General features: G+C 38.0%; 2 protein-coding genes and 1 pseudogene across 2 annotated transcripts in view; all 3 read left to right on the top strand.

Moving 5' to 3' along the window:
* LOC111343813 (uncharacterized) overlaps window positions 1–1,250 on the top strand; it is an 18,002-nt gene extending 16,752 nt beyond the window's left edge. Inside the window, exon 7 of the mRNA XM_088725294.1 lies at window positions 1–1,250. This exon is cut by the window's left edge and continues 625 nt beyond it. The gene's annotated coding sequence lies outside the window, so the exon portion shown is untranslated.
* Window positions 1,251–18,600: 17,350 nt separating this feature from the next.
* Window positions 18,601–24,355, top strand: LOC111343816 (uncharacterized). The gene is made up of 7 exons (XM_022951007.2): window positions 18,601–19,395; window positions 19,685–19,799; window positions 21,041–21,163; window positions 21,396–21,518; window positions 21,876–21,915; window positions 22,502–22,631; window positions 22,733–24,355. The coding sequence occupies exons 1-7, from the start codon at window positions 18,991–18,993 to the stop codon at window positions 23,249–23,251; spliced, it is 1,455 nt and encodes a 484-aa protein (XP_022806742.2). The 5' UTR covers window positions 18,601–18,990; the 3' UTR covers window positions 23,252–24,355.
* Window positions 24,356–37,607: 13,252 nt separating this feature from the next.
* LOC148728880 (uncharacterized) lies at window positions 37,608–44,760 on the top strand (annotated as a pseudogene).
* Window positions 44,761–72,089: the final 27,329 nt, after the last annotated feature.

Here is a 72,089-nt window from a genome sequence, read left to right as displayed (position 1 = left end):
AGTCTGACCTTATCTAGTCTCGTCCTGGTAGGATTTCCACCCCCCTTCTCCCCTAAAAAGTGCAATTTTAGGAAGCTAAAAGCGCTTCGTTGTTAGTCCTGCGAGGAGGGGGGATAAGAGGATAAAAGAGGGGGTGGGAGAACAAAAGCCCTTCTGGTAATTGAATAGATAGTGGCCTATACCTACTGTAATACACTCAGATATATCAGACCAATGGAATACGTATAAGTGGTGAACAGTCCACTATTTCGTGTGGAAAGGGGAAAAACTAATAGAATGTCTTGCTGCGTTTGGTCCTTCAATAATTTTTCCTTTTATACTCTTTCCTTTCTTTAGAAATTTGTGAAAGTTGCCGAAGAAGCTTCTCCTTCTTTGCCTGGTTTACCCATCACACATCCTTGTAAGATAATCTTTCTCAAAGGCAGTCAGTTTAAAATGAGTAAACGACTTTAACTTTTGTCTCCTTATATTCAAGTACTTAATGTTTCTCCCTCTTTGACTCGTTTGTTCTGTTCTCTGTCCAAGGAACCTTTTAAGAGATTCCTTGGACGGAGAACAGAACAAAACTTTTCAGCAACACGTAGTGAACAGCTATTGATCTCAGCAGTACTTTAAGCACAGTAGTCCAGTTTCAGCTTGAAAACCTTTCCTATTTCACAATTCAACAATACTTAGTTGTATTAATGCAAGCATTCTTAGATATAATTATTATACAAAAGATGACGCCCTGATAAGTAGGAACGATCCTTATATATAATTGTAAAACCTTTTCGTAGAAGGTCGCTATAACACTTAGTTAATATCTTTTTTCTTTTTGTCTAAGTATTCATCTGTTTCAAGGCTGAAAGTTTCTAAAGTAGCTTTGGTGCTGCGTCGGTGGGGGTAACAAGGTGATTTGGTTATGTCAACTAAGTTGAAATTGTAAATTGGCCACCGAAACGAAAAATAAGCTGACGTCTCGAGCGTTACCCTTTGTCAGAGCGAATGGAGGAATTATGGGCTATATGTTGGTTTATATGCAGAAAGCGGAGCTACGCCATTGGTGGGAACATGGCAATGAGAAAAACACGAGCAAATTAGTGGAATGAAAAGCGGTCGTTGATACCTGTGGGATTAAGAGTGCCGATTTCAAAGATTAACTTTTGTTCAAGAGTTTTACGGCTTTCCGTGTGCCTAAATGTAAGGAAGAACCGCAGATTGCCATATGTTGTTTAGAATGACTAGACAAATTAAAGTGTGTAGTGACTGATTTTGATGCGTCCTTGTCATTCCTTTCTACGTCTCGAAGGTGTTCTCGGAATTGGTCACCTAGTCGTCTTCCTGTTTCGCCGTTGTATAATTTTTTTTTGCAATAACTGCAAGTTATGCAATAGATTACGTTGGCGGTGAAGCACATGAAGTGATCGGTGATCTTAATGGTTCGCTTGGGTCCCGATATTTTCTCGGCGTTGTAAATGAAGGGACAGGTTTTGTATCGTGCGCGAGCGCATTTAAAAGTGCCAGGTTGGTCATTAGTTTGGAATGAACTTCTGACCAAAAAATTGCCTATGTTTTTTTCGCGTTTGAATGAAATAAGTGGAGGTTGCGAAAAGATGGCGCCAGTCTCTGGATCGTTTTGAAGTAATTTAAAGTTTTTAAGAATAATGGATTCAACTGAGTGGTTGTGAGGGTGAAACGTGAGAGTGGACAGAATACGGTCGGAATTTTCCTTCTGTGACATTTGTAGTGCTGACTGTCATTCAATAAGTTGGTCGTGTTGGTGATCCGCTTGAACGACAGAAACAGGGTAACCACCTTTTTCGAGAAACTGGTACATTGACTCGGATTTGTGGGAAAAATCAGAGTCATCACACCTTGTATGGCACTTTGTTTAAAATATCAGCAATAGTGGTACTATTGTCATCTCCAACATATGTACTGAATTGGGTTCCACTGTCAAGGGCATTAGTCCAAAGATCAACTGCTACATCTTTCTCCATGGACTTCGTGGACCTTACATGGTTTTTTCTACAGTCGAGTGTTTTGGCAACTTTTCCTGATTTTTTTCTGGATTCACATACTCTGCAGGCTTTTCATCTCGTTGCATAAGACAGAACCCTTTCAGTTTTTAAACCCATTGATGCTCCGTGACCAGTGTGTGAGTTGTGCCATTTACCCCTTTTCGTCCAACCCATGTTGTATGATACTGCAATTCCCAGCATATTATCTCCCTGATTGTTACATTTTCTGCATTTTCCTTTTCCTGTTCCAAATACACATCACAACTTGCTTTTGCTACCTTTTCAATGCTTTTACCTATTTCCCTTTCTCGCATTTTGAGCAGTTGGCTATTCATTGTTGGAATGTTTGTAGTAGCCAGAAAATTGTTCAGTTGTGTTTGTCCAACTCCAACGTGAAGGGAGCCAAGAACTGCTCTAGAATTAATGTCACTGGCTTTTGGCCCTCTGCTACCTGTTCTGTGATGATTAGATGTATGAACATTGTTTATTTTCCACACTTGGAACATTGAATGTTGAAAACACTACTTCGGCCACTTCTTATTTCAACAAACATGTTCTTCAAAGACAGTGGACTCGGAAACCAAATTTGTTTGTTTATCATTTGACTTTCTTTTGCTTTAATTAGTTTTACTGGAGGCGGGATAAAACAGCAGACTGGTTCAGACTGGTTAAAGGTAACGAAATAATTTGGATATATCAACAAAATTGAAATGGTAAATTGGCCACCGTAATGATTACAAAAGCTGACGTTTCGAGCGTTAGCCCTTCGTCGGAGCGAATAGAGGAATTGTGGGTTTTGTGTGCTTTTCAAGGCAGAAAATGGAGCTACGTTATTGGTGGGAGCATGGCAACGAGAAAAACACGAATAAATTAGTGGAATGAAAAGCGTTCGTTGATACCTGTGGGATTTAGACTGCTGGTTTGAAAGATTAGCTTTTGTTCAAGAGTTTTACGGCTTTCCGTGCTACCTAAGTATAAGGAAAGACCGCAGATTGCCATATGTTGCTTAGAATGATTAGGTAAATTAAAATGTCTAGCGACTGGTTTCGATGTGTCCTTGTCATTCTTTTCCACGTCTCGAAGGTGTTCTCGGAATCGGTCACCTAGTCTTCTGCCTGTTTCGCCGATGTATATCTTTTTGCAATAAGTGCAAGTTATGCAATGGATTACATTGGCGGAGGTGCACGTGAAGTGATCGGTGATCTTAATGGATCGTTTAGGTCCCGATATTTTATCAGTGTTGTGAATGAAAGGACACGTTTTGCATCGTGCACGAGCGCATTTAAAAGTGCCTGGTTGGTCATTAGTCTGAAAAGAACTTCTGACCAAAAAATTGCCTATGTTTTTGTCGCGTTTGAATGAAACGAGCGGAGGCTGCGAAAAGATAGTGCTTGTCTCTGGATCGTTTTGAAGTAATTTAAAGTTTTTAAGAATGATGGATTTAACTGAGTGGTTGTGAGGGTGAAACGTGAGAGTGAATGGAATGCGGTCCTTATGCGACGTTTGTAGTGCTGATTGTCGATCAATAAGTTGGGCGCGGTGGCAACCCGCTTGAACGACAGAAACAGGGTAACCACGTTTGTCGAAAAACTGGCACATTGACTCTGATTTGTGGTGGAAATCAGAGTCATCACTACATAAACGACGAAGTCTTAGAAACTGAGCAAAAGGAATGGAATTAACGTGAGATGGATGCGAAGACGAATATAACAAGTAATTATGCGAGTCTGTAGGTTTGTAATACACACTAGTGCATAAACCGTTACCTTCAATTGAAACTTTGATGTCTAAAAAGGATAAAGAATTGTCAGAAATTTCCCAGGTATATTTCAGGGCCGGGTGAAAAGAATTGACTGCGATTATGAATTGAGTGAGCTTCTCTCTGGTAGAGGGGGAAGCGCCGATACAGTCGTCGATGTAACGACCGTAGAGTTCAGGTTTAGACCCGTTGTATTAGCTGAAAAATCGATGTTCGACAAAACCTACAAAAAGATTGGCATAGCTAGGTCCCATTTTGGTGCCCATGGCTACACCATTGGTTTGTTTGAAGAAGTTATTTCCGAATGGAAAACAATTGAGTGTGAGAACTAGTTCTGCTAAGCGTAGTAGTGTTTCAGATTTAGGTTCCTTATCAGAACGTTGATCAAAAAAATGTTTAAGGGCCAGAAGGCCATTTAGGTTCCTTATCAGTACGTTGATCAAAAAAATGTTTAAGGGCCAGAAGGCCTTCGCCATTAGGAATGACAGTGTAAAGAGACGTAATATCCATGGTGAAAAGAAGTTTCTTTTGGCAAAGGAAATTAAAGTCTCGAAAAATGTGAAGAGCGTGTTGGCTGTCTTTAATATATGATGGTAAAGTTTTGACGATGGGAGCCATAATTTTGTCTAGATAGCTGGAGATAAGTTCGGTAGGGCAACTGCAAGCCGAGACAATGGGCCGACCCGGGTTGTTAGTTTTGTGAAATTTAGGTAAAAAGTAAATACGAGAAGTTGTAGGAGTGGTTATGATGAGATTTTTTGCTGTGGCCGGCAATTTTTGTTTAGTTATGAGTTGCTTGATCGTATTCTTGACGGAGTTTTGATTGCGGGCAGTGAGGTCTTTGTCGGTTAAAGATATAGCCGGGCTAGAGATCCATTATGACTTTGCACCTTATAACTTTGCAGGTCCGCACTTAGTTCACCCAGCCAATGTTTGGGGCATCCGCCTTGTTCACGTTACCCTTTGCAGGGAAGATTAAGAAAGGAGAAGTGTCATCTATGTAGTAGTTGTTTCTGCATGGTAAACGTGTTTGTCAAGAATTTTCTGTCGTCCAAGATGGTGGTATTAGAAGTGGTAATTATAGAAAGTCTCTATGCATTAAAAAAAGAAAAAAGCGGAAACGGATCCCTGCCAAACGTTATTAAACCAAGGAAAGAAGAGGGAAGAAGCAAAATATACACAATAGTTTTAAAAGAATGGATATAGGGAATATTGTGAACTAACCCGTAGCTAAATAAGTTTTTGTCACATTGACGTTTTATATGATCTCAAAGACATTTCGATCATTTTCTAGGTCTTTCCACTTAGTGCTCGAATGACTTTCTTTTACGATTCTTTAATCTCTCGTCTGACGTTGAGGATCTCTTTAGGGCGACGTAATATAGAAGGTTCAACTATGGGGGTGGTAAAGGCCATGGAAAATTAAAATAAAGCACTTTGGGAGTATGATGACTGTATTAGGAGAGAGTTTCCCCACATGTAGCTCATAAAGATGATATCTCCTTTCATCAACAAGTCACATGTCAAATTTTCCCTTTTAAGAACGTGTCTCTGTAAGAGTCAAACATCTTGGGAAATGAAAATTTTCAAACCGTCTTCAAATTTTACATGTAAACTTGGATACCATGGAAATGGAGTGACCTGCGAAGGTAAGTAAAGTAAGAGTAAACAAGTTCAGGGTAGACTTTTTCAGTAGACTTTTATATCCTAAGGATGCGGGTTAGGGTTAGTGTTAGGGCTTGGTTATATTTTATGACTTTTATATCCTAGGGATGAAAGGGGCTGAGGAAAAGATGTAAAAAAGAAAAAAAGAAAGAAAATTAAACAAACTTAAAATTGGAAACTATTACACATATGATTGACAAATGAAACAAGGAATATTATTTTCAGATATTAATGAGCGTGTCGAGGAATCACACAGCTGCAGTGTTGATGCTGTGTGTAAAAATACTAAGGGATCTTACAAATGCACATGTAAACCTTAATACCATGAATTGACGTGCGAAGGTAAAATTTTCATAGTATGAGTAATCTGATGAGATAGCTCGAGCGCTGATCCAATTGATCCAGCATGGAGACCATTAATCAAAACTGTCTCCACAACCAAGAGCGATGGTTTTACTATGTGAATACCACTCCGATATTTTGTCTGTTTTTTTCGTTCACTGCACGCCAGGATGTTGTCCTTTTCTGCTTTCTTTCGTTGCGCCTCAATTTTTCTTTTTTTTATGTAATAAGATTTATGTTACATATTTTGATCAATTTCTTAAAAGCGTGAAAATCATCAAATTAAGCTGTGTATTATACAGATATACCTCAACAATATACTTAATAACTTTGTAATTTTGTACTTTATCTCAGTACAGGTCCGTTTCATTTGTGTGCAGAAATTTAGAATAGTCAAAGGTACATCAATATTGATAACTTTTTATTAAAGGTTGGTTAGTCTCTGGGTGTAAACGTAGAAATACAACAACACAGTAGAAATAAGGTCTATTGGGCACAGAAAAAACTGGTCATTTTAAAGCAGAGGTCGTCATAGGAGGATGGTTGTTTAAGAATACATTTTTCTTTTTTTACAAAAAAGGGTCATTTTTGTCTTGCAAAACATCATGAAGGTTGCCACTAAGAGCGTATATTCTTATTTTGCAACATGTTTATCAATTCTGCAGCATTAGGTGTACTAACGAGACTTTGAAGAGCTGTGTTGTGTATTAAGTAAACTTAATGCGTGAAAACATTTGAAATAAAATCCCCGGATAACTCTGACAGGAAAAAGCCTCACGCCCCTGGGCACAGACCTAATCGGAGAAATGAAGAAAAAGAAAGAGCAACGCTGGGTTCGTACGTCATAATCTCAAGTCGAATATTCTTGGCCTTACCAACTAGTTAATTGGAGCATAGTTATTACTCTAGGTGGTCAAAAGTAAATCAACAAAGATATGAACAATTAATTAACACGTAGAAAAATACGGCTTTACTTCATGTCACAGGAAAACAGAGCTTATTCACTTAGGGTGGATCATAGAAAGGTCATGGTTTACTGTCACATGACTCCTGACCTTGAGGGCTGCGGGGGCGGTGGATGGACAATGGTAATGAAAATGGACGGCACAAAAGTCTCTTGTCTCTCTCGTTCTCTCATTGTCTCATTCTATTCGTTTTAGTTCTTATCTGCATATGAATTCAATCATCGTTCGACTCATTTCAACTCTTAACCCATGTATATAGTCAAGCTTCCACTATGATTCTCTGGAGTAACATGGATGACTTCAATCCTCAAGGAGGCGAGACTGGTTTTTTACTTACCAGAGACCAAACTACCGACCTTCTGGAACACATCCTTCACCAAGATCTGTCTAGGGATGAAACTCGATAATCTCCTCAGGTTCATTCTCATCAAAGAGCAAGCCAGGTCTTTGTTCCTACTGATCGCTGACGCGCAATATCGTAAAACGTCACGGAGTCTTGACACGTGGAAGTCGCTGATTGCCTCTGAGGCATCCTTACAAAAAAATTGTAACAAGGAAGGGTTTAATGTTGTGGGAAGCAGATCTCATTCCAAAGCAAGAGTCGGTATCATTGCTAACAACACGGAAAACGATTGCAACAGTTGTAATTCCAGAATTGGCTTTGGCACAGGTGGGTATGGTAAATACACGTGTGGGAACGAAGCAAAGCACGATCCATATAATGAAGACAAACACATCAAAGCCATGGGGTACATCTTGGTTCAGTAACAAGGAAACCAATCTAATCTCAAAGAAATGGACCAGAAACTAACCCGAAAAGACTTGTAAATAAGTAGCTGTAGCAAAACAGGTCTTAAAAAGAAATTAGACACCGAGTCTGAACTTATCTTGTTTGTCTTTCGCTTCGTTCATTGTAGTCCAGAGAGGAGGGCAATGTGGGGAGATGGGAGAACAAAAGCTCCTGAGGTAATGGAATGGATAGTGACGCATACCTACTGTAGTCCATTTAAATACATCAGACTAATGAAATACGTGTAACTAGTTAACATTCGAGTATTTCATGTAAAAAGGGGAAAAACTAATATAATGTAATGCTGTGTTTGGTCCTTCTAGAATGCTTTCTTTTGTAATCTTTGCTTTCTGAAAATTGCCAGAAGAAGGTTCTCCTTCTTCGCCCCCTTTACGCATCACACATCCTTGTAACATAAACTTCCCCAACAGTAATGAGTTTAAAATGAGTAAACGACTTCACCTTTTGTTTTCTCATTCTCAAGTACTTAATACTTTTCTCACTTTGAATCGTTTCCTCTTGCTCTGTACAAGGCATTCATTAAAGCACCCTTAGATATAATTCTTATCCCAACGATGATGCCCTGATTACGAAGAGTAAGCCTCCTTAAATCGTGTATAATGTTTAAAACTTTTCGTATAGAGTCACTATGTTAAAATATACGCAACACAAGAGTAGACAAAAAATAATGGTATAAATAAAAATCAGGGTTAAATCCTTTTTTCTAGAAACCAATGGAATAACCATGGCCTATGTAAAAAAAAAAAGAAAAAAAATGAAAACAGTCACCAATACTACTATGTATTAATAGGAACATTTAGCAGTCAGGACGGCAACGCCAAGAGCTTTTGAAGAATGAATTTCTTCTTTTGATTAGAACTTCGAAAATGGCTGCATGTGTTTGCTGTCTCATACTGCGCCACACCTCAACTTCAGCATAACGTATGAAAGTAACGTTGAGTTCCGAATGGAAATTAAAATAATATGCCATTGCAGTTTCCGTTCGCAGACAACGCAAAGTTTGGCGATTTCTCGTTGTTGTTTTGCAAAAGACGGTTAAGAAATGTACAAAGTTTTAAAACGCACGTGCTAAGCTATTGTTCTGCCGGTTAGATCCTTTGTATTTTCACGTCCTCGTTGCCGTCGCCGCCGTAGTTTGCTTAAGGTCTCTATTATCAAAATTGTCACTCAATTAAATAAATACATAAGAAAAAATCTTTAAAATACGCAGGATATTACTTTAAAGCTGTGGCAAATATAATGTTGAGCTCTACAGGAGAAAAAAAGAGCCCGAATTTTTTTACTGATACCTGACAATCAATCTACCAAAGCAAACTTTTCTTGTCGATTAGATTTTTGTTAATTCTACGATAATAGATTGTATGACTTGTGTTGCTGTTAGGCAAATATTGTTATTAATCTACTCCTCAAGATGCTTAGTGAAGTGATTTCTATAATTTGTTTGTACCCAGTTATTAAATACTAGGAAAGAGAGTTACGTCCAAGCTTATTGGGCTGTATAGCAAAAGATATTATATTAGGGAAAAAAGAGGTCTATATCCAAGTTTAAGTGATTAGAAGAGAGTAAGGGAGTTTTGATATTCAGATCAGTTTGCTCATCGCTCAAGAGGTCGGTCTCAGAGTGCCATCTGCGCCATGAAAACGTCGGTTGTTATCAGACCTCTTTTGCCCTTGTATCTTATGTTGTGTGCCTTTATTGCGTCGCAAGGTTACTTCCTCTAGCGGGTATTTTTGTGGGAGCGATGATGAGGGTAAATCGGTAATTTACGAATGACATTTCTTTTAAGAATACTTGGCAATTAACACCTGTCATCGCTTTCAATGAGGAATAAGTTCGCTGCGAGAGAAAAGTGTTTTTTATTGGAGAAATCCTTACATCCTTGGTTTTACACCACTATAAACTTTGTCAAATCGCCCAACAAGGAAATTTATATGACTGGTCGGATGAGGTGTTAGCTACTTTGAGAAAAATAGACCTGAATGTTATTTTAGGTCAGCAGTGGTTTTCATGTTTCAACCATTTCGTTTTTGCTTTCAAGTTTTATCTTTTTTGTTTCTGTTTTGTTTTGTTTTGGTTTTTTATTTTTTGCTTTTTGTGTTTTTTTAATCCTTTGGATCCAATGTGTGAAAAGCTCATTCTTGTAAATGTTTTCGTCTGAATGCAGGTGTTTATAGCTTTGTTACGCCGCTCTTCTTGTTTGTATCTGCTGTCCCGGTTAGCACGCGGATAATGTCGGGTTTAAGGTGAAGTGTAGTCAGCTTTTTACTTCAGAAATACTAAAAAACCTCCAATTCCTTGAAGGTGGTAAAGTTTGCAATCGTTAACTTCTTAATTAAAAATACTGTAGCGCGTTTATTTCAAGAAATCAGCGGATTCATAATCCAACTTTTCCACTGGTGGTGGTACAGATCTATGACTGCAAGACAAACTAATAGCGTACCAGTGGTTTGAATGAACCAAAAAAAGAGGAGGCTGGTCTAACCCTATAGTAACAATTGGAAATGCTATAGACTAGGTTTATGACGTAGGAAAGAAGAAACGACAGCTGTCGAAAAATGATGCAGGAAGACGAATGATTGTGAATAGGGTTGGTGTAGCCTTTCTGAGAGCGAATAAGTTCTCACTCTGTATTACTTCACATTAATGCAATTCCTAGCCTGGCCTTATGTCTTCATCTCGCTTTATTTGATATACTGCAGCTTTGTTGAGTCAGAGCAAAGGCCACCTTAAACTTTACATATAGCTGATTTTGAGGTGTATTTGTCTCAGAAGTTCATGCTAATTGAAAACTACTCTCAGTATGGTGTATGTGTCACAATGATATCGAAATAGATAACTGTTTTGGTACTCGTCTTCTCGCGCATAACTCGCTCTGCGCTCGCCTTGAGCTTGCCCCACCTGCCTTAATAATAAGATGGTAACATTGACACCTTTTATTCAGACTATCATGATCTCCTTGTATCCATCACTGCAGCTTATCGTTTTTATTTTAGACATAGTATGTATGAATTGTTCGTTAATTTCAAAAGTTTTTTATTTTCGCCCTTAAATGATAAAACATTAAAGACGTGGCGTGTAAATAATTTAGCATTGCAACACAATTATTACTGCCAAACTTTTTCTTATCTAGTAGGTTTTTTTTCACACGCTTAAACTTCTTAAAATCTTAACTTTAGATTTTTTTTTTCTTCATTTTTCAAATAAAGAAAACCAGTCCAGTGTGTTTTTTTAACTGTTTTTAGAAGTCTACCTAAGGGCTTAGGTAATGGCATTTTATATAGAAACCGTATTATTTCTTTGAGGAGTTAACTATGTGAAACAATTGTTCAATCACCGAACAGCAGCTGCTTGAATAAAGAATGTAAACAAGCCAGGGTTGTGGGTAGCTGAATATCATTTGAATGATATCACTTTTTTCACATCCCACCTAATGGATACATAGTTACGAAAGTTATAACCCCCATACAAGGGGAAACATTTGGCTGCATCTATTCGGCCATTTTCAACACTGCCTTTTAAACCCCCCGTAGATGAGTGACATATTTTCAATATCATACCTGCTGTGCGACATTGTATTTTTCTCTATGCCAAATAAACTCTCGAACGAAGATTATTCACCTACGATCCCACATCTTTGAGGAACGTATTCTTGGAAAGTGATCTGCGCCATGGATATTTCACATTCTACCTGCTTTCTGTCGCTGTTAAGCCTTTCCATGATTGCCTTTGTCACACCAAAAGGTTAGTTTCACCTTTGCTGCTGTCTGTATGAAAGAAACCGTTGAGGAGTTTGATTTTCCTTGATCACATCTGGCCTGAGTACAAGGTCTCATTCACAAGTTCCTCCAGTATTAATCTGTATACCCGCTGATGAATTCTTACATGTATTTCGAAAAAGAACGTTTTCTCCGACAAAAAGTCAATCACAATTTCATGGTCAAGGAAGAAACACAAATCATTCAATTATCGTATGGAAACAGCTTTTGAATATTAGTTAAAAGTCCTGCAAATAAGTTCTTCAGTGGTGCAGTCGCTAAATAGCTCTTTGTCGGCCGAGAAAACGCTAAGTGCAGCTTCCTCCTCACGATTGCCGAATAATTTTAAGACGTGATTTAGTTTGACACCGTTGACTAAACTGATCTGACAGATGCCACCTAAAAGACAGCTGGTTTCACTTATCTGTACCCACTATTAGTTTTAATAATTTTGATATTCAATCCTCCTTACGGAATTTAAAGCTTACACGGTTTGGCTGAGAAAAAGGAGAACTTCCTATTTTTAACTGTTTCATAGATCTAGTTTGGATTTATTGACATAAAAAATATGTTTCATCCAATGATGTTTGGTCGAGGAGTTTTCGAACACCAACTTCTTCGTTGGTGGCAAAACAGATCAGTGACTATAAGACGAACGAATAGGGTGGTTTGAATAAAGCTAAAAAGGAGGGGACTGGTTAAAACCAGTGGTATAAAATGTCATTTCCGCTGAAATACCAAAACCATTAGAAATATTACAGACTTGTTAGATGTCTCATGGACGATTAATACTTATAACAGGCGGCAGCTGTCAAGAAAATGAATAATTGTTGACACAGTTTATGGAATAATCCTGGTTTATCAGCTTAATGTGAACGAGTTCTCACTTTGGGCCTTTTTAAAGAAATTCCTTAATCTGTCTTTCTGTCTTCATCTCGCCATTTTGATATACTGGAGCTTTTTTCAATCATACTAAAGGCCAATTAAACTTCCAATAAAGCTTATTTCTGAGGCTTATTTATTTCTGGCGGTAATTCTAATCAACGCGATAAGGCACGTTTAAGGGGGATGGCGCTGATTATAAGTCTGTTGCTGAGGAAGACTTCAAACCCCCTTTAATTTCGTTTCCTTGACCCTAGTGGTCATCGAAGTTGGTCGAATTTGTTCTGTCCATGTTCCCTTTAAATGGCTCGAAACACGACCATATTTGCTATGTCACGTGACTCGAGTAGAAAACATAGGCTACCTGGTCGGACAAATTAGATCCTTTTCGAATTTTAACATTGCTTTTTGCTAAAACAAATCTTTATAATCGAAAGTCTCGAACATGCATTCGATGAAAAGTTAAATGTTTCAAAAGTTATGGACCTTTTAAATGGCTAAAAATACACTTTAAGTTGTATTGCTCATCACCAGCTTATCAGAAAAGTATTTCCATCCTGCAGATTTTGCAAAATATCAATCTCTATCCGTTCCACGAAAATCTCTTCTCGAAAGTCGATAAGATACGGATTTTTTAAATCCGCAAGAGTCTGCTCGGTTGGAGAATGGCACTAGAACAGATGTCCATTTCATCGCGATCATTTCTTCTTGGGAGAAGTTTCTGGATCATACCTCAAAGCACGAATTTCAAAACAAAAGGTTGACTTAAATGAGATTCGCTCCTTTTGAAGAAGAAACAATCTGCCACGTGCACGTTAATTAAATGACGCTTGTAAAATTTTCTTTAATTTTTCAACATGTGATAGCATTTTGTTTCTAGTCTCTTAGGCGTTCAGGCGTGTTGGATATACCGTAAGCTGTTGAGTTGGGTAGGTTGGAAAATAAGGAATGCCGGAATTCGGGAACCGGAACCGGAATACTCGAAATATCCGGATTTCCCGGAATTCCCGGAACGACCAAAAAATGATAAATTTTAAAAAAATAAAAGTAAATTACTGAATAAATAAGAATATTGATGATTAAAAATTAATGGTAAATTTACAACTTAATTAAATGATTTAATACGAAACTTTTCTCTGAGGGTCCCAAAAACAAAAGAACCTCTTACCGGCGCTGTTCATGGAGATGCACGTATTTGAATTAAATAAAGGCTGCGTCAGGCCAGTAGTCCATACATCCTATGCGACAAAATTTTTCTACTCTCCTTTCCTCCTGGATGAGATGCTAGTCCATCACATGGTTACTCCCTGTTTTAAATTCGCCTCCACCCATTTACACACTTGTAGGATGTCTAGGGCGCCATGACCATTAGGCCGCCACGCTTTTCCAGCCGGAAGCATTGCAGAAGATTAAACAAATGCAATATTTCCAATTAGTTCACTAGTTCAATTGTAAAAAAGCTCCGAACTGTTACAAATCAATACTCTACCTTAAATAATTGTTAACCACACATTGGGAGCTATCAAAGCAGCTACCATTAAGACCAGCCGTCTACAGTTAAAATTGAGAGATCGTCAGTTACTCGACACCTTTTCGCGTTTATTATATATACCTTGAATATATACCTTTGAATATAAACCTTGTAATGACGGATTCTTCTAAACAAGGTTTCTATTCAAAGGTATATATTCGAGGTATATATAATTGTTTTCGAACCTTCCGAGAAAATATTCGTATCAAATTATTTAATTAAGTTGTGAATTTACCATTAGTGTTTAATCATAGATATTCTTATTTGTTTACTATTATTTTTTTTAATTTTTTTTTTTTCGGTCATTCCGGAATTCCGGGTAATCCAGGTATCCGGTTCCGGTTTCGAAATCCGGCATTCCTTATTTTCCAATCTACCGTTGAATTGTCTCTAACCAAGTGCGAATGAAATCAATCTTTAACCGCTGAAGTTCCACTTTTGCCGTGTGAGTTAACTAAATCTGTTTTTACACTCAAAAATTTCCAGGTCGAAACGACCGAAAGCCAGTGCTACTTCCGACAACGGCTAAATTTTCAGTCGACATTTGTGTCGCTTTACGACCGGCGCTGAAAGAAATTCGAGCGCTAAGCAATTGCACAGTGGGAGATGAATATTAACATGAAATACACCAATACCAAATCCAAGAAATGTTTAAGGGAACAAGGAAAAACACGCCCAAGAGATACATCGAACTGTGAGTGAGTTCCAGCTCTCAGACGGGTGAAAAAAGTTGTACAGCTGGCTAAATAGACCTAACTAGCTCTCTTAAGTTTGGCGAGATCTTAAGGATACTTCTCAACCTTTTGACTAAATTGAAGCCAAACATTTTACCCAACGTTTCCGAAGAAAATAAAAATTAAATTCTGCAAAAGCGTCCGAGTTAGTCAGAAAAACGTATTTTCAAATAAAATTAAGAAATCAGGATGGTGTCATAATCTCCTATCTGGGCGAGCCCCTTGGGGAAATCTCGCGGCAACCCGTCCTCTTCATATTATTTGCACATTTTGTTTACATCGTGAAAAGTAGTACCAGTATGTGAAGAAAAGAAAAAGATCTTTGGTAAATGGGACTTGTGCTGGCGTCCAGATTTCGGACGAAGGAGTCGTCGTCAAACCAAAATTTGTCATGCATCAAGTTAAAAACGAGGTTTACTTTTATTTACTCAAGTAGCAGCTTTGACACAAAAACATTTACAATGGCCTCGAATCGTTTTTCATTATTTTGTTTTCCTCCACAACGCTTTACTGAGCGATCGAGATGTAAACGTGTCAGCAATGCGTTACTTTTCACGAAAAATCTTGATCCATTGTCATTGACGCCAGGAGGTCCCGTTGTCTCATTGGTTTGCGATTGCAAGAGGCGAGATAATCTCCCGGTGTGGCGCTGGTTGTTTGCAAACCTTTAGAAGGTAAAAGCTCGCATTTTGAGAGGAATAGATACAATTTAGGCGAATTTAAAGAGCGATGTAGATTTTACCAATTTTCGTGAAATTTCGCCAAAGTATTCCAGGTATATTGACAAACCAAGTGTGTTAGGAAATTTTGATATTTGAAATATTTTTCAGGAGGCGTCCATTTACGCAACACGTCTCGCATATTTCAAACTACTCTAACTTTAGATGCGGATATCTGAAGAACCAAACAGTATATCGGAAAAACCCGACACAATTTTGTTGCCTTGAATATAAGGCTGTGCAGCCATTTTACTCTTGCTGTGGGATCTGATACCCGATAAATTCAACAGGACCTTCGGTCGTTTCACGCCTTACTGGCTCCTAAAACTTCCTAAAAAAAGTACGCTTAAATTAAATCTTTATCGTAAATCAAATTTATTAAGCTTTCTTCTGATGCATACTTGTTAGGATTTCCGGATTTTCTTTAAACTCTAGCGCGTATGAATTTTTGCCTGAAGGACACCCGCGAAGGTGGAAAGTAACCTTGGAACAAGACTAGTTGTAACACATACTTTTTAATTAAGGATACTAAAGCACGTTTTTCCATAAAAATCAGCGAATGTGTCATCAAATTCTTCCAGTGCAGATCAGCGACTGCGAAACAAACAGGGTTTAAATGCTCTATCGGTTGAAATTCTAGAATGATTGGAAATGCCTAAGACTAAGTAACTGAACACAAACCAGTTAATGGATTTACCTGTAGCCTTTGAGTAGTGGTCTCAGATGTAAGACAAGATGGCTTCCAGTCTAGTAAAGCTCTTCTGAATCGTAAGCTGTCAATGGTTCTTTGTTGAAGTGGCCATGGGTAGCCTCTCTCTACCAATACCAGCCGAGCCCCGACATGCAAGTGTGAGCCACGAGTGAACTGCAACATTTGCTACCTAAAAGAACAAAAACCAAAAGGACACTAGCCAGTTGTGACGATATGTTTTCCCACCCAAACTGGGAAACTGAACCTTCGCGGACGGCACAACAATAACTGGGAAAATTAACTCGGTAGAGACAACTCGGCGGCGAGAACGGAATCTCGTCACGATTTCCTGGTACACGGAGAACTACTTCTAGCGAGCCTGTACGAACGTCAAGGATGAGACAAACTTTGGTTCCACAGTGAACTTTATTCTAAGTCAGCCCAACAAGTGACCTGACCTTTAGCGCACACAAGCTTGTAATTAAGGATGTAATCAACAAAACTGTATATAACTGAGGTAGCTGCTTACAAGCTAACTGGTGTGAAGTGCTATTGTTATCCAAATCAACTATCTTTAACATCAAAACAAAAGAAGCGGTAACGATTTCTTCGAAGTTAAACGAAAACTACTTAAACATTCCCAACTGTTTCTGCGACGAAAATAATTTCAAATTAAAAGGGCGCATGCAATAAACTCGAGGCCATTAAAAATAGGAAACTTGGTTGAGAATTCACAGCTCTGGTATGGAAAATATGCTTATCTGAATTGCGATAGCGCAGCTTAGAAAGTAACAGTGGAAAAGTAATTAAAAGTTCCTACTTATCTATGCAAGGTTGATGCGGAAACTATCGTAATAATAATAATAACAATAATACACTTTTTTTAGAGAGGGTGGCAGGCAACAGTTGAAGTAACTGATAAACTCGTGGCTCTCTATTCAAAAACTTCTAAAAAGCAATGTATGTTGAATTCTAACATAACTATCAATAAAAACTAGGAATATTTATCTAATAAGAGGACGAATTACGAGTAAAAATAAAATGTAACGTTAACTTGAGAGCAAATGATGAATCATGTGTTAGATTATAAAATGATGTAGTTTCTGCTGTACCTTAAGAAGGTTGTTTTTATAATTGTTCTTAAAAGACTCTAATGACACAGAATTTCTGAGTTCTAGACTTAAACTATTCCAAAGTTTACAGTTAGTGACTGCGAATGATCTACCGCCTTCGATTATACGATTAACTCTTGGGCAAATAAAATTAGTGTTGCTATATCTTGTAGCACGAGCATGTTATCGTATGAAAGGAAATTAAAATTACAAGTTCAACTCAGCCGCCAACCACCATGAGAACCAATTTATTTTTTTTTCCAGAAAGACCATTAACACATATTTACCTAAAAATCTCACAAAGAACGAGCAACAAAAGCACCGAGATGCAGCTGTACAATTTAACTTCGCTATTCAAAATTTACTTGTGGCTTTTCATCTTTTTAAAACATCGCAATAAAAGAAACTCGCATGAATTTTAAACGCTGAGATTCTGAAAACAACGAATAAATATGCTTAGACATCCACTGGGAAAAATCACTAAATTTTCCCGTAACATTGTGTAATATGTTAAAAAATCATCAGGAAAATAAGCTCGTATAAATTTCACTTGTCTAGAATCGTGGCTATTCTCGTAAGTTTCAGTGTCATCCATTTTTCTGGTTACTGTTGGAGAATGCATTTTGCAGGGTTCTTGATTTGGTTTCCTGTTGATGTGGCTCTTTTGTGATTTCATCTAAAACTCACTCCTATTTACTAGGCAAAGAGCTTACCCCCTGGCTGATTAAAATAATAACTTCTCCTCTGTGACTTCTCCCCTCTATTATTATCCAACTACACTTCGTAGAGTACAAATAACGCCATACACGAGTACAAATATCACGCGGTATTTGTACTCTAGAGTACAGGTTAAACAGGTTTTCTCGCATTGTGCAAGCCAAGAGGTTGCATTGTAGTTACGAAAAACAAAAATGGCAGACAATTTGAATCATATTTCCGATGACGAAGAGTCGGAATGGCTGGAAAATATACATCCAAGTTTATTAGATGAGTCCAACGAAGAAAAACAGCTAGACGACCTGGAAATTTCTTCATTTATTGAAGAAAATAGAAACAGCAACACGACAACGCGCCAATTCTGTTCCGCTTCGCATACTTCTGTCACGCACTCCCAGTAAATAAATATCCGCGAAACTCGCCCGCACTGAAATAACAGTTTGGCGTGTTGGATAATAAATAACTTGTTAGACGTTTTGTTGTGTAGTATCGCTGAGTATTTTTACTCGTTATTTTGTATTTTAACGCCCTACGGGCTCGTCAATATACGGCACAACTCGTAAAAATACTCAGCTATACTACACAACAAAACGTCTAATTAACAATTATTCCGCGAGCGCGCGTTGGATATGAGATGATAGATAGCCAACGAGGCGCGTAGCGCCGAGTTGGCTATAATCATCTCATATCCAACAAGCGCGAGTAGAATAATTGTTTTATTAAAAACGTTAAATTAAATTAAATTTTATTCCATTTTAGCTCCCTTTTAATTTTAATCTGACATGTACGCTTGCCATATTTGTAGATTATGGTATATTGCCTGATATACCATAATGCCTAAGCCAATAAAAAGTCTTGAATTGCATTATCCAATGATCTAGTTTTTAATAATAAGATTTATTAAAGACTAGATCATTGGATAATGCAATTCAAGACTTTTTATTGGCTTAGCCATTATGGTATATCAGCCAATATACCATAATCTACAAATATGGTAAGCGTACGTGTCAGCTTAAAATTAAAAGAGAGCTAAAAATTTAAGAAAATTTAATAATTGAATTTAACGTTTTTAATAAAACAATTTTTTCACTCGCGCTTGTTGGATATGGGATGGTTATAGCCAACTCGGCGCTACGCGCCTCGTTGGCTATCTATCATCTCATATCCAACGCGCGCTCGTGGAATAATTGTTAAATATATATTCTCGGTTTAAACAATGAATTATTGGGATAAGATCGCGTCATGTTTTATCGTAGACTTCATAGTTAAAGATGTGCGTTTCTCTTAGGAAATTAATAATAACAGGATGGGTATTTCTTGCACAAGCTGTTGGCAGTGTAGATCAATGCAAATTAGACAAAAAAGGAAAAAAAAAAAACTTCTATCACAAATATTGTATTTTGATTCATTTGATTCTTTGATGTTATTTCAAGGCTTCTCTGAAGCAGATCAATGCCGTACTTTGGAGTTCAGACCTGAAAAAGCATTTAACGGCAAACGCCTCATAAACCACGTGATTCGCATCGCTGAGGTGATGGTAAAGGAGTTTTGTGAAAATATGTGTTACGTGGAACCTGACTGCGTCAGCATTAATCTTGATAACCGCGTGGGAAGAAACCGGCAGTACAAATGTGAATTGAACAATGTTACTCACGAAGGACACGAACACGATCTGAAGAAGGAAGACAATTATTTTTATCATGCAGCTGAGGTAGGCGCTATTTTATACAATTAACACTGTTTTAGGAAAACATTTACGATACTGATTATATTTATATTCTGTTATATCTATTAGCACAATTATCATTTCTGGCTTTTTCTCTCAATGTTCATATACATATCAAGTTAGCAACCCATCAGTTCCTGATAAGTTATTTTGATTTGCTTTTAGTTTAAAATGAGAGACAAACTTCAATAGATAATTTGATGGTTTAACGGAAAAATGAAAATTTACCGTATAATGTATAAAAAAATTATATTTTCTGTTCTTTCTACTTTAGAGCGCATGTGTTCGAAATCTCTGCAAGAATAACGCCACTTGTCAAAGTGGTTTTACTGACAAAGGATATCGCTGTTTGTGTACTGCTGGATTCAAAGGTCAAAACTGTGACGAAGGTAAACCTCGTCAATAGTTGGTCAAAAATTGAAAAATTGTTACTGGCACTTGTGGTACCTTAACATAGACGATGGCTTCCATTTGTCCCAAGAATAAGCTCGGACAATTGCCCAAAGACATAAAATCATGTCTAAGAAATATATTTGAACGTATTTTCAAGCTAAATGGCGGCTACTGAGGCTATCAACGTCAATATCAATTTGCATAACGCAAAATAGAACACCTACAAGCAGATTACGGTCCACCGTTAAATTGAGATATATTTGTTTCGTACGCTATGACAAGTGCGAAAAACCTCTTCCAAACTGAATAAACTTTCAGGAGAATGCCACCGCAGAGGGAACTTATGTGCGAAAATTGAAGCATATACACGCCATCGGGAAAATGTTGAATTGACGAAGTTTCAAAGCAGACATTTTGCAGCAAAAAATAGGGGTTAATACGAACTGCGCTGCAAGAAAAGGGTCATTCCAATTTCCTTTGAATAACTTCAGCCTTGAAAATATTGACTTTACACATATTTAATAGTGCTCCAAATTCCATCGATTCTTTGAAACCGTGGGATCCAAACATGGCTTTCATCTAGTAAGCATGACTGTCAAAGTTCTTCTGGCAACCAGCATAAATAGAAAGGTTTCTATTTAGCCGATTATTTGACGCAAATGTAATACTAATTCATTAATTCATAAAACTATGCCTCATTTACAAGCAAATTGCTTTCGTCATTCTCCTCATTATGGGTCTTTCTTTTCTTTCCTGTAAAGAAAATTTTCGATATTCAAAGGCAGGTCATCATTGATAGTTATGTTTCAGTCGAGGTTAAAGAATGACAAAAAAGTGGTATAAAACACAACGTGAAAACAAAGAGAATTCTTTTCAGATTTTGATGAGTGTGCTGAAGGATCACACAGCTGCAGTGCTGAAGCTGTGTGTTACCAATACATTCTTACAAATGTACATGTAAACCTGGATACCATGGAGATGGATTGACGTGTGAAAGTAATATTTTCAAAGTATAAATAAACAAGCTAAGGGTGGACTTGTATATCTCAGAGATGAAAGGGGCTAATGAAAATAAAAAGAAAAAATATTAACAAAAAAAAAAACCAAGACGATCATGAATTTGAACCCTTTCCACAAAGCAATGAAACAGCAATAACTGAAGAGGTTCCATCTCTCCCCACTTTTGTAAACTAGCACATATGTCATTAATGAATAAAACAAAGAAAATTATTTTCAGATTTTGATGAGTGTGCTGAAGGATCACACAGCTGCAGTGCTGATGCTGTGTGTGACAATACCAAGAGATCTTACAAATGTACATGTAAACCTGGATACCATGGAGATGGATTGACTTGTGAAGGTGAGATTTATCAAAGTATGAGTAAACATGTTTAGGGTAGACTTGTACATCCCGGGGATGAAAGGGGCCGATGAAAATTTAAAAAAGAAAAACCTATACTATCATGAATGTGGACCCCTCGCACAAAGCAATGAAACACAACGACGACTGAAAAGGTTTCATCTCTCCCCACTTTGGAAACTATTACATATGTTATTGATAAAAAAAGAAATTAAAAGAAAATTATTTTTAGATATTGATGAGTGTGCTATAGGATTACTCAGCTGCAGTGCTGATGCTGCATGTAACAATACCAGGGAGTCTTACAGATGTACATGCAAACCAGGATACCATGGAGTGGGATTGACGTGCGAAAGTAAAAGTTTTATAGCATAAGTTATGTGATAACATAGATTGAGTGCTGATCCAATTGATCCAACATGGAGGTTATCAATCACAAATGTCCTCACAACCAAGAGCGATGGCTGTACTGTGAGAATACTACTCCGAGATTTTGCCTGCTTTTTCATTCACTACACACCAGGAAGTTTTCCTTTTTCGCCTTGCTTCGTTTTGTCCAAATTTTATCTATTTACTCAATAAAATTCATGTTACATATTTTAATAAACTTGTTAAAGGCATGAGCATTAACAAATTAGGGTGCGTATTCATAGAAATATACCTCAACAATAGGCTTAATACCTTTCTAATTGTGTACTTTATCTTATTTTAGGTTCGTTTCAATCGTGTGCAGAAATTTATAAAAGTGAAAGGTACATCATTATTAATAATTTTTTTATAGGTTGGTTAGTCTCCAGGTGTACATGTAAAGGTAGAAATACACCAGTACAGTAGAACCAAGGTCCCTTAAGCAAAGAGAAAACTAGTCATTTTAAAGTAGTTGTCGTCATAGGAGGGTGGTTGTTTAACTTTACATCTGTTTTTACAATGAAAGATCATTTTTTTATTGCAAAATATCACGAAAGTTGCCACTATGAGCGGAAAGTCACTTATTTTGCCAATATGTTCGTCAGTTCTGAAGTATCAGGTCTACCTACGAGACTTTGAAGAGCCTTGTTGTGTAATAAGTAAACCCACCGTGTGAAAGCATTCGAAATAAAATCTCCGTATAACTCTGGCTGGAAAAATGCCGCACGTCCCTGCGCACTGTGAGCCACTTGAAGAAATGAAGAAAAAGAAAGAGCAAGCTCGGTCCGTACGTCATGATCTCGAGCCGAATATTTTCGGCCCTACTGATCAGTTAATTAGAACATATTTATTACTCCACGTAATCAAATCGAAATCAATAGATATATGAAACAAGTAGTTAACACGTATATAAATACGAATTTATTTCAGTTCACAGGAAAACAGAGCCTATTTACTTCAGGTGGATCATGGAAAGGTCATGGTTTACTGTCACATGACTAACCTTGAGGGCTACAGGGGCGGCGGATGGACGATGGTTATGAAAATGGACGGCACAAAGGTATCTCGTCTGTCTTATTCGCTCTTTCTTCTTGTTTTAATTGTTATCTGCATACGAATTCTATCATCATTCAACTAATTTCAACTTTTCCATCTACATAGTCAACCTTCCACTTTGATTCGCAACTCTGGAGTAACCTGGATGATTTCAATCCTCAAGGAGGGGGGACTGGTTTTGACTTTCAAGAGACCAAGCTACCGACCTACTGGAACACATCCTTCTCCAAGATCTGTCTAGGGATGAATATCGGTAATCTGTCCAGGTTCATTCTTATCAAAAAGCAAGCCAGCTCTTTGCACTCACTGATCGCTGACGGGCAATATCGTGACACGTCACTGGGTCGTGACACGTGGAAGTTGCTGATTGGCTCCGAGGCATCCTTACAGTCGAATTGTAACAAGGAAGGGTTCAATGCTGTTTCGGGGAGAATTTATAATTCAAAAGCAAGAATCGGTATCATTGCTAACAACGAAAACGATTGCAGCCGGTGTGATTCCAGCATTGGCTTTGGCACAGGTGGGTATGGAGACCATTCCAACACGTGTGGGAACGAAGCAATGCACTCTCCCGATAATGGAGATAAACACATCAAAGCCATGGGGTACATCTTGGTTCAGTGACAAGGAAATCCATCTAGTCCTAAAGAAATGGACACGAAACCAACTCTAAATGACTTGTAAATATTTAGTTGTAGCAAAAGAGGTCTCAATAAGAAATTAGTCACCGAGTCTGAACTATTTTTGTTTTATCTTGATAACACCCCCCCCCCCCCTAAAAAAAATTTCAATCATTTCCGACCGATAAAAACGCCTTGTTGTTTCTGGGAGTGGGGAAGGGGTGAGACGGGGGATAGGAGAACAAACGCCCTTCAGGTAATTGAATGGATAGTAGCTTATACCTACTCTAGTCCACTTAGATACATTAGACCAATGAAATACGTATAAATGATTAACAGTGCAGCATTTCGTGTAAAAAGGGGAAAAACTAATAGAATTCCATGCAGTGTTGATCCTTCAATAATCTTTTGTAATCTTTCCTTTCTTTAGAAGCTTGTGAAAGTTGTCAGAGGAAGCTTCTCTTCCTTCGCCCTCTTTACCCATCACACATCCTTGTGAGATAATCTTTCTTAACAGCATTCAGTTTAAAATGAGTAAACGACTTCCCCTTTGACTCCTCATCGTCAAGTACTTAATTTTTTTCTCTCTTTGACTCGTTCTGTTCTCTGTGTAAGGAATCTTTTAGAATTTTCTTCAACACAAAGTCAATAACTTTTTATCTCAGCCTACTTAAGCACAGCAATCCACTGTTTCAGCTTGACCTCCTTTCCTATTTCACTGTAATTAGTTGCATTAATGTAAGCATTCTTAGATTAATTATCATCCAATAGATGACGTCCTGATAAGAAAGAATAATCTTTATGTATAATTCTAAAAACTTTTCCTAGAGCTTCGCTGTAACACAGTTAATAATATTTTTTTTTTGTCTCAGTCTTCATCTGTTTCAGCTTGCTGTCCCTTCCATGATTTCACAGTTTACTAATGATTACCGGCAATCATGAATGCATTCTTAAATGTAATTAGTATCCAAATGATGGTGCCCTGATTATAAAGAGCCAGCCTCCTTATGAATAATGCTCAAAACTTTTCGTAAAGAGTCACTTTATTAAAAGATACGTCACACAAGGGCGAAAAATTAGCAGTATTCATTAGTAATATAATAGTAACAATGACAATTTTGTAGCATTGGCTAAACAAGAAAAATATCTTTCAGAAGTAAATGAAATTGATTAAAATGTTTCCTTCGATAAAACTGGTCAATGACTCATCATGGAATTTCAAAATCGCATAACATTCTGTTCACAACTTTTTTCGAATCAAGAAGATTCAAAGTAAATCGTAGGTACGCTGATCATATTTTTCATCTTATTACTGTCATGAAAAAACACGAATAGAAAAGTCGAAATATCCTTTCGTCTCGATGAAACTCAAAAGCTTATCTTCTTGTGGAAGTCCCTTTCATCAGGGATTCAACACCGTCAAAACCACCCTCTTGATTCATCCGCATTTACCGCACTATCACCGATCGCCATATTTAAGTGCGGAATTGAACTCAATTGTTTTTATATTGTACCCTTACTTCTGATCGGCCGGCTAGTAAACCCCAGCTTGTCTTAGACAATATAGGGGAATTAAGACGCTGCTAGGTCATAAGCTTCTGTTCCATGCATAACATTAAGACAAACGAAGCTCTAGAAGCTTCTAGAGGACCTTAGGTCAGGCAGTGAAATAAAAAAAAACCTGTTGAAGGTAAGATGTTTGACCATCCTTCAGAAAGATTTGTAATAAAGCACCAACTGTATACCTTCTGTACGTGACATATTGAAAGCGTTATGTACATCGCTTTTTCATTACTTTCCCCTCACAGAAACTCTCTAACCATTTTTATCATATTTATTACTACAGATATCATCTCTGACTTATTCTCTACATGTATATCGAGTTAGCAACCTATCAGTTTCTGATGAGATTCTTTGATTTGCTCCCGGTTTAAAATGAGAGACAAACTTGGGCGTAATTCAATGGTTCAACCGGAAAAACTAATATTATAGCGGTTTTTAATTTTTCTCTTTACGGCTTCAGAGCGCTTGCGTTCAAAACTTCTGCAAGAATAACGCCTCTTGTCAAAGCTGCTTTACCGACAAAGAATATCGCTGTTTGTATACTTCTGGATTTAAAGGTCAAAACTGTGACGAAGGTAAACCTAGTCAAATAGTTGGTAAAAAGTTACAAATCAGTACAAGCAACTGTGGGCCCATAATCAAAACGATGGCCTCCATTTGCTTCAAAACTGAGCTTGGAAAATTGCCCACGGAGTTAAATTCTTTCCCAAGAAAAAATATTTGAACACATTTTCAAGCTAAATAGCGGCTAATGTGTCTATTAAGATTGATGTACATTTCAACGGCGCAGAATGAAACATTAACAAGTAGCTTACGGTCCAACTTTAAGTTGAGATATATTGTTCGCTCTGCTATGACAACATCAAAACACTCCCCCATAGTAGATCAACTTTCAAGAAAATACCAGTGGATAGGGACTTAGGTGCGAAAGATTGGCGTAAATATACACCGGCGGAATAATGTTGAATCGACGAGGCTTCAAAGCAGACATTTTGCAGCCAAAAAAAGAGTTGGAACGAACTGCGTTGAAAGACTGCAGCCCTGAAAATTATACATGTTTAATGGTGATCCAAATTCCATCTGATATTTCCTACCATGCGGTCGAAACACGACTATCTTCCACTAAGCATGACTGGTGAGCTCCTCAGGTCACCAGCCTTACTTTACAAGAATTCATATAAATATAATACAGATTTACAACTTATGCAAATGTGCCTCATTTATACTCAAATTACCATTGTTATTCTGCTCGTCACAGGCCTTCCATTTTCTTCGTGTAACGAGACTTTTTGAAATTCAAAGGCTACTCACTATAGCTATGATCAATACATCTGCTGAATTCGAGGTGTAAGAATGCCAAAACAATATATGTAATATAGCTGACCCCCTCCACAAAGTTATAAAACACAACGGCAACCGAAGAGGTTCCATCTCTCCCTAAGTTGAATGCTTTCATATATGTTATTGATGAATACAACAGGGAAATTTCCTTTTAGATATTGATGAGTGTGTTGAGGGATCACACAGCTGCAGTGTTGATGCTGTGCGTAACAATAGGTCATTTTACAGTTCTGCGCTTGGTTGCCAAGCCTTTGATTTGGAGTGAGGCTGAAGGTGACCTTGTTGTGATAGAGACCAGCATCTATTTAGCATGATAACGAAGTAATTTACATTTGAAAAGCAGCAACATCTGTATCACAACAAGGTCACCCTTAGCCTCACTCCCATGCAAACGCTTGACAACCAAGCATGCAACTGTAAAATGGACTATACCAAGGGATCGTACAAATGTACATGCAAACCACAATACCATGGAGACGGATTGACGTGCGAAGGTATATATTACATTCAAAGTATTAATTATATGAAAAAATAGCTCGTGCGCTGATCCTACCTGATCCAATTTAGCCAGCATGGAGTGACATTTGCTGAGTAACTGCTCTTTGTCAGTTTTAAACTAATTGTACTTACCCTGAGCAGTATGCGCATCAAAGCATCTACGTATACATCATCAGACTTAGGTGCGTATTTATACAAACATAGCTCAAAAATATGATTAATACCTTCGCAATTTTGTACTTCATCTTATTACAGGTCCTTTCTTTCATTCGTCTAAAGAAATTTACAAAAGTCAACGGTAAATCAAAATTAATAACTCTTTTTAAGCTTAAAGTTAGGGTTAGATTTGAAAAACCCAGACAATGGTGTAACATTGCATCTGTTTAAAAAAAAAAAGATAACTTTTGTCTTGCAGAATCTTTCGTTGACGTTCAGAATAAAATATTGCCTATACAGAACAAACAAGGCATGTCATGTGTCTCGTTAAAATTATTTACGACAACCATGATGTATTTTCTTTTTAGCTAGATGAATCTCTCAAAGTTCCCTGCACGAGCTCTTTTTCCTATTTTGCCAATTTATTCATCATTTTGCAGATATCAAGTTACCCACAGCTATAATTAACCTTTGCTACGTAATAAGTATACATTGCTATATGAAAACGTTTCAAATAAAAGGCATGACTCAGGTCAGAAAAAGCCGCAGAGCCCAGCACGCTATGAGTTAATCGAAAAAGGAAGAAAAACTTAAGAAAAAACGATGCTCGGTTCGTGCACCATGATCACCAGCCAAATATTTTCCCATCCGCCCCTATCAACCAGTTACTAGGAACATAGTTATTAAGAGCGTGTCCATGAGAAAACCGGGCAGAACCGGGCAGGAGCGATAAACCTCAAGTCACCAATTTGGCTCAAACTTGGCACAACTGCTAATTATTATGAGTTAACAAATTTATGAAAGTAATAGGTCAAAATATCTAATTTCCTGGGTAAAAAAAGGGTCCCCTTGGGAAAACCCCCCATTTCCTGGATTGTTTCCATAATTAATTAGATAACTTTTCATTGTTGCTGTGACAAACCGAAAATCCATCTGCAAATTCAATCAAATGGATTGTGTTTTGTATCTATCAGACTTTAAGAAAATTGAATTGTTTTAACTTTTTCACTTAATTTATTCCCTTACCTTTCCCAGTAAAGATGACTTTTTTTGGTTTTAACAAATTCCAAAAATAAGGGTATTTTAAGGCCCAATATCTCCGATGACCAACCACTTCTGATGATTATTCCTACATGGGCAATGAAAGCCAAAATCAGTAATAAAATTTTGGGGAAGCTGATTTCATAACCCGTGCTGACGTGAAATTAACATCTAACTCCCGCTTTTTAGTCTGTATCATAAAATTTCCGTAAGCCACATGTTTGTTTCGTTGACTTAATAGCTTGAAATTTAGAAAAAATTTCCAGAAAGTATCATTTAAACATGAAGGAGGAGAGAGTCTTTGAATAGAGCAGGTTGAGCCCTTCTTGAGAATTTTTTTCGCAGCCATATTTGGATTATTCTCGAAGAAACGCAACAGTTGATGATGAATATCAGAGGCGTTTGTAGTCGAAATTTATGACAAAAGAAATCTAGGAAGAAACATGATAGTACATACTTCTCTCTAAGGTGCCTCAGTTGCAACTTTTGGCTTGATATGATTTGTTAGATAAGTAGCCATTATATCAACTATTTACCACATTCGATTTGCTTCGTTGCTTTGTGGAAATATTAAACGCGGTGAGAGCTCTTGGAAAGATCGATTGTCTCGTAGACATGCTCTTAATCTACGTAATCAAAAGTAAATGCATAAATATATAAAACAAATAAATAACACACACAAAAATACTGATTTACTTCAGGTCACAGGAGAATAGAGATTATCAACTTCTGGTTGCGGGGACGGTGGATGAACGATGGTAATGAAAATAGACGGTACAAAGGTATCTTGTCTCTCGTCACTATTACCCGTGAGTCAAATGTTCCACTTAAAAGGGAAAATTTGACATGTGACTTCTTTACGAATGGAGCTGTCATCACTATACGCTACATATGGGAAACTATCTGCTAATGTAGTCATCATACTAAAAAGTACATTATTCAAAACTTTCATCACTTTTACCACCTCCATAACTTCACCTTTTACATAACGTTGCCCTGAAGGGATCGTCATCCTCAGACTACAAATTAAAGAGGGGGAAAATTCTTGTAAATTCTTAAAAGAAACTCTTCTGAGCTTTAAGTGGAAATACCTGGAAAATGATCGATGTATCTTTGAGATTATTTAAGACATAAATGTGAGAAAAACTTATTTAGCTTCGGGTTGATTCGCAATACCACCACTATTTGCTCTAAAACTATTGTGTATATTTTACTTCTTCCCTCGTCTGTCCTTGGTTAAATAACTTTTGGCAGAAACTCGTTTCCATCAGAGAAACAAGTCTTTAACTAGAGAAATCCTTACATCCTTGGCTTTACACCACGTTAAACTTTTTGAAATGGCTCATCTAAGAAATTCTGTTAGATAATTAGTCCTGAATGTTATTTTAAGTCAACAGTAGTTTTCATGTTTTAGCCGTTCCGCTTTTGCTTTCGAGTTTTATCTTATTTTGGATCCTTTTGAATCCAATGTGTAAAAACTCATTCGTGTAAATGTTTTCTTCTAAATGTAGGTGTTTATAGCTTTGTTAGGCCGCTCTTCTTGTTTGTTTCTGCTGTCTCGGTTAGCAAGCGGATAATGTCGGGTTTTTAGGCGAAGTGTTGTAGGCCTACTCTGGGGCCTTTAGGTGCCGTAACTTTGAGCGACTATTTTAATTTAAGAAAAGAGACACGATTGACATAAAACTATCAATAAATTCTCCACATAATTAATTAAAAATAACTTGGTTATTTAATCATTTCACATAGCTTCACAAATTATAAATACTGTTATCTTGGTAAACTTGTCTCCAATATTTTTACCACTTGCACTGTCAATTTGGGCAATAAAGTTTGGCAAGTCGTATGCCTTTCTAACAGCATCCAAAATTGCTCGGTCCTTTTAAGAGACCCAACCAATTTGTTGTTCTCCTGCCTCAGTTAGACAAAACACCCCAATACCATATTGAGAACCATGTGCTAAGGTCCTTCGTAAAAACACTTCTCTTCCAGTCTCTCCAACCACTTTTCTGGTCGCAGAAAACTTCGACGTCCCAGTTATAGGGAATCTAACCTTTTTGGAAGATCTTTCTTTACTGTTGATCGGATCAGCAGGACCTTCCAAGCATTCACTTGTTTCTAACCTGCAATGTTTCACCTAAAAAAATTAGACAAGTTTTATTTTTAGCTCATTATGGATATCGGGGGCTAATTAACGATTGGCTCAGATCTTATCTACATGAGAGAAGGCAAGTAACGGTAGTTGGAAATAGGTCGTCGAATAAGTCAATTATTACTTGTGGAGTTCCTCAAGGTTCAGTTTTAGGACCATTAATCTTTCTCCTGTATGTTAACGACATTTGCTGCAGCTCAAAGAAATTGAGATTTTATTTATTTGCTGATGACACAAATATTCTTTATAGCCACAAAGACCTCAAAACTCTTGAAAAAGAAATGAATGTCGAACTAAATAATGTGCACCAGTGGCTTGTATCTAACAAATTAACCCTTAATCTCAAAAAAGCTAATTTAGTAATTTTTCGCCCTTAACAAAACCGCCTTCCTTTTCTTCCCACAATATACATTAACGATAGCCAAACAAATACATTAACTCGCCTGGAATGTAAAGACCATGTGAAATATCTCGGTGTCCTAATCGATTATAAACTGTCATGGAAAACCATATTGACTCTATAATATTGAAACTTAGCAAAACCATTGGATTACTGTCTAAGATAAGGCATTTTGTTCCTTTCCATACTCTTCTTAGTATATACAACTGCCTTGTTGTTCCTTATTTACGATACGGTTTAATTGCATGGGGACGAGCTGGCAAAACTAAATTAAATAAGCTTGTGATCCTCCAAAAACGTGCTCTCTGTTTCATATGTTTCGCTAACAGGTATGATCACGCCATTCCTCTGTTCCTTTGTGCAAAGACTTTACCTATTCACTTTTGTTATTATAAATTGCTAGCTGAGAAAATGCATGATGTAAATAATGATGTTATTCCTTCACAATTGAAGGATTTGTTCATCCCCAGAGCAAAAATTCATTCATATAATACGCGATCTTCAGCCTCCAACAACTTTTACATTAAAAAATCAAAACTTGAAATTGAACGAAAATCGTTTTCAAGAATCGGTGCAAAACTGTGGAATGAGATACCAACTAAGCTCCGAACACTACAAAAATTCATCTTTAAAAGAAAAATTCGTACGATCTTGTTCAATATATTAGAATTAGAAGACTCCTACGAAGATTTAGAATCGATAATCTCAAAAGTTAGTAAATACTCTTTGTAGCTATCACCTTTGTCTCGCCCATCCTACCTTATCCATTTTATCGGGGCGTCAGTGGTCCAGTGGTTAAGTGCGCTGGACTCTGGGTCGAAGGGCCCGGGTTCAAGTCCTACCAGGGACATGTCGCTGTATCCTTAAGCAAGATGCTTTACCCACTTTGCTTCGTCTCTCGGATAAGACGTAAAGCCGGAGGTCCCGTCTCTTAAGGGTAATGGGTAAGAGACGTTAATTTCCCACGCACGAGATTACTGTGTGCTGGATGTCCTCCCCTGGGGTGGGTTGGGTGGGAAAACAGCAGGTCCACATCAGCTTAATAGTTGCCAATAAATTCAACCTGCTTAAACAAATAAATCAAATAAATAAAAAAAAAATAAAATAAAATCTTATGTATTCACCTCTCACAACGTTATGCGCTGTCAACTTGAATTAACCACATAGTTGTTTCTGTAGATTTAATTTTTTTTCGTATTCACCATCTATTTATTCATCTGTAGTTTAACTGTGTGTATTTTCCTCTTCTTTCACTGATTATCCTGGCCCGCCTCGATTAGCACTGCTATCTGCGGAGCCAGGAGAATAAGGATTTAATATTATTGTTATTGTTAAATAAACGTGTATAAATAAATGTGTATAAGCCTGACTCAAAGGTGAAGTCCATCGGAACAACATGGGCACAGCTCAGGAGGACCGCACAGAACCGAGTGCGTTGGAGGAGTGTTGTTACGCCCCATGTTCCTCAGGAGATCAAAAGGCTTAAAGAAAAAGAGGAGAAGATTTTTAACCTGGTGGCAGTATTACAGGTATAAAAGCATTCATTGTTACCTTACAACTGTCGAGAAACTAAGGAGTCACGACGGAATTCTCCAAGCTGATAACTGGCTTTATAGTCTCCACCATTTTAATTCTCCCAGTAACCTTTGCGCCGCTAATTAGTTTCCATGCTTCGAAGTTAGGAGCGAGACAACATTAGAGGGATTCTCTCAGCAAGTACGCCCTTACTATCTTCTATTACCGAAAAATTTCCTTTACTTTACCTCGAATTATGTCACTGGTAGGATTTTCATTTCCGCAATGCAAGCACGTAACCAGTCAATAGACACAAGACGGACTCTCTCTACGCATGTGGATTGGAAAGAATCTCTGTACAATTTTCAGCTGGCACGCGTGCATATTGTTCTCGCGTGCACTTTGGTCACGGGACAAAACTTAAGCCAAGTGATCAAATACGATTGGTGGCCATGGTTACTGTAAAAGGCTTTTCTCGGCTTAGAAGTGGTTCATGTATGTTGATCATCAAACTAACGAAGAGTAAATGTACCAAAAGACTGTCAAAGTCTTAAGATATATAACTATTTCCCCTTTAGTAGGTTCGTCGAGCTACAGAGTTCAAATGTTATCAGTTGGTCGAATACCATGGTGGAAGTAGCTAGTACAGATCAATTTGTTTATGCTGGAGAAATGGCTCACTTTTGTCACTCTTTTATTCTGGATAAGCTAAATGGATAAACTTTAGCTTCAGTTTAGTTTAGTTGACTTTTGATAATATTATTTTTACTGCTAAAGGTATAAGTGAGGGGCAAGAATTGAGCCTTTCTCCAGAATACCTTTCTATCGTTTTACCTTGATGATTTGGTACTGTAGGTTTGATGATTCAGTATTTATTATATCCTGATAATATTATACAGTGTCAACCTTTTTATCAACTTTTTCATCATGAAATACAAGAAAGAAATTTTGTAGAAACAGAAATACTGCGTGAGTAAGAAAACGGAAGAGTATACATTGTCATAACTCCTACATTGACTACATTGTAGGAATTACTCATGCCTGCACAGGGGTTAGACAGGTGCATTACTATTTTCATATGGGATTTCCATGAATATGAAAGCCATTACCCGCCTCACAATAACAATAATTAAACTCATATTCCATTGCAGGGTTACCTCCCCCCTGGAAAAGGTGTGGCACTTTGAGCTTACAGTATCTTACCCAAGAACTCAAGAACAGTATCTTACCCAAGAACAGCTGGTGTCACTAATCTATACTCACTATTAGTTCAAATAACTTGGCTATTCAATCTTCCTAACTAAATTAAGAGCTTACATTTCAAATTAGAATATCCTATTCGAACTTCTTCATCAATCTAGTTGAATTAATTGGCATCAAAAATATGTTTATTAAATTATAATTGGTCGGGGAGTTTTCAAAAGGCAACCTCTTAGTTGGTTGCAAAACAGATCAGTGATTGTAAGACGAACGAATAAAGTGATTTGAATAAAACAAAAAAAGCAGGAAACTGGTTAAAACAGCTGTCGAAAAGTCAAGCAGGAGTACGAATAATCGTTGACAGAGTTTACGGAATATTCTTGGATTACCAACTCAATAGGAATAAGTTCTCACTTTAATTGTACCTCCTGAAAGCAATTCCTAATCTGTCTTTCTGTCTTCATCTCGTTTCATTTTGATAAACTGGACCACGGTGGTCATCGAAGTTGGTCGAGTTTGGTCGATCCATGTTCACTTTAAATGGTTCGAAATGATATGTCACGTGACGAGAATAAAAAAAAGGCAACTAGTCATCTAGTCAGACAGTTTGGATCGTTTTCGAATTTGAGCTTTCCTTTTTGTTAAAAAAAATCTTCCTCATCGAAAATCTGGAGCATGTGTTTGAGGAAAAGTGAATGATTCAAAAGTTATGGACCTTTTCGGTGGCTGCAAATGCACATTTTCTTGTATGAATCACCATCGGTATATTAGTAAAAGTATTTCATCTTCCACATTTTGAAAAATGTCAATGTCTATCCTTTCCACGAAAAAGCTCTCCTCGAATGTCAATTTCCTCGGATCAGGCCCTTATTTAGTTGGTAAAAGTAGCGTATTATATTCATAGCAGTACCTGATTTTTTCCAAATTATGCTCAAAAGTATGCTCGTTATTGAAGATTGTGCCACTTTTTCTTGATGCATACTTAAAAAGAAAAAAGAAAACACAAAACACAAAACTAGTTCAAAAACCCCAATCATGTATTTATTGTTAATAAAGCATCACATTTTCCTAATCTTTAGTGACACACATGCTGTCCTGATGACTTCTCTCTCGTGCTACGGTAATAGTTTGTTCTCTCAACTTCCACATCTTGATCTTTTTTCCCCACTGGCATGGATTTTGGAAGCATAAAGGGATGAAAAAATGCTTTTCTTTGATGAAACAACTCTCCAAGCAGTGCAAACTATCGTGTTACCTCTAACACTCATATGCTGATCAGGAAACTGATTAGTGCGATCATGTAATGGGACTTTTTTCACGTCAGACATCCCCTCGGTCTTTTATATACTATTGGTTTTCTTCAGGCTCCGATCTCTCGCTATTTGGGCGGGTTCTGGCCTATCAAAAGCTGTTCTCCTTTTAAGTTGCTCAACGCCATTTTGTTGCATGTGAAAGCGGGAGCTGGGACCGACGCAATCGTTACTTCTGGTGTTCCCGGTCCTCTAGACGGCCAACAACGCAGTATTGCGGTGACTTTCTTCCCCTCCCCCAGACGATAAAAAGAGACTGAGCCATGAACAGAACTTGAAAATAATCAGTCTTAAAGGCCCATTTTCATCTGAGATCCTTTTCAGTCGTTTGTTTTTGTTTTGGAATCGCGCTATTGTTAAATGGCGAACTCTGATTATCATTGACAAACACCATTAAAAAGAAAAACAAAGATTTGGTGAAGAACAAAGTAAACAAATTTGCAGCTAAATATTTGAGACTGAAAAATCATAAATCGAGTCTGTGTATAAAACTTGTACAAACCTTACTTGATGTTGAAGGAAATTGTTCGGCTTCAACGCTAAGTAAAATATAAACAAATAACCAATATTCGCCAAAACTGATTTACTTTACGCATTTCAATTGTAGAATAATGACTTGTACAAATGAGATCGCTTACATACATATCTCAGGATCTCAAGTAAAAATCAGTCAAATAATTATTCTCACCTCGAAAAACTCTCCCCGGAGTCTCTAGTTCCATCGTAGGAACAATGCAATAACATTTCTGCAAAAGCACTGTCTGTAGTGTTACCGAAACCCATTGTTGTTTTCCTTGCCCTCCATAAATCATACACAGACTCTCGAAGTCGAATAACCTTTGCCGAGCCGGGCAGACCCGGCCTTCCTCTAGACCGCTTTGACGGCAGCATCAACTTTTCAAATGACGTTTTCACCGTCATACATGAAAGAATTAAAAACTATTTACTGATATGGATACTACGATAGTTTGTTGTTCGCACATGATTCAAGATGGAACTTTGAAAGCCCTAATTAGTAAGATGGAAGAAGATATCAAAGCGATTCCGCAACTTCGAGGAAAATAGCGCATTTTTCATATATGAAAAATGATCTGGGCGCGCAAGGCATCTCGGATGGAAATGGGCCTTTAAAGACCAAGAACGTCATGACTCTGGTAATGTTCCTTTCAAAAAACTAAAAATATGCCGATTATGCTAACAATGCTACTTTAAGAAAAAGTGCAATAAAACTATGCTCGTTTTTCCAAATTATGCCAAAATTTATGCTAACACAATCGATAAGGTCTACTACTGATGAGATATGGATTTTTGAAATCCGCAATGGTTTTCTCAGCTGGAGACTGGCACTAGCAACAGATATCCATTTTTGTCCCGATAAGTTGTTCTGGGGATAGGAGAGCTGGTTTCTAGATCATTCTTCAAAGCACGAATTTTAAAACAACAGGTTTGACTTGATTGAGATTCGCACCTTTTGAAGAGAAAACCTTAAAAATATGTTTGGATTTTGTTTCTTGTCTTTTTGACAATCATTCCGAACGCTCGTTGGATATGAACCGTTGAATTGTCCATAACCAGATGTGAATGAAATCTATTTTTAACAATTGGATTCCCATACTTGTTGTGTGAGTTTACAAAATTTGTTTTCACACTCAACGTTTTCCAGATCGAAACGGAAGATAGTCAGTGCTTCTTCTGACTGCCAAAATGGCAAAATTTTCAGTTGAAATTTGCATCGCTTTACGACCGGAGCTGAATGAACTTCCAAGCGCTAAGCAATTTGCATGGTGGGATCTGAATATTAAAATGAAATATAGCGATATCAAATATATCAAATCCAAGAAATGTTTATAGGAACAAGAAACATCCAAGAGATGCATTGAACTGTGTTTGAGTTCCAGCCCATAGAAAGGTGATTAAAGTAGCTTAGCTGAGTAGAAAGACCCTGCTAGCTTACTTAAGTTTGACGAGTTTTTAACACAAGACAAGTTGTAACACATATTATTTGATTAAGGATACTGTTGCACGTTTTTCCATAAAAATCAGCGAATGTGTCATCAAATTCTTCCTCTGTTGGCAGTATAGATCAGCGACTGCGAAACGAACAAGTAAAGAGTTTAAATGCTTTTTCGGTTGAAATTCTAAAATGATTGGAAATGCCTAAGACTATGTAACGGAAAACAAAACAGTTTATGAATTTACCTGTAGCCTTTGAGTAGTAGTCTGGTCAGCTGTAGGACAAGATGGCTTCCAGTCTAGTAACGTTCTTCTGAAATATGAGCTGTTAATGGTTATTTGTTGAAGTGGCCGTTAGTAACTCAGCCTTTCCCTACCACGGATCCACGGCCCTACATGCAAGTTTGAGCCGCGAGTGAACTGCAGCACCACAATTACTACCTGAAAAAAAAAACACACACAAAAAAAACAACAACAAACAACAACAGCAATACTAGGTGGTTTAGTCTCCTAAAAATCGTTAAGCTTGTATAGATCACCATTAGCCTGGAATCGTGGCTATTCTAGTGAGTATGCCGTCTCTTTTTGCAGTTGCTGTTAAAGAATGCATTTTGTAGGTTTCATAATTCGGTTTCTTGCTGACGTTGGGATCTCTTCAGTCCTATTTCCTAACTAAGAGCGTGCCCCCTGACTGAGTAAAATAATAACTTCTCCTTTTGTGACTTCTCCCATTGAATTGAATTTATATTTGCAGTTTAAACAATGAAGTATGGGGATGAGATTGCGCCATTTTTGATCGTGAACTTCTTAGTTAAAGATATGCATTTCTCCTTGAAAGAACGGAGATTTCCTGCCAATGCTCTTAGCAGTATAGGTCAATGCAAATTATAGATAAAAACGAAAAAACCACCTACGACACATATCATTTTTCGATTCATTTATTTCTTTGTTGTTATTTCAAGACTCGCCTGAAGCAGATCAATCAGATGTCATACGTTGGAGTTCACACCTGGAAAAGCATTTCAAGGCAAACGCCGAATAAAACACGTGACTCGCATCGTTAAAGTCTTGGTGAAGGAGTTTTGTAAAAATATGTGTTCTACGGAACCTGACTGCGTTGGCTTTAATCTTGATAACTGAGTGGGAAAAAACGGGCAGTACAAATATGAATTGAATAATGTTACTCACGAAGGACACGAGCACGAACTGAAGAAGGAAGAAAATCAAAATTAACATGCAGCAGAGGTGAGTGTTATTTTATGCTACCAATACAGTTTCAGGAAAGCAATTACGATTCTGATTATCTTTATATTTCATTACATTAATTATATTAGTACAATTATCATTTCTGACTTCTTCCCTAAATGTACATATATATTAAGTTACCAACCTATCAGATTCTGATCAAATTATTAATTAGAGACAAACTGCAATGGATAATTCAACGGGTCAACCAGTAAACTTAATATTTTCTTGTATAATATTACGGTTTTAAATTTTTCTTCTTTTGCGCTTTAGAGCGCTTGCGTTCAAAACCTCTGGAAGAATAACGCCACTTGTCAAAGTGGTTTTGACGACAAAGAATATCGTTGTCTTTGTACTGCTGGATTCAAAGGTCAAAACTGTGACAAAGGTAAACCTCGTCAATAATTGGTCAAAGTTGAAAATTGGCACACACACTTGTGGGCCCATAATACAAACGATGGCTTCCATTTTTCTTCATTGACAAAGTGACAGACATTCACTTTAAACTAGGGAGCGCTTTGAAATCCAGGTCATCGACACAAGATATGGGTCACATTCCTGCTTATAACTCACTTACCAGCTTCAAATCGCTGTCAGTGAATGATGTACGGCGCATTATTATGCGATCTTCTAAGAAGTCATGTTCACTTGATCCTGTACCCACGTCACTGGTAGTTGAGTGTATGGATTTTCATTTGCCTGTAATTACGTTAATTATTAATTCATCTTTGCAGTCTGGTCATTTCTCTGAATTATGGAAGGAGGCAATAGTAACACCTTTATTGAAGAAGTGTGGATCTGACCCGTCCAATTTTAAGAATCTACGCCCTGTCAGCAATTTATCTTATATTTCCAAGCTCACTGAGAGCGCTGTCGCAGACCAGATTCAGTTACACCTGGCTAAGAACAATTTTTATCCAGAATTCCAGTCTGCATAAAGGAAATTACACAGTACGGAAACCGCTTTGGTGAAAGTTTACAATGACATTCTGTTTAAGATGAATAAACGGCGCGCGACTCTCCTCGTTCTCTTAGACATGAGTGCTACCTTTGACACTGTTGACCCTATCATTTTGCTAACACGTTTAAGATCAAAACTAGGTCTCAATGGAACTGCTCTGTTGTGGTTTCGTTATTATCTAGCCGGAAGATCACAACGAATATCTGTTCAGGGAGCCCTTTCAAATGTCTTTCATCTTCGTTGTGGCGTTCCCCAGGGATCGTGTCTAGGCCCCGTTTTGTTTAACATATACGCAAGCAAAATCTTCGACATTGTTGGTCGTCACCTTCCAAAACGTCATTGTTATGCAGACGACTCCTAGCTTTATTTATCGTTCAACCCAAGCTGTGCTGTTGGTCAAGACGAAGCAATTAGATCAATGGAGACCTGTATCTCGGATGTTAAGCAGTAGATGACCACAGACAAACGTATGCTTAATGACGAAAAAACTGAATTTATTGTAATAACATCACGACACTTCCTGAAAAAAGCTGCTGTTAATACTATCAGGGTCGGAGACTGCGATGTAGGCAAAGTGTCTGTGGTACGGAATTTGGGCGCGTGGTTCGATGATCAAATCACTATGGCCGTACACATTACCAAAATATGCAGTGCTGCTTTCTATCACCTACACAATATTAGACGTATAAGGAAACATCTTTCAATGGACTCAGCTGCGACTCCTATTCACTCCTTTATTAGTAGCCGAATAGACTACTGTAATAGTCTATTATACGGTGTGCCCAAGTGCCATATTGACAAATTACAGAGAGTTCAAAACGAAGCCGCCAGACTTGTTATGCAGGGAAAATTTTGCCACATTACACCAGTGCTCCGTCAGCTGCATTGGCTTCCTGTCTCATTTCGTATTAATTTTAAGGTTCTACTTTTAACTTTCAAAGCCATTCGCAAATCCGCACCGTCCTATATCAATGATCTTGCAAAATTAAGCCTTAGAATTCAAGATATGGACTGCGTTCTAATGACGGAATACGGCTATCTTACCCGAATTTTAAAACTCTAAAAACCCTAGGCGACCGTGTTTTCGTTGCTTCGGCGCCGAAAATCTGGAATGATTTACCTTCGGAAATTAGAATGGCTAAATCTGTCGACACTTTTAAAAAACTCGTAAAGACGCATTTTTTTAGTAAGGCTTTTTATTCTTAGCTAGTTCAGCTTTTAATATTTTATACTAAACATGATGTAACTGGTATCTATTGTAATGCATTGTTGTAATGATGTAATTAGTATTTATTTCATGCATTGTTGTTATGATGTAATTAGTATTTATTCCAGGCATTGTTGTAATGCGCAGTTGATCATTCCGTCATGGAAACGGCGCAATATAAATTCACAATTTATTATTATTATTTTGTCTCGATAATAAGCTCAGATAATTACCCACGGACATAAAATCATGTCCAAGAAAAAAAAAATGTGAGCATATTTTCAAGCTAAATGGCGGCTACTGAGTCTATCGACATTCATATTCATTTGCATGGCCTTAAATAAAACACTTACGAGCAGGTTACCGTCCAACGTTAACTTGAGATATATTTGTTTCGTCTGCTATGACAAGTGAACTTATAATTACGTGCGAAAATTGGAGCAGATATACACTGATATCGGGATAATGGTGAATCGGCGAAGTTTCAAAGTAGACATTAATTTTTTCAAGCCAAAAATAGAGGTGGTTGCATTGCAAGAAAGGGGCTGACACAGACGACACTTTATACCAATTTCCGTTGAAAAACAACAGTAGCCTTGAAAATACTGACTTAACACATATTTAATGGTGATCTAAATTAAATGTATTCTCTTATTGCGTAAGATCCGAACACGGCTTCCATCTACTTAGCATAACTGCATAAGCTCCCCTGGCAAACTGCATTACTTAGAAAAATTTCAATTTATCTGACAATTTGACGCAAATATATTACTGATCCATTAATTCATACAAATATGCGTCATATATATGCCAATTACCTTAGATTGTTATTCTCCTCATCATGGGTCTTTCTTTTCTTTCGTGTAAAGAAATTCTCGATATTCAAAGGCAAGTCATTATTCATAGATATGCTGTGATCGAGGTATAAGAATGGCGAAACAATAATAAAGTAGACTCCTGCCACAAAGCAATAGGACACAACGACAACTGAAGAGGTTCCATCTCTCCCCAGTCAGAAAACTATTACACATGTTATTGATAAATAAAAAGAAGACAATTATTTACAGATTTTGATGTGTGTGCTAAGGGCTTACACAACTGCAGTTTTGATGCTGTGTGTAACACCATCAAGGGTTCTTACAAATGTACATGTAAACCAGGATACCATGGAGATGGATTTACGTGCGCAGGTGAAAATTTCATAGTATGAATTATATGATAACATAGCTCGAGCGCTCATCCAATTGACCCAACGTGGTGGTTATCCATCGCAAATGTTCTCACAACCAAGAGCGATGGTTGTACTGTAAGAACATCACTCCGAAATTTTGTGTGGTTTTTCGTTCGCTGCATACTAGGAAGTTGTCCTTCTCCACCTTCCCTCGTTTCTCCCAAATATTTTATTTATATAATTAGATTTATGCTACAGATTTTGATAAGCCTATTAAGGGCATGAACATTATCAATTTTATGTACGTATTTCTACAAATATACATCAACGATATACTTACTACCTTTGTAATTAATTGTTATCAATAGATTTGTTGGAGTCAAGGTGCAAGAATGACAAAACAATAATATATCAGTCCCCTTCCACAATTTTATGAAACATAATGACAACCGAGGAGGTTCCATTTCTCCCCTGTGCAAAAACAACTTACGCGATCATGACTTTGGAAACTTATTACATATGCTATTCGTAAATAAAACAACTAAAATACTTTTCAGATGTTGATGAGTGCGCTGAGGAATCACACAGCTGCAGTACCGACGCTGTGTGTAACAACACCGGGGGATCTTACAAATGCGCATGTAAACCTGGATACCAGGGAAATGGATTGACTTTCGAAGTTAAAATTTTCAAAGTGTAAGTAATATGATGACATAACTCGCGCGCTGATCCTGTCTGATCCAACGGAGCCAAACAAACATAAACACGTGATCATCTCAGTTCCTGACGAAATACTCAAAACTCTGAAGTTTAACGTCCACCGTGAACGAGTTTAGAGTGGACTTGTAAATCTTGGGTATGGAAAGAGCTGATAAAAAGGTGAAAAATAAATAAATAAATAAATAAGCTTACCTGATCATATGTTAATAATAATAATAATAATAATAATAATAATAATAATATTAATAATAATAATAATAATAAAAGATTTATACCGCGCCAGTATCCTACTGTTCAAAGGTGCCTACAAAAACTTTAGCATTAACACTTACTTATAAAAGGCTTTTCTAAAAAGAAAAGTTTTTAATCTACTTTTAAAAACAGACACAGACTGAGCATTTCTAATTTCACATGGCAAAGCATTCCATAATGATGGTGCTGCTACAGAAAATAATACACTTTTTATTGACGAATAAAACAAGAAAAATTATTTTCAGATGTCGACGAGTGTGTTGAGGGATCACGCAGCCGCAGCGGTAATGCTGTGCGTAACAATACCAAAGAATCCTACGACTCTACATGTAAATCTGGGTACCATGGAGAGGGATTGAATTGTGAAGATATAATTTTCAAAGTAACAGTAATCTGATAACAAAGCTCAAGCGCTGATCATGTCTGATCCAATCGAGCCAGCATGGTGAGAGGCTCTACTGTGAGAATACCACTCCGAGATTTTGACAGGTATTTCGTTCACTGCATACCTCGTAGTTGTCCTTTTTCGCCCTTCCTCGCTCTGCCCAACTTTGTTTTAACTAATTAGCAACATACCTTTTAATAAACTTATTAAGATAACTTTTCAAGCTTCCAGCTTTACTCCAAAATTTCAATAAAATAGCTGGCATTTTCCGAGAAACTGCTTCTCGTTAGTTTCGAACTAGTCGTACTTATTCTGAGGAGTATACGCATTAAGGCATCTACTCATCAGATTGGGGTGGAAGATTTAAACAAATAGAGCTCAATTATATGCGGAAAGCCTTTGTAATTCTGCAATTCATCTTATTACCGGTCCATTTCATCCGTGTGCAGAAATTTACAAAAGTCAAAGGTACATCAAATTTGTGAAATTTTTGATTGTTTTCAATATGACATCAATTTTGATGATTCCTTTTTAAGCTTAAGGTTAGGGTTAAGTTCGGAAGACCCTAAACAAAGGTGCAACATTGTATCTGTTTGTGCAAAAAAAACAGGTCACTTTTGACTTACAAAATCTTTCTTTGATCTTCAAACAAAAATGTTGCCATTACACAACGAACAAGCTATGTAAGGTGTTTTACAATAATTAAATACGACAAGCATGACATATTTTCTCGTTTGCTTGATGAATCTGTCAAAGTTCCCTGCACGAGCCTTCTTTACAATTTATTTAATTTTTTTCGTCATCTCTCAGAAATCAGGCTACCTAGGAGACTTTTAAAAGCTTTGCTGCATAATAAGTATACTTTGCTGAATGAGAACATTTCAAATACCAACCATAACTCATCATGCGAAGGTCAACGTTTACTGTCACATGACTGATGACGGTGGATGATGGTAATGAAAATGGACGGCAAAAAGGTATCTCGTCTCTCGTCACTATTACCCGTAAGTCAAATGTTCTAGGTAAAAGGGAAAATTTGACATGTGACTTTTTATGAAAGGAGATATCATCATTATGCGGGGAAACTATCTCCTAATCTTTAAAAATTTTCATAGCTTTTACCACCTCCATAACTGAACCTTCTACATTACGTCGCCCTAGAGGGATCATCACCCTCAGACTGTAGATTAAAAAGGGGAAGATGCTTTTAAAATAGGAAAAGAAACTCTTTCGAGCTCTAAATAGAAGGCTTAAAGAAAAGATAAGCGCAGTTTCTTTTTTGGGGGGATTATTCAAACCGTAAATGCGAAAAGGCGTAAAAATACTGTTAAGTTACGGGTTCGCACAAGTATCTTTGGGATTGTTTACAACGTAAGTGTAATAAAATTTCTTTAGCTAAGGGTTCGCTCACAATGCCCCCAATATCCACTATTTTCAGTAAAACTATTGTGCACATTTATACCTCCCTCTTCTCTCCTTGGTTAAAAAAACTTTCAGCAGTACTCTGTTTCCACTATTTTTTTAAAGCATCGAGACTTTCTGTAAATTCCCTTCTGATGCCATCCTGAACGACATTAAAGTTACGACTAAAACGTTTAACATGCTGAAGCATCGACTTCATGGAAGACACTTTACCTTTTTCAATCTTCCTTACCTTGAAAGAGTGACGTGAACAAGGCCAATCTCCCAAATATTGGCTGCGCGAACTAAGCGTGGACCTGCAAAGTCTGAAAGAAAAAATTCATAATCGATCTCGGGAGACTTTTATTCTAACCGGGCTAAATCCGTGACCTTCATGCTAACAACTCGAAAGAACGATTCAACAAAAGTAGCCAATTCTACTCGCCTTAGTTTTATCTGCATATGGAATTCAGTTATCATCAACCCATTTCTTCTTTTCTATCTACATAGTCAACCTTCCACTTTGATTCGCAACTCTGGAGCAACATGAATGACTTCAATCCTCAAGGAGGGGAGACTGGGCTTGACTCACAAGAGACCAATCTACCGACCTATTGGAACATATCCTTCTCCAAGATTTGCTTAGGGATGAAGATCGGTAATCTCCACAGGTTCATTCTCATCGAAAAGCAAGCTAGCTCTTTGCACTCACTGATCGCTGACGGACAATATCGTAACACGTCACTGGGTCGTAACACGTGGAAGTTGCTGATTGGCCCCGAAGCATCCTTGAACTTAGATTGTAACAAGGAAGGGTTCAATCCCACTTCGAAATGGAAAACACATTCCGAAGCAAGAATCGGTATCATCGCCAACGAAGATAACAAAATAACAAAATAACAATTGCAAAACTTGTGATTCCACAATTGGCTTTGGCACAGATGGGTATGGAGACGACTCCAACACTTGTGGGAACGAAGCAAGTAACAATCCAGATAATGGAAACAAACAAATCAAAGCCATGGGGTACATCTTGGTTCAGTGAAAAGGAAATAAATCCAATCTCTAAGAAATGGACAAAAAAGCCAAATTGAAGCTAAAGGACTTGTAAATATATATTTGTACCAAAAGGGTTTTGAAAGGAAGTAAGATACCGAGTCTTTACTGATCTTGATCCGTTTTGATTTCGATTTCCCAAAACCGACTTTAAAGTAGAATTTCCGATAGATGAAAACGCTTCGTTGTTAGTTCTCGGAGGGGGGTAGGGGGGTAGGGGGGATAGGAGAACAGGAAATTCAATGGACAAGGACTAACCCCACAGTATTACGCTTAGATTCGTCAGATCAATGAAATACGTATCTATGGTTACTTGTCTGGTATCCTTTGGAATAAGGGAAAAACTGATGCAATGTCATAATATGTTTGGTCCTTCAGCAATGTTTCTTTTTTTTTTTTTCATTTAGAACTTGTAAAAGTTCCCAGGAGTATCTTTCTCCATCCTCGGAGACCCTGGGGCTCTGGGTCGATTTCAAGTTAGGGCATGAAGAGCCCCTGGGGACACTGTCTTACAAGACTAGTTTCTAACGGTCGCAGTCATTCTGCCATCTGATTGGTGCCAGAAAATCTTTGTGTTTTTCTGCCCAATCAGAGTGAAGTGTGCTTTAGACTCCTTTCGTGTGTTTTAACACGGACATTTACTAGTAGCTCAGTTGCTCGCTATGTTTGTTTGGACTTTGCGACGGAGATTTGCTTGAGAAGAAAAGTTTCAGTCTCAGCACACAATGTAAGAGAAATCGATCAGATTGTCCACGAAAATCTTACCGGAAATTCTACTGAATACTTTCGCAGGTATCACCAGCGAACTTGTTTTAAAGTTTGCGAGGTTTGTATACAACACGATGGTTGCAGTCATTGATATGTCGCTTTAAACGTTAAACGAGATTTAAACTTAAATCTTTCTAGATTTTTTGCATAATTTGCTGTGACTGAAACTTTGCCAATCCCGGGAAGTTATTTCGTCGCACGGGCCACGCAGGTATGTCGAGCAACTGGTACTTGCGCAACTTTCTGTTCGTGCAAAAATCTAATCTCATCTTCGCTTGGAAAAAAAGAAAAGCTAAGCGTGGAAAATTTTGCTTATTAGATGTGGGTAGATGACCCTGTATTATTAAGCTGACATTTGCAGTAAAGCCAACCCGCCCTTTCCATCCAATATTTCTTGGTCTTTGGTTTTGTTTTTCCCATTGAAAACAGCATCGGATCGATTCCCAATGATCAAAGGTATTTAACTTGGAGTTCAACAATCGACAGAAGAGGTAAAATGACAGTGACCAGGGGACAAGAAGAGAATCTGTGGCCTTCCTAGCTCAAGAATTTCAACACGCTAGGCAGTAGTTGAAAGATTAAACTCTTTCCACACTCATTCGGCAACTGGCCGAAAACATCTCTCCTTCCCACGATGTTCTCGTTAATAAATTTTTGTTTAGATTTTAAAAGCTAACCAGAAACACAGCTAAGCTTTCTCTTAGCATTGGCTGGAGGTCGTCCACGAACTTAGCGTTCTCTGCAACCTTGGCCGTATTGTAAACGACTTTACTACTAAGATTAGATTTTGGCGCGCGCACAGAAAGCAGAAAGCTACGTAGTCGAAAGCGCCAGTTGCTCGACATACCTGTTAGGCCCGTACGACGAGATGACCTCACGGGATTGGCAAGGTTTCAGTCACAGAAAATTATGCAAAAAATATAGAAAGATTTAAGCTTAAATCTCGTTTAAGGTCGGCACACACGAGGGGACTAGTCCCTGCGACTAGTCCCAGCGACTAGTCCCAGCGACTAGTCCCGGCGACAAGTCTTTGAAGGGTTTACACGAGGGGACCGGTAGCAGGGACTGGTCCCTTAAGGCGTTCACACGAGGGCACTCAATTGCACAAGAACATAGGAACATTGAGAGGCAAAACATGTTTCTTAGTCTGGGGCGTTACACGAAAACAATGAAAATTTGGTAACTTTTCATTGTAGCACTATTAAACCTCAACGCAAATGAACTACACCTATTCAGTTCGATTATTCATGCTTTTACGTGTTCCGTTTTTGTTTTGTTTTGTTTTGTTTTATTTTTAACAGACACAGAGTCAAATAGGGTAAAAATTCCATCAAAACGGCTCCAAGTCATCTGTATATGTTTACAAAACTGGGAAGAGTTTTTTATTCTTCATTTGTAGAAATCTAGAATTCAGGGAAAATTCATAGAAACTGCAATGTTTACAAATACCGAAAGTCACGCAATCCCTTCACGGTATCTATTACAGCGGGAAAGCGGGAAAACAAGCCGGGAATTTGTAAGATGGCGTCTGGAGCCAAAGAGAAGCAAAAACAGATAATATTGCTTATGATGGCGATGCTGGATGAAGAGTTGCCAGTCACTTATGAAAGACGAATGTGGGCACGGCAATGGCTCTTACGAAGAGAAGAAAGAGGCGCGTTCCATACGATTTTTCAGGAACTGGCCGCTGAAGATACGCCTGGATTTAGCGAGTACACGAGGATGCCCTATCCAAAATTTGTTGCTTTAACTGAGCTGATAGCGCCATATATTAAGAAGGAAGATACTTGCATGAGAAGCTCTATCTCGGCAAGCGAAAGAATGGCCTTGACCCTACGGTTTCTCGCTACAGGCGAGAGCTTTCAGTCGCTTTCCTTTAAGTTTCGCATTGGAAAAGCGACTGTCAGTGGAATTGTCACGGAAGTGCGTGATGCAATTTACGATGTGCTTGGAAAGGACTTTCTTCAGACACCTCAGCAAGCTGAAAAATGGTCAGAAATTTCGGAACTGTTCCATTTGAGATGGAACATACCTAATAATATTGGAGCCATAGACGGAAAACGTATTCTTATACAGAAGCCTGCTTATGCTGGTTCACACTTTCATGATTACAAAGGAAACGAAAGCATAATCGCCCTAGTTGTTTCCGGGCCAGATTATGAATGCTTATACGTTGATGTGGGCACTAATGGAAGAAACCCAGATGGGCATGCCTGGGGCAGGTGCTTCCTTAAAAAGGCACTAGATAGTCCAGACAACCCATTAAATGTGCCACCTCCACGCCCACTGCCAGAGCGTGTGACACTAGTCGCTTTTGTTCTCACCGGTGATGATGCGCTTGGGTTAGCAAAGTACATGCTTAGGCCTTATCCCAGCAGGAATCTCACTGTGGAACAAAGAATTGCCAACTATCGCATTTCGAGGGGTAGGAGAATTTCGGAAAATATTTTGGGAATTCTTGGAAACAGGTGGCGTTGTTTTAGAGTGCCATTTTTGTTAGCTCCATTTAAAGTAAAGAGAATTACCCTGGCTGCGTTTACCCTTCATAACTGAAGAGCTGATACCAGTAGTCGAAACATTTATTGCCCACCCACACTTGTTGACAGGGAGGATCCTGAAACAGCAGAAATTATTCCTGGGTCATGGAGAGATGACATACCAGCAGATTCTTTCCTACATTTACAACCTTCAGTATCAAGAAATTGCTCTAGTGAAGCTAAAAATATGCGGGAAGAATTCACCCAGTGGTTTAACAATGAAGGCGATTTGTCATGGCAAAGACACATGTGCCGATTGTAAACCCATAGGACAAACAAAATGCATGATTAATCCTTTCATGATCACTCCCAGAGAAGTGATGAATATGTAACTTCTCTTTAGATTATCAAGACATTGTTTAACTAGCAGGTGATGAGAATTTAGACAATCATCAACTCAAGAATACTGAATTGATATACCACCAAATGCTCCATACTGAAGTGTAGGAGAAGACTTTCTTCAGACACATCAAATGAATGCCGACTGACAAGACAGAAACATGAAGAACTCAATTTGTTAATTTTTAGTTATAACATGTACAGTTACAATAAAGTAACACTTGTGGTTGTGTTATAAGTGAAAACACCTCTTCCAGTATAATCAGGTGTTTCCACCATTGTAAAATTAACAAGAACAAAGGTGAGAAAGTCCTTGAAAAGTTCAAAAACCCATTACAATGTTCTAAGCAAATATTGCATGAACAATTAAAAAGCTTGTTAAGTTTTCTGGCCACTGGCTTGCAACTGCCAATAAACATACAAACAGATCTTCAGCAACAGTGCATAGATATTTGGCTACCTTATATTTTGGTTTTATTAAGCACACTTAAACTCTATGAAAAACAAAACTGAACCATTTGAAATCAGCATCTTGGTTACCATATGTCAAAATTCTTCACAAACATACTGTAAGCAAAAGTATTCAATAACCTCATATGCCTGATGATTCTAACAATTATTGATTCTCCACAAGTTTATAATTATGGTGTTAAATACATTCGGACAACATTATAGCCTGCACAACAGCAAACCATATTTCTTAAAACACAATGAAAATTGAACATTTATACCAAAAGAAAGCCACATCTTTGCATCCTAGTGCCATGCCATGCTATGCCATGCTATGAATTCAATAATTTTTATTGCATGTTTTTGTGGAGAACAGGGATGGCTTTGAATGAACAAAGGAATATAGATCTGTAAATTAATAATATTCCATGGCTGCATGGCTGTAAGAACGCATTTGCATGTTTTCATGAGCAACAGGGATGTTAGGTTGAAAATTACTGGCTTCACTTGAACTGTAGGAAGCCATAGATGGGGCAGGGCTGTACCTACCAAGTGTAGCAAATTGAGTAGGGGCACCACTGGCAACCTCCATATCATCACTTTCTTCTATCTGAAATAATATATCACATATGCACTTCTTTGCCCTGCGAAACTTTCTTTGACTTAATTGTGACAAGCTTAAACGTACATAATTTGCAAATGCTGCAACTTCACTATTTTCAACTGAAATATTTTGTTGTTTATGCTTTTCAGGCTGTTTCATAGCCATCACTGCTTCTGAAAACAACTCTAGTTTTCTATTTTTGTGGTCATCTCTTTGCTGTTGTTTTCAAGCTTTTCTAAAATCTTTCGGTTTTGAAGATTCTTCAATACAATCAACAGTCTCATCTGTATCATCACAGACAGCAGATCACAGCCACTCCAGTTTTCTATTTTTGCGGTCATCTCTTTGCTGTTGTTTTGAAGCTTTTCTAAAATCTTTCGGTTTTGAAGATTCTTCAATACAATCAACAGTCTCATCTGTATCATCACAGACAGCAGTGAGGAACTTCAATTGACTATAAAATTCCCAGGCTGGAGTGTAGGTGTCAGTTGTGCCACTTCCATATGGCTTTACAGATGCCTTAGAATGTTCTAATTTAAATTTTTTGACAAGCTCTTTCCACTTTTTCTTGATATCATCATTATCATACTTGTCCTAAAGGTCTTTCATAAGCATGTCATACAGCAAATCCTTGTTATTATTCTGGTGATACTGGGGATTGTTATGATTCCAAAGGGATTCATTGCCTTGATAGAATGCAATGAGAGTTTCTAAGAAGAGAAATATAGATTTGAATACACTATGAATCAATAACATGCTAAAATTATTTGACATAATTAAAATAATTTAGAATTGGAAACAACTTAACAAAGTTTATGCACAATTCTACATTAAGCTTATATTTTGTTTAAATTATGTAAACCAAATTTCAGCATAAGATGAAGAAGGAGGGGCTTCTGTTCAAAGGTATATATAACATGCATAGAACCATTCTGCTACATATAACCCTCAACATAGCTACCACCCAAAAAGGCAAAGGAAAGGGGTCACCTACTAGATAAGGTAGACGGAAATTACGGTGTATATATAAGAATGGATTATAGCAACTGTACACACATGTATAACCGAGGTGGTTAGTTAAGTTGGTGGTAGCCAGGGACGTTTTTAGTGCTAAAAGTTGATAAGTGGATTAAGAGATGAAATTCACTGACAGATCCACCGATTGATTTGAAATTTGGGAAATACACTAACCAATCAGCGGTATTTGAAAGACTACCTATTTCTTGGTCGCTCCATTCCATTTCACTTTCCATTCTCCCTGCAGTCACAGTTTCTCAGAACAGTACACCCATTTGATATTCTCTTGTTGCGAAGTTGATTTCTTCATGTACCTTAGAGCCATGCTTCTTAGACCAAGCCAACGTTTCTTTATGTCATTTAGGCTTCGAGGAGGACTTGCCTTCTGTAACTTTGCTTGAAGAGGCGATAGCACTTTGTTTGTTTTGGTTTTAGTTACTTGGCAGTTTTTATCCCAAAGAACTCTGCTCTTCTTATAAAATTCTTTAAGAATTCTTGTACTTGAAACACTCCACGCTACTCCTTCTTCTTCCTCGTCGACATGCTCTTTGACATCAACATTCTGCGCCGCCATTTTGAAACAGAGTGCGTATGGAGTTATGGGAGCTTATTATACTGACCCGTGATTGGCTTATTTACCGTTTAGTCGCAGGGACTGGTCGCACAAACAGTTCATACGAAGGGACAAACATTTGTTTCATGCGACAAGTCCCTGCGACTGGTCGCACGAATTCAAACCAGTTTGAATTCGTGCGACCAGTCGCAGGGACCAAATTTTGGTCCCTGCGACCACAAAAATGTGTAGTTCACACGAAGGGACTAGTCGCATGAAACTGGTCGCTGGGACTAGTCGCAGGGACTAGTCCCCTCGTGTGTGCCGACCTTTAACGTTTAAAGCGACATATCAATGACTGCAACCATCGTGTTGTATACAAACCTCGCAAACTTTAAAACACGTTCTCTAGTGATACCTGGGAAAGTATTCAGTATAATTTCCGGTAAGATTTTCGCGGACAATCTAATCGATTTCTCTTACATTGTGTGCTGAGACTGAAACTTTTTACCTCAAGCAAATCTCCGTCGCAAGGTCCAAACAAACATAGCGAGCAACTGAGCTACTAATATGTCTCTGTTAAAATACACGAAAGGACTCTAAAGCACACTTCACTCTGATTGGGCAGAAAAACACAAAGATTTTCTGGTACCAATCAGATGGCAGAATTACTGCGACCGTTTGAAACTAGTCTTGTAAGACAATGTCCCCAGGGGCTCTTCATCCTCTAACTTGAAATCGACCCACAGCCCCTGGGTCTCCGAGGATGATCTTTCTCCTTCTTCTTCACTTTTTCCATCCGCAGTTCCTTGTAAGATAATTTTTCCAGCATCAATCTGTTTCAAACGACTAAAATACTTCACCGTTTGCCTCCTAACAAATTGTTACTCATTGTTGAGTACTTACTGCTTTTCTCTCTTTGACTCTGCACTCTGTCAAAGAAATCTTCAGACAGTTTCCGGCTGCAACAATTACTTAAAAGGGGTTTTTTTTTTATTTCAGTCTTCTTAAGCATAGCAACTCACTGTTTCAGCTTGATCTCCTTTCCTATTTCACATGTTGCCAATATTTAGTTGCAGTCATAAAAGCATTCCAAGATATAATTATTGTATCGACACTACGACGCCCTGATTGGAAAGAACAACCTTCCATAAGTATAATGTTTAGAAGTTTTCGTAAAGAGTCACTGTCACACGTAAATACTAACCTTTTTCCTTTTCTTTTTAATCTCAGTCTTCTTATGTTTCAGTTTGATCTCACCCTTTATGAATACGTTTCGGAAAGAGTCACTATGTTCTAAGATGTGCAACACAAACGTTAAAAAAAATATCACTTAGTCTAGTAGTAAAATAATAATAGTCTTTTAAAGATGTGTTATAGCATCGGCTGACTGTTCATCAGAAACTGAAAAAAGAAAAGTATCTCACTGAGCATGTTTCTCGGAAGTATATGAAGTTGATTGCAATTTAATTTGAAATATATATACCTTTTGTTTCTTCATTTACTAGGTGTTGACAGAATAAATTATAGGGACAAAGGAAAAGTGCAATAGCTGGTGTCAGAATTTTCAAAGTCTATCAAGCACTAGCCTTGACGTTAAACCTCCTGCCTTTTTCTTCGAAAAGGCTAACTGGAGGACGGGCGGTGCCAACCTTCAAGTGAACACCTAGCCACCAGGTTTTTTCAAGGTCAATTGAGCGTTTTTCCCCAAGGCTTTTGACACTCGACCACTCTCCAACCATGGAGTGTTAGCACAGTGGCTGAGGTGAGACAAGGCACAAGCCTGACCACCAATTCTTCAATGTAGCCTTTCAACCGCCTCCAGGTTAACTCAATTGGTTAGAACGCTGGATTGTGTTGTGCGGGAGGTCAAGCGTTCGAGCCCCGGCCGGGCTCTGGGGTGGGATGGGCGGGAAGGTGAGATACTTACATGGGGTGAAGCGGCTGCCAGAGGCGCCTGATACTGCTGACGTCCGATCTCAACCTTATCATTGCAACTAAACACGTTTGTTGTTTAGAGTGCTTAAAGACTAATACTTAGACTTATTCTTAACCACGATAAACAAGAATTCCCTTTCCCAGCTTTAGAGAACATATCCATCGGTCAAGTGGTTTCTACCCCCTTATCTTTCCCTAGAGAGTCCTGTGCGACCAACCCGTGGATACTTAAGCGGCTGGGCTGCATGTGGGAATTAGCTTCGCCGTTGAGCCTCCTGCGCTCTCTTTAGCCGGGCTAGCTGAGGACAGAAGATGCCCGCTATCAAGCGAAAACCTAGTTAACAGGTTTTTGCAGCCCCTGGGTAATTATTAAAAAAATATATTTACTTTTGGTGAATGATTAATTGTTAACTGATATACAGGTCACCTTTGATATTTTATACTTCATCTCATTATAGGTCTTTCTTTTATTCTGCGGAAGAAATTTTTGCAAGTCAAAGGAAATCATAAGTTATAATCGCAACGACAAAATACAGCGACAACCGAGGAAGTTCCTAGAAATATCAGTTACATTGAGGGCTAAAGGACTTTTATACAACTCCTCCGTGGTAAAGCTTTGCTATATCCAGCTAAAGAACAGTTGTCCAAACATTCATCACCTGACCTTTTCTCGTCTACTCACAAAATAAATCCATTTTTCGACTGAAAATTTCATTTTTTTGGGCAATTCTCGGTTATGAGGTTATCTTACAGCAGTCCTTATGACTACTTTCATTTAAAAAACGAACAGAAAAACAATTCAAAAGTAAACAACACGAAGCGAAAGCATTCTCCTCATAAGATCACGAATAAATAAGGCTTACTTACTTCAATTGGATGTAGGTATGCAGTCACCCAGGATATGAAAGTTGAAATAAGGTAAAGGTTAGTTCAGTAATTAAACTTTATTGAAATATAAAGTAGATATCTGCTTTAATGTGCCACCAACGTCCTACCTCGTAAGTTTCTAAAGTATGTTTTGCAGCTCCTCTACACTTTCCATGGTTCAATAATATTCGGAGGTTGACCATTTTGGTCTTCAAGTAATGCACTTGGAGCAATGTTTTTCTGAGTACAACTACCGCGCCAAAACCATGATTTGTTGAAAACTGTAGCCTTTAACGCTTTAACCAAGAATTGTTTTCCTTAAAGAGGTTCCCTAAGGAACTGCTTTTATTTACGACAAGGCAGACAATGTGTATGCTCATTGGAGTTCCTTGTACATGAATATTGTGGATCAGCACGCCCCAATTGCCATGGATTTTGCCTTAAATTCAACAAGAAACATATCTACGGAGCAAGATGTTTGAGTGGCACAAAAGACACTCTTCAACTGAAACGTGGGAAGCCTATAAAAAACAGCGTAACAAAGTCACTTCTCTCAAACCCAAAGGTTTCGAGGAGTTTCGCATACACGCACCTACTGCATCAAAGAACCTAGGAGAATTCTGCCGGAATATGAAACCACTTATTCCAAGGTCACGATCAAACACACATACCAGCATAACTCTCGTCGAGAGTAGCTGCGTTATTTCCAATACCAGTGGGTTGGCAGAAACTTTTAAAAACCACTTCTCAAATATGGTGGCAGTTGACCCTTTGAACCAGCAGGACTTTCCTACCCACCCAGGTGTTTAACTCATAGCAAACAGAGACAAACTGGTCGACTTCAACTTTGTGCACGTTAATTAGAGCTACGTGAGTACAATACGACACAACCTAGATCCTAAGAGGGCTGGTGGGGTTGATGGTATCTCTCCCCGCTCTCTTCGCCTCTTTACTCCCAGTATGATAAACGAAATAACTAGATTGATCAACTTTTTCATCAACATTCAATCCTGGCCACAAGAGTGAAAATACAGTATCGTGACTCTAGTTTTTAAGAAAGGCGAGGACAAAAACAAAGTTAACTATCGTCTCATCTTAATTCTGACAGCTTTGTACAAAGTTTATGAGAGAATTACTTACGATTAACTACTTCACGCCTTTCAAAGTCGTCTGTCGTTGAACATTTCAGGATTTTAAAGCGTCATTCTTGCTGTTCTGCTCTCCTGAAAATGTCTCAAGACAGGATGTGATCTCTAGACAAACGGAAAGCGGTGATGGGGTTGCCACAGGCCTTAGTAAAACATTTGACTCAATTGATCAGAGTCTACTGCTGGCTGCTCGGTGCATACGGTCTCTCCTCATCTGCCTTAAAGCTGATGTCATCTTACCTGACGGAGCGCAAACAAAAAAATAAAGTTCATGGGATACGTTTTAGTTACAGAGACGTTAAAGTTGCTGAAATTCCGGGCTCCCTTTTGGCGCCTCTGTTTTTTTTTTAACAATTCTATCGACGATTTGAACTTTTTCGTTGAAGTACATGTCGTTGAGACTCTACGCAGATGACTCCGCCAGTTATAACTCTGAAACCCCCCATACTGTGCTACAGTTTGCTGCGAACTCTTAACTTGTTGTCACATCCTGGTTTGATCAGAATCATCTCCTTGTTAAAAATGATAAGACTCGGGCACTTCCATTAGGGCCATGCGCGGTTCAATACAACATTCTTCTCAACAGTTTTCACGTAGGGAACCAAGAATCCATGAAGATTCTTGGGGTTACACTGGATAAAATGTTATCCTTTAAAGATCATAGTGTGAAAACATGGATTTCGCCTTCACAATAGCATAATAGCATAATAGCGATAGCATAAAAGAACTTGATAACTTAAAAAATCCTATCGTTACAATAGATCGGGGCAACTCAAGAAGTCACACGCTAAATCTGCAGCGTTAAGAAGTATTGGGCGCTTTATTCCAGCTGAGGTTATAATAGGCCTGTACAATTCCTTCGTTTTGCCGCACTTAGAATACTGCATTCCCTTTTCATTGGGTGTGGGCAAAGGTCAAGAAAGTCTTCTTGAGGACGCTAACTTTTACATTTTGAGTTCTGTTTTAGGTTACGGTAAAATTCACTCATATCAAGATCTAGAATTACCTGGGATTGGGAACATAAGAACTCCAGAACATTGGAGGATTTGCAGTTCACTTTTGTCACTTTATAAATCTTTATTCTGTAACTGACCTAGGTACACGTACATTCATGACCTTTTTAGTTTTACAGACTCTACACAGAGCTTAAGAAGTAGTGGTGTCAATCTTAGCATGCTGTTACGGTATTTTCCAAAACCGACAGAAAGATATAACTCGTACAACTCAACTACTTTATTGACTGACGTAATAACTACGAAGCGATATCGGCAACCAGTACAATAACTATCTTTTTCACTTAGCTACGGAGCGATATAAATACTAATACAATCAGTATCCTTATAACTTAGAGCCCTTTACAAATAATATCACTTAAATCTCAGTGTACTACCGCACAACTCACAGTTCTCTTGAAAAACTCTTAAAACTTGTCGACGTCCACAATACTTTCTCTCACGTAGCCTTCCACACGGCTTTCAATTCCAGTAAACAACTCCGTCCGGCTCTCGCTCCTCTGGGCTCTTCGCAACAGCAGTTATAGCTCACTAAAAGGTCTCTCTCTTTAAGCTAGCGTGACTCCTTTTATATCTTTCAGAAAAGTTCTAGAATGTTCTAGAGATCTGTAATATTGCTATTTTTAGAAACATTACACTATGATTACATCATAACAAAATTATGCTGAGTCACGGTTCTAGAAGGTTCTCCTTAAAGTTCTCGCTTAGTCATCATGACTAAATGTTCTAGAAACTTCTTCGTTCTATTTTTAATAATTACGTAACGCAACGCACTCTAGAAAAATATGGGCGCTCTCCATAACAATGGCAACGTTTAAAGTAAACTGGATAAAGAACTTTCTCACTTACTGAGCCGCTACAATCTGGATCTTACTTGAACCCGATGTTTTTTTTTATATGTATTTTTTTATCTTCCATATTAGTATCAGTTTTTATTTTAATACTTATTACACCTTCGCTCTTCACTTACAGAAAATATTCCTTTAACGATGACAATATTCGTATCCGTTAAGGGGAAACAAGAGTTATTGACACTATGTTCAGTCTCTTCAAAAGAATAATAATCCTAAACGTTTCTGGACTTTCATAAAATTTAAGACCAAATCACAATTTATTCCACCTGAAGTATCTCTGGAGAACCAAAAGGCTTCAAACAGCTCCGATAAAGCAAAGGTATTCAACAACTTCTTCTGATCGGTTTTTATAGTGAGTCCTGGTATTTCTGATGACTAGAACCTTGCCGCGGAAGGACAGGGAACGACTACACCAGGATTTGAGAAGATGGTCTACAGCCTCTATGCGAGGGCGCCAGTTTTCCACCTCTAGATCCCCAGGACCAACAAAAACTCCCAAGATCTTTAGTTTTGTTGGCAACCAGTCTAGGGCGACTGGGGGGTCAGTCCGGCCAACCCACTGACCCAACGATATATTGCAGAACTTTAGAGAGTTGAAGAGAGAACTTTTGAACATAACTTATAATTAACGTTTAAGAGGGAAATCGGACGCCAATTTTTCAGATTTTACGATCTCCTTTCTTAAAAAATAACGCGTGTGTTGCTCATCTTCATGGAATCACACATCTCTCCGGTTTGGTAGCATGCATTTAAGACTCGACATAGATGTGGAACTAAACGATCCCAAAATCTAGCGTAGAATTCAACCGAAAGGCCATCAGGGCCAGGTGATTTATTCCTATTCATATTTTTCATAGCGAGAGTAAGTTCGTCAAGCGTAATCTCGCCTTCACAAGATGACGCCTGGTCAAAAGTTAATTTCCGTGATAGAGAAGATAAAAGATCGTCTTGAAGAGCACCATCTATCGTTTCTTCGGAAAAGAGCTGAGTGTAGAAATCGATATGAGCTTTTTCAATCTCCTCTTGGGAGGAGACTTCGATACCGGTAGAATCATAAACCGAAGAGATGTGGGATCGTTGAGCTTTAATTCGTTGTAAATTAAAAAAATACCGACTGGGGCGTTCGTCTTCCTCTAAACATTCTGCTCTACTACGAATAATGATTCCTTCGACTTGTTTAATTCGAAGGGCTTTCAAACGACATTCGGTGTCAGAAATTAAAGGGATAACGGAATTATCTCCGTCAACTAAACGTTGACGAAGACGGATTAATTTGTTCGTCAAAATCGCCTGGTCTCTTTGCGATTATCTTCGCTTTTTGCGGGAAAAAGAGACTCACTTAAGAATTATAAGCTTACTTGGGTTTCCTTGACCTGTTTCTCCCCCTTTTCTTCTCTGAGGTAGGGGTTGAGAGTTCAGATGATGATGATTTTCTTTTCAGTTCGTGACTAGTTTCCATCTCTTCTTCTGGGTTGTTAGGGGTGACCAATATGGGAGTCTGTGATGCGGTAGGTACAGGGATAGAAAAACGGGGTTTTTCGGTGACAAGTGTTGGCGCAGTAGATTTTCGGGAGCATGCAGGAGAAAATTCGTCGGGCAGTTTGGCAGGTTTTCGGCAGAAAGGTGGTTTGATGGCAGATTTGATTGTGGCGATGAGCCCTTAAGAAGTGATGAGAGGTGAATCCGTAGGGGTAGATTCAGAAGATTGGCTAGGTTGTTCAGACGGAAGATCGGGTTGTTCAGACGGAAGATCGGGCTGGTTAAGTTTACTGGGCTGTTCAGGAGGCGGTTGAGCGGTTGGATCAGAAGCAGGAAGTTCAGAAGAAGGATCAGTGAGTTGTTTAGCAGGCAAAGTAAACTGTACGGGCGGTGGCAGAACGGAGGCCAGCGGGAGATTCTCGTCAATGGACGAGGACGAGTCAGCGGGTTGGATGGATTTCTCGGATTGATTAGGCGGAGGAAAGGCACAGGCGAGCGGCAGATTTTTCATCGAAGCGGAGCTGAGGTTGTCATCGTCAATATTTATATCTTCTTTTTCGTCTGTTGACGCGCCATGTACTGTTGGGAAAACCCACGAGTATTCGCAATTAACGCCTATGTGACGGTCTTGTTTGCAAATACAGCAAAGTGTTGGACTTTGACACTCACGGGTTTCGTGACCAGCGTTTTCACAATTAAAACATAATTTATTTGGGCAGGCGTTGTTGTAGTTACCGGGGCGATAGCATAGCCTACATGTAGGAGTTTGGTCTTTGGGGCGTACGTATGTTTTCCGCGGCGGTAGTTTCAGGCATCACAGTAGGGTGTTAGACGTTTAATGATTGCAGGATCAGAGAGTTCAAAAGGGACGTCGTAAATCGTTAGGAAGGTGAGAGGTTTGTCAATATCTTGCAGAGGGTGGTTTTCGGAGTTAATGTTGAGTGAGTTGAGACGGAGGAAAATTTCTTTGGTGGTGATGGATTTAAAGGTTACCACGACTTCGCCATTTAACTTGCGTTGCAGGCACTTGATGTCGGTAGGAGAAACTTTACAATTTGCGAAGGCGTCAAATATAGAGCGAGCAGTTGTTTGTCAATCAGGCGTGAAAAAGGCTGTCTTCGGACGTTGTGGCATAGAATTCTCGTTAAACATATGTTCTTGTCGCTGGATTTGGTTTTCGTTTCTATATTCTATTCTTTTCACATTGCAGATAACGACCATCGGCAGACCAGGAGTTTAGAAGAGATAAAGAAGAACGATAGAGAATAACACAACCACACGAGTGAACAGAACCAGGAGCCAACACAGACGAAAAGCCGGACGATGAAAACCACAAAGAACACTCAGCCAGAGTGACACAATGAGTTTCTTGCAGGCAGACAACATAAACCTTCACGGGGAGGGAACGCAACCACTGCAGAAAGCCAAACCTTTTAGACTGGTCCCGCAGACCATTACAGTTTAAGGTAAGGATGGAAAGAGCCATCACTGAGCACAAAAGGGAAGCCATCATGCTTAGGTCTTCTTCTTACCGCCCGAGGACCTCTTGCCAGCCTTACCCAATGCTGCTGCAGATGGCCGGATGGGGGAGAACCGATATGAATCCTCAAACGATCCCACACTTGTGGTATCGTCTAAGCCATGCCAGAGTGCTCAAACTAGAAGAGCCTAATGAGCTATGCACAATGCTAGCGGCAATGACTCACCCCAAAGTGCTCAATTTGGACATGAAAGCAGAGCTTTATATGCCAAAGAGCATATATATATATACACACATAAAGATTAAGATCATTCTATTTTATTCTTATGAATGGAGTTTATAGCTTTGTTACTCTACTCTTCTTGTTCTTGTTTGAGTCTGCTGCCCTGGTTAGCGCACGGATAATGTCGGGTTTTAGGCAAAGTGGAGTCTGCTTTTTACTTCAAGAATACTAAAAAGCGTCCCCTACCGTGAATGTTATAAAGTGTGCTATCGTTGATTTCTCAAACAAAAATACTGTAACGCATTTTCTCTAGAGTTCAGCGGATTTATAATCCAAGCCTTCCCCCGGTGGTGGTACAACTCTGTGACTGCGAGACGAATGAACGGGGTACTTTGACCGAACCTATCAGTAACGATTGGAAATGCTATAGACTAAGATGATGACTCATGAAAATTTAACATTCACAACAAGCGACAGCTGTCGCAAAAAGACGCCTGAAGACGAATAATTGTGATCCGGGTTGGTATAGTCTTCCTGAATCATCATCTTAGTGCGAATATGTTCTCACTCTGTATCACTTCAAAGCAATTCCTAATCTGGCTTTATGTCTTCATCTTGCTTTATTTTGATACACTGGAGCTTTGTCGAGTCAGACCAAAGGCCACCGTAAACTTCACATAAAGCTTATTTCTGAGGCATGTAGACCTCAAGAGTTAATAACAGCTACTAGTTAGTAACAGCTACTCTCACTATGGTGTATGGGTCACAATGATATCGAAATAAGATCATTTTTTGTGTGCTCCTCTTCTCGCACATAACTCGCCCTGCGCTCGCCTTGAGCTAGCCTCGCCTGCCTCAATAACATGGTAACATTGACACCTTGTATAAGAGGCTATTTTAATCGCTTCGTACCCATCACTTCAGCTTATCTTTTATGTCTTAGAGTATATATGAATTGTTCGTTAATGTCGAGACGAGTTATTTTCGCTCTTAAATGACATGGCGTGTAAATAATTTAGCGACGCAACATAGTCATTATTGGCAATGTTTCTCTTATCTAGTAGGTTCGTTAACGTCGATACGAGTTATTTTTGCTCGTAAATGACACGGCGTGTAATAATAATAATAATAATAATAATAATAATAATAATGATAATAATAGTAATAATAATAATGGCATCCAGACGTTTATAATAACAACTTTATTTGAGGAGGGTAATACATGACAGTGATTTAACTGATGAACTAGTGTAAATATTTTAGCAGCGCAACGCTGTCATTATTGGATATATTTTTCTGATCTAGTACGTTTGCTATTACAGGCTAAATACCGTGAAATTTTCCGTTACTTTTTTTTTTTTTTTTTATATAATTCAACTAGGAGAAAAACTAGTCCAGTATGTTTTTCAACTGTTTTCAGGTGTTCACCCGGGAGCTTTTGTCATATTATCTCTATAGAAACCGTATTGTACGTTTATTTGAGGAATTAGCCATGTAAAACAATTGTCACCGAAAGGCTGCTTGAATTAAGAATTTAAACAAGCCAGGGTTGCGGGTAGTTGAATATCACTTGAGTGATATTATTTTTTTTTCACCTCCCACCCGATTGATATAATGTTACGAAGGCTTTTAAAGTTATAACCTCCATACAAGAGGAGACATTATTGCTTCTATTTGGTATTGTAACCCCCTAGCGTAATGATCTCCTTTCAAGATCATACCCGCTGGGAGACATTGTGTTTTTCTCTGTGCCAGGGAAGTTTTTCAATATAAGCCTGCGGAAAGATAAGAGAAGCCGTTTAGAGATTACTAACAAGCTACCGTAGAGTACATTGAAGGAACGAATTTTCTACAAGTTTCATTTGAATCAGGCTGAGGAAAATTTTGAATCGAATTGGGGTTAGATAGTTGTGAAACATTTCTAAATTGGAGCCAGCTATATCAGCAAATGAAAAGACTCTTTATTCAGTTTTCTTTTTGCTGAATCACGAGATAAAAATATTTTCAGACTCGTGCCACTGTTTGTTAAATTACATCTCCTTATATCACAAAGAGCAGGTTCGGGCAGCTGTCATTTATGGGTGACAGGAGCTGAGATATTTCGAAACATTCGAAAACTGTCAGAAAACTGTCAGAAAATTTGCATAAGATATGATAACGAGAGACTTATCACCGCTGCAGTGCAATCGAGTCAGTCAATGTTTCCTTCCATGTCTTCATCAAGAAAAAATCAAAACAAAGTTCGAATTAAAAGATTTAATGAAATCATAATGCCATAATTCCACCTTTGAAACCACTCATTATCCACACGCAAATCGCCACTCGTAACTGGAATGAAACTCTCCATTGTTAATATGTAATTTGGATTACTTCAGGCTCTTCAGGAACAAGAACAGTGATTTCATCACGATTATTTTCCACAATTTTTTTTCTCCTTATCCTTTACAAGCTTAGATAAAGATGAATATAACGCAATCTTCCGGTGATTTACTCGACAGGAAGTCAAAGGTCTCTTTATTTCCCCTCTGAGGTGGCCGGCTCACCAGGAAGAAGAAGGAGATCGTTCGGTCCAATAACGTTAGTCTGTGGAGATTATCAAGCTAATAACTGAGAATATTGTGCCCATTGGTTCATCAGTGACAAATCTGTACTCCTCGGTCGATGTGAGACCGAAAAAAGAACCCTTGCAAATTCTGTAGGCACTTGCTATAGCATTTTATTATCAAGAAAAGAAATCTCAAGGTTCATAGCTAAAATATTATTCAAGCATGTAAAAGATTCCCTGAAAAAGCTAATTTTTTAGAAAATGATTGTGATAAAATCCTTGTTCCATTCGCTGTAATGCAGGAATACTGAAGTGTTCAAAATCTCCACTTTGTGATAGTTTTCGCGCAAGTGGTACAAATTGCTATTGAGGCAACTGGGTTTTACATGTAGTACTAACGCTGACAAGTTGCGATTTATATTCTCACTCTCAGTGTTTACGAGCGTTCAATCAAGGTTTCCCTCTCTTTTTTTGTTTTTTTGTTTTTTGTTTTTGTTTTTTTTTTTTTTGTGGTTGTTTTTACTTCAGAATGCGCGAAATTCTGCTGAAATATCAAAAAGTTTCCATTCCTCGTCTTCTTTGGAGCCACCTAATGGAAACTTAACGAGAAATCCAGCGTCACGCCATCGTTATAACGTACATGTTTATAATAACCGGTGTTAACATAGTTTCGTGTAGATAAGCCAACTTTAACATGTTTCAAATAACATAAAAAAATAAAGGTGTATCGTCAAAGGATTTACGATTGCTCAAATTCCTATGAAAGAAGGTACAGTACTCGGAATCTGGATGATATGCACATGATTTAAAGTACATGTTTGTAGTTACGTCGGGTAGTCTTTCATAAGGGTTTGATCCATTTTTTTTAAAAATATCAAAGCCAGAAGCGAGATTTTTCTGCGGGACATTGCTCAGAAGATAACATTCTTTCAAAGTCTTACACTTTTCATTTGTCTGAAACGTTTGTTGTTGTCACTATGAAAAGTAGAGGCCGGCCCGCAGAGATTTTTACAAATTTAAAAATTAGAATATTATAACCAACTAAGAGCGGAGATTCAGTTCCAGAATCAGTGTACTTTTGGAGAAATTTAGACAAACGTCTTCCCTGTTTTACCCTATAAAAAAAATTACCAAAACTTTACTCCCTCCCAGGGAAAACAGAATTAATCAAAGTAAACACAAATAATGTCACTATGTATGCTAGAAGTATCAATCTGTAATGTTGTATTTAGCTTGGGAAAGAGAAATAAATATTTTGCACTTTTTTGCGATGTTATTGTAAGAAAATGAGGCCCCAGGCCTCGAACAGGCAGACGTTGTTACCATGGCAACAAGAGTGCTGCGACCTTTTAAAAGGGCATTTTTGTGCATCCCCCCTTAGTGCTTAACTGCAAGCAAAATTTCAAGACGGTTTGAAAATTCTCATTTCCCAAGATGTTTGATTCTTACAGAGACACGTTCTTAAAAGGGAAAATTTGACATGTGACTTGTTGATGAAAGGAGTTATCATCTTTATGAGCTACATGTGAGGAAACTCTCTCCTAATACAGTCATCATACTCCCAAAGTGCTTTATTTTAATTTTCCATGGCTTTTACCACCCCCATAGTTGAACCTTCTACATTACGTCGCCCTAAAGGGATCAACAGCGTCAGACAAGAGATTAAAGGGGGTGAAGATGCTTGTGAAATCGTAAAAGAAAGTCATTCGAGCTCTAAGTGGAAAGACCTAGAAAATGATCGAAATGTCTTTGAGATTATCTAAAACGTCAATGTGACAAAAACTTATTTACCTACGGGTTAGTTCACAATATTCCCTATATCCATTCTTTTTTATATTATATTTTACTTCTTCCCTCTTCTTTCCTTGGTTTAATAACGTTTGGCAGGGATCCGTTTCCCCTTTTTCTTTTTTTAATGCATAGAGACTTTCTGTAATTTCCCCTTCTAATACCACCATCTTGGACGACAGAAAATTCTTGACAAACACGTTTACCATGCAGAAACAACTACTACATGGATGACACTTCTCCTTTTTTAATCTTCCCTGCAAAGGGTAACGTAAACAAGGCGGATGCCCCAAACATTGGCTGCGTGAACTAAGTGTGGACCTGCAAAGTCATAAAGAGCAAAGTCATAATGGATCTCAGACGATTTTTACTGTAGCCCGGCTATATCTTTAACCGTTATATTTAACAACCTAAAAGAAAGATCCAACATATGCCGAGGACTTCGAATTCTCGTAAACTAGACAAATCGCGTTCCCCAGTCTCGCGATCGCTGTAATATATTTCGAACCATTCTACTCGTTTTAGCTGTTATCTGCCTACGAATACAATTATCACTCAACGCATTTCAACTATTCCATCTACATAGTCAATCTTCCACTTTGATCCGCAACCCTGGAGTAACATGATTGACTTCAATCCTCAAGGAGGAGAGACTGGGCTTGACTTACAAGAGACCGAGCTATCGACCTACTGGAACACATCCTTCTCCAAGATCTGTCTAGGGATGAAGATCGGTAATCTGTCCAGGTTCATTTTCGTCAAAAAGCAAGCCAGCTCTTTGTACTCACTGACCGCTGACGGGCAATATCGTGACACGTCACTGGGTCGTAACATGTGGAAGTTTCTGATTGGCTCCCAGGCATCCATGCAGGTAAATGTAACAAGGAAGGGTTCAATGTTGCTTCGACATTGAAAATAACTTCCAAAGCTAGAATCGGTGTCATTGCCAACAACGAAAAAAATTGCAAAGACTTGTCATTCCAGAATTGGCTTTGGCACAGATCGGTATGGAGACGACTCCAACACGCGTGGGAACGATGCAAAGCACCATACAGATAATGGAAACAAACACATCAAAGCCACGGGGTACGTCTTGGTTCAATGACAAGGAAACTGATCAAATCTTCAAGAAATGAACAGGAAGCCAACCATAAAGGACGTGTATATAAGTAGATGTAGCAAAAGAGGTCTGAAAAATAAATGACACCGAGTCTGAACTTATCTTGTTTCGTCTTGATAGGATTTTCCCCTAAACAAATTGAAACTGTGACACAGAAAAACGCTTCGTTGTTAGTCCTGGGAGGGGGGTGAGTTGGGGGATGGGAGAACAAAAGCCCTTCAAGTAATTGAATGGATAGTTGCTTACATCTACTGTAGTCCACTAAGTACTCAGACCAATGAAATACGTGTTAGTGGTTAACAGTCTGGTATTTCATGTGAATAAGGGAAAAACTAATGGAATGTCTTGCTGTGTTTGATCCTTCAAGAATCTTTTCTTTTATAATCTTTCCTTTCTTTTCTTAAAGGAAACTTGTGTAAGTTGCCAGAAGAAGCTTCTCCTTCTTTGCCTGGTTTACCCATCACAAAACCTTATGACACAATCTCAGTCTCAATGGCAATCAGTTTAAAATGGGTAAACTACTTCAACTTTTGTCTCCTCACTGCCAAGTACTTAATGTTTTTCCCTCTTTGACTCGTTTGTTCTGTTCTTTGTCCAAGAAAGCTTTTCTTAGAGGGTCACTTTAACACTTAGTTACTACTTTTTTCTTTTTGTCTCAGTCTTCATCTGTTTCAGCTTGATCTCCCTTCCATGATTTCACAGTTTGCTAATGATTACAGGCATTCATTAAAGCATTTTTAGATATAATTATTATCGAAATGATAATGCCCTGATTAGAAAGAGCCAACCTTCCAATGTATAAGGTTTAAAACTTTTCTGAAAGAGTCACTTTGTTAAAAGATACGTAACACAAGGATGAAAAAAAAAACAGTATTTGTTAGTAATATGATAGTAAGAATGACAATGTTGTAGCATTGGCTAAACAAGAAAAATGTTTCACTAAATATGTCTCTAAGACGTAAAAGAAATTTATTAAAAGATTCCCTTCGATGGAACTGGTCAATGACACATCATGGGATTTGAAAATCGCATAAACCCACCCCCCCCCTCCTTAATTTTAGTGAATACCAAAACGATGCCTCCCTTCCAGTGTACTTCAAGCCATCAAGTTTTTGCAGCCCCTTGGGGGAATGTCAACAATATTCACTTTGCCTTCAGCGATTAGTTGTTAATTGATATGCACGTTACCTTCGTTATCCTGTACTTTATCTCATTACATGTCTCCCTTTTCTTTCGCGTAAGAAATTTTTGAGAAATACAAGTCATTATTGATCGTTGTTATCGCAACGGAAAAAATACAACGACGATCGAGGAAGTTCCACCTCTTCCTGTGGTACAACGGTAAAGTTATCAGTTAGCTTTACTGTAGGGCTAAAGGACTGTCATACAATGTCTTAAGGGGCGTCGTTTGAATTATTCTTATGTAAACAGATGTCCAAGCTAACATTTATCACATGACCTTTACTCGTCTAATTACAAACGAAATTCATTTTTCGGCCAAAAGTTCAATTTTCGGCAATTCTCGGTTATGAGCTCATCCTATAGCAGTCCTTATGAATACTTTCATTCTTAAAACGAAAATAGATAACACAAAGTGAAAACGATTCTTTTATCAGATCACGAGGTTGTTACACAGTTTTATACAGCATACATTTGTTATATTGTGATGTACATACAAAGAGTGTTAAAATATATTTCACTCGTTCGCTTCACTCACTCGTGAAACCTTTTTCAACATGAGATGAGAAATATTTCGTATATCCAAGCGGTCCTTTAATATTCAATTTAGTATATAAACAACTATGAGAGACCCCTACCATTTCACTTCCCCTACCAAAGGTGCTATTTATTACATCACCATGGTAATGGCATAATCTTCACGAGTGATAAGATATCATTTTCGCGTGTGAAGATATCACATTTCTGTGCGAAAGCTCACATGTTGTTTCACTGCCGTTTATATAATAGACATCGTATTTTCCTCTATTGTATTTGATAATCGTATAGTTTACTGAAAAACGTTTTACGGGAGTGTGCGTGTGTCCAATTCAATTCAATTTTATCATACCTGCCAAGAAGCATTGTATTTTTCGCTACGCATTAAAATTTTCAAATATAAGCCTGCCAGAAAGATAATAAAAGCCTCATAGAGACTCCGCACAATACCTTGAATGATCCAATTTTCTGCAAGTTCATTTAAAGGCTGAGGGCCCAATTGGAGCGATAATATATGTTTGTAACAATTAAAACTTAAAGTTGACTATATCAGCAAAAGAAAGGTTAAAAATTTCTTTCCGTTTAGTATCTTGCTACATCCTAAGAAGAATGTTTTCAGACTCGTGACACTGTTCGTTAAATTCATTCATTAATCATGAATTGTTTTGTAAAGAAGACGAGCGAAGTGGTTTGAATAATTTAGTCATACCCTCTGAATTAAACTCCTGTTATCCCTATTGACAAAGGAAATTTGTAAATAATGAAAAAAAAAGTCAATGCAATTTTATCCAGGTTTCATTGGTTAGAAGGGAATCAGGAATTTTTCAGTAAGCGAAAGTTTTAACCAACCTCCAATTTATATTATTAACACAAGTTCTCACATCTCTGGGACATTTATGCTCGGAAAGTGATCTACGTCATGGCAAATTCAAATTCTCTATGTTTTCTGTTGCTGTTCAGCGTTATCATGACCGCATTTGTCACATCAAAAGGTTAGTTTCACCATCATTCCTCATTCCTCTGTGATTGAAGAAAACTGTTGACAAGTTTGATCTTTCATAATCCCATTTAGCCTAAATAACTGATATTTTTTTAAGGGATATGTCTTGTTAGGTTTTTCATCTTCAGTATCTATACAAGCTCTTTAAGCTGCTTCTTAGCATGGCAATAGTCATTTTGAACGGCCAGCTCTTTAAACCTCTTAACCAAGTCAATTATCGCTGGACGGATGTTTAGACGGACTGATGGTTTTGTATTAGTAGACTTAAATGGAATGTTAAGTTTTGCAGTTAAATTGCGTGTGTTTTAGTAGTATAGTAGTTGAGGGATTGAGCGCACAAAAATTTGCCAAAATTGCGCACAAAAATTGCAAAAAAATTTTCAAACCTAGTTGCAAATTGATTACTTTTTTGTTTTTTTGTTTTTTATTGGAACCAACGAAGCCTTGTTTTCATGTTTTTCACACTATTTATTTTTCATTTAGCCTATCTTCTTTAGTATGGTTTGGAATCTTTTGGATTTGTTCGTGAAGGTTCCTATTTGTGAATGGTGTTGTATGAATTAATGCAAGGACTCATCCTTTTTGTTGCATCACTTGTCTTTTGTGTGTCCTCTGTATCGATTGACCCGCTTATGAATTCTTACCTGCATTTCAGATAATAAGTCCGTTCTTCGACAAAAACTGTCGCCGATAAAACTTTCACGGTCAAGGGAAAAGCACAAATTACCAACATCATTATTAACAATCGCTAGTTTTTTAAACAAAGATACTGTAGCACGTTTTTTCATAAAAATCCGCGATATTAACAACAAATTCCTCCTCTCGTGGCAACATAGATTAGCGACTGCGACTTGAACAAATATATAATTCAGTGACTACTTTATCGGTTGAAATTCTAATATGGTTAGAAATGATAAAGACTAAGAAACGGAACACAAGCCAGTTAATGGATTTAGATGTAGCCTTTGAGTAGTAGTCTGATTATCCTAGGACATGATTGCTTCCAGTCTAGTAAAGCTCTTCTATAATGGTCCTTTGTTATTTGGTCCTTTGCTCAGCATTTCCCCACCACGGCCCTAAACACAGGTTTAAGCCGAGAGTTCGCTAAAATACGATACTATCTACCTGAAAAAAAGCAAAACACTAGCTGGCATAATCTGTTAAAAAATTAGACGGAAGTTTAACTCGTATCATGGGATGATCATTTGTCTAAACATTTTGGTTATTTTAGTGAGTATGTCATCTTTTTGCAGTTATTGCTGAAGAATGCATTTTGAAGGTTTCTTAACTAAGGATACTGCTGCACGTTTTTCCATAAAAATTAGCGAATGTTTTATCAAATTCTTCCTCTGTTGGCAGTTCAAATCAGCGACTGCGAAACGAACAAATAAAGAGTTTAAATGCTTTAAAGGTTGAAATTCTAAAATGATTGAAAATGCCTAAGACTATGTAACGGAACACAAAACAGTTTATGGATTTACCTGTAGCCTTTGAGTAGTAGTCTGGTCAGCTGTAGGACAAGATGGCTTCCAGTCTAGTAACGTTCTTCTGAAATATGAGCTGTTAATGGTTCTTTGTTGAAGTAGTCGTTGCTAACTCAAACTCAAACCGCCTCCTGGTTAGCTCAGTTGGCGAGAGGTCGACGGTTCAAGCCAACACTCAGGGTCTTAAAATGACTGAGGAGAATTTGCTACCTTTCTATAATACCAAGAAATGGACAGATATTCTAGTCTTCTCGGATAAGGACGAATAAACCGTAGGCCCCGTCTCCTGCAGGGTTAGGGGTAGGAGAAGTTAATTTCCCACACACGAGATTACTGTGTGGTGGATGTCCTCCCATGGGGTGGGATGGGTGGGTTTACTGGGCCCGCAGTAATTGGCGCAAGCTGTTGCTGTGTCCCTGCCCGTCGGCAAATTTAATAAATTACATTAACTCAGCCTTTCCCCACCACAGCTCCACGGCCCTCCATGCAATTTTGAGCCGCGAGTGAACTGCGACACCACAATTGCTACCTGAAAAAAAAGAAACAACAACATTAACAACAGCAATACTAGCTGGTGTAGTCTCTCAAAAATCGTTAGGTTCGCATAGATGACCATTTCTCTGGAATCGTGGCTTTTCTAACGAGTATGTCATCTCTCTTTCCAGTTACTGTTGGAGAATGCATTTTTTAGGGTTCTTAATTCGGTTTCTTGTTGACGTTGTGATCTCTTCAGTCCTATTTACTAACTAAGAGCTTGCCCCCTGACTCAGTAAAATAATAACTTCTCCTTTGTGACTTCTCCCATTAAATTTAATTTATATTTGCGGTTTAAAAAATGAAGTATGGGGATAAGTTTGCGCCATTTTTTATCGTGAACTTCTTGGTTAAAAATATGCATTTCCCTTTGAAAGAATGAGAATTTCCTGCCAATGCTGTTAGTAGTATAGGTCAACGCAAATTATGGATAAAAACGAAAAAAAACACCTACGTCATATATCATTCTTCGATTCATTTATTCCTTTGTTGCTATTTCAAGACTCTTCTGAAGCAGATCAATGTCGTACTTTGGAGTTCACACCTTGAAAAGCATTTAAAGGCCAACGCCTCATAAACCACGTGACTCGCATCGTTGAAGTCTCGGTGGAGGAGTTTTGTGAAAATATGTGTTTTATGGAACCTGACTGCGTTAGCATTAATCTGTGATAACCGAGTGGGAAAAAACGGGCAGTTCAAATGTGGATTGAAAAATGTTACCCACGTAGGACACGAACACGAGCTCAAGAAGGAAGCTAATCATTTTTATCATGCAGTAGAAGTGAGTTTTTTTATGCTACCAAGACGGTTTCAGGAAAGCAATTACGAACCTGATTATCTTTATATTTCATTATATTTATTAGTACAATTATCATTTCTGGCTTCTTCTCTAAATGTACATATATACCAAGTTAGCCATCTATCAGTTTCTGATCAGATTATTTTGATTTGCTCATAGTTTAAAATGATAGACAAACCTCAATGGATAATTCAATGGGTCAACCAGTAAACTTAATATTTCTTGTATAATATTACGGTTTTAAATTTTTCTTCTTTCGGCTTAAGAGCGCTTATGTTCAAAACCTCTGCAAGAATAACGCCACTTGTCAAAGTGGTTTTCCCGAAAAGGATATCGCTGTCTGTGTATTGCTGGGTTCAAAGGTCAAAACTGTGACAAAGGTAAGTCTCGTCAATAATTGGTCAAAAGTTGAAAATTGGCACACACACTTGTGGGCCCATAATGGAAACGATGGCTTCCATTTCTCTCGATAACAAGCTCGGATAATTGCCCATAAAATCATGTCCAAGAAAAAAGATGTGAGCATATTTTCAAGCTAAATGGCGGCCGCTGAGTCTATCGACATTCATGTTCATTTGCATGGCGCGAAATAAAACACTTACGAGCAGGCCTTGAAAATACTGACTTTAATTTACACATATTTAACAGTGATCCAAGTTCAATCTATTCGTTTCTACCGCGAGATGCAAACACGGCTTCCACGTACTTAGCATGACTGGATGAGCTCTTCTGGCAACCAGCATTACTTAGAAAAGTTTCAATTTAGCAGATTATTGGACGCAAATATATCACTGAATCATTAATTGATATAAATATACCCCATATATGCAAATCACCTCAGTTGTTATTCTCTTCAGCGTGGGTCTTTCTTTTCTATCTTGTAAAGAGATTCTCGACATTTAAAGGCAAGTCAACATTGATAGATATGTCGTATTCGAGGTATAAGAATGGCAAAACAATAATTATTTAGTAGACCCCTAGAGCCGCAAAGCAATGAGACGCAACAACAACTTAAGAGGTTCCATCTCTCCCCACTTTGAAAACCCTCACACATGCTATTGA

Source organism: Stylophora pistillata, chromosome 6 (assembly GCF_964205215.1).
Source record: "Stylophora pistillata chromosome 6, jaStyPist1.2, whole genome shotgun sequence".
NCBI lineage: Eukaryota > Metazoa > Cnidaria > Anthozoa > Scleractinia > Pocilloporidae > Stylophora > Stylophora pistillata.
This window is presented reverse-complemented; position numbering and strand designations above follow the sequence as displayed.

Coding starts and splice junctions, on each gene's coding strand:
- LOC111343816 (XM_022951007.2), top strand. CDS start 18,991: ATGGGTATTTCTTGCACAAGCTGTTGGCAGTGTAGATCAATGCAAATT. Junction 19,800..21,040: donor AGGTCAAAACTGTGACGAAG/GTAAACCTCGTC, acceptor AATTATTTTCAG/ATTTTGATGAGTGTGCTGAA. Junction 22,632..22,732: donor TGAAAATGGACGGCACAAAG/GTATCTCGTCTG, acceptor CCATCTACATAG/TCAACCTTCCACTTTGATTC.